Source organism: Triticum aestivum, chromosome 2A, assembly GCF_018294505.1.
Source record: "Triticum aestivum cultivar Chinese Spring chromosome 2A, IWGSC CS RefSeq v2.1, whole genome shotgun sequence".
Lineage (NCBI taxonomy): Eukaryota > Viridiplantae > Streptophyta > Magnoliopsida > Poales > Poaceae > Triticum > Triticum aestivum.
Window position 1 is genome coordinate 650,488,553 of NC_057797.1, and position 72,089 is coordinate 650,560,641.

Sequence of the window (72,089 nt, forward strand, 5' to 3'; positions counted from 1 at the left end):
GGGATCAGGATACCCATGTTGGCTCCCACATGTTCCACGATGATCTCATCGGATGAACCACGATGTCAAGGACTTAATCAATCCCGTATACAATCCCCTTTGTCTAGCGGTACGATACTTGCCCGAGATTCGATCGTCGGTATCCCGATACCTTGTTCAATCTCATTACCGGCAAGTCTCTTTTACTTGTTCCGTAACACATCATCCCGTGATTAACTCCTTGATCACATTGTGCACATTATGATGATGTCCTACCGAGTGGGCCCAGAGATACCTCTCCGTTTACACGGAGTGACAGATCCCAGTCTCGATTCGTGCCAACCCAACAGACACTTTCGGAGATACCTGTAGTGTACCTTTATAGCCACCCAGTTACGTTGTGACGTTTGGCACACCCAAAGTATTCCTACGGTATCCGGGAGTTGCACAATCTCATGGTCTAAGGAAATGATACTTGACATTAGAAAAGCTTTAGCATACGAACTACATGATCTTGTGCTAGGCTTAGGATTGGGTCTTGTCCATCACATCATTCTCCTAATGATGTGATCCCGTTATCAATGACATCCAATGTCCATGGTCAGGAAACCGTAACCATCTATTGATCAACGAGCTAGTCAACTAGAGGCTTACTAGGGACATGGTGTTGTCTATGTATCCACACATGTATCTGAGTTTCCTATCAATACAATTCTAGCATGGATAATAAACGATTATCATGAACAAGGAAATATAATAATAACTAATTTATTATTGCCTCTAGGGCATATTTCCAACATCACATTGCCGCAATTGTAACAAGTCCTTACTCGTTGCTTGTTCTTTGATCCACTTGAGTTGTTCTTGGTGAAGTTGGGCCTTGAGTTCCTCTTGTTGCTCCAAAATTGCCTTGAAGCAAGAGCCATGTGCTCATGGTAGGCATATTTGGTGTCCTTGGGGCCACACTCCTCTTCTTCTTCTGGAATGGCCTTCGCCTTCAAAGCAAGGGAGGGAGTGCTCTTCTTTGACTGGACACGAGCAAGAGCATTGTCGGCGGTCTTGTTCATGATGTTCATGGCAATGAACTCATCCAACACTTCAATTGAGGTCAAGGTGTGGAAGTCCAGCCTTTGACGAATCACGAAAGACATGGCCTTGTTGAATGGCATGATGGCCTTGAGGAACTTGCGCTTGATCCAAGTGTCATCTGTATACTTACTTCCATGGTCTTGGAGAGCAACCGCAAGAGTTTTCACCCTCTGGTAGAGATCACGTGGATCCTCATCTTCAAGCATCAAAAGCTCATCGGCCTCATCAAGGACCACTTCAAAGTTGGACCGTTGAATGCTTGAGCTTCCCTTGTACATAGACACAATGTGGTCCCAACAATCTTCTGCATGAGTAAAAGGTCAAACATGCGAGAGATCTCTGGGAGGGACCGCATCTTGAAGAATGAACAAAGCGGAGTGATTGTATTGATTGTCCACTTCTTCTCTTGGGGTGAAGCTGTTTGGATCATGCGGGTAAAATCCTTGCTCAATGATTCTCCAAAGATTAGTTGAGCAATAATTCAAATGAGACTTAATGCGAAAGACCCAATTAACAAAGTCACCCTTAACAAGCTTGGGAGAAGGACCATGAATACTAATACGAGGTGTAGGGACCGGTCCTCCATAGACCGGGGGAGGGGGAACCGAGCCAAAGGTTCCCATCCCATTCTTGTCATGAGGGGAAGGAACATGAGTACCTTTAGCCACATCCTTGGTGGAATTGGCCTCCAACTCCGATGACGTGGGATTAACCACTAGCAAGGGATCGGGAGTGGATTTCAACCCCTCAAGTAATTCTCTAAGCATGGACTTGACTTCGGTCGTCATAGATGTCTTAAGTGAAGCCATAGCTTCATTTAAGTCATCTCGAGTGCTCAAAGTCACCTCCATGGCCTCAGGCACTTCCTCCTCGGAGTCAACCATACTCTTTGGGTGGTGAAACCCTTAATTGAGAGACGAGGCTCTGATACCAATTGAAAGGATCTATATGGTTGACTAGAGGGGGGTGAATAGGCAACTACTAATTTGTAGATTTTCTTAACAAATTACGTTTAGCAACAAATAGGTTGTCTAGATGTGCAACTAGGTGAGCAACCTATATGATGCTAGCAACAACAAAAACAACAAGGGCAAGCAAGGGATACAACACAATACTGGCTTGCAAAAAGTAAAGGGGAGAGATAACCACAAGTAGAGCTGGTGGAGACGAGGATGTGTTACCGAAGTTCCTTCGCTTTGGGGGAAGTACGTCTCCGTTGGAGCGGTGTGGAGGCACAATGCTCCCCAAGAAGCCACTAGGGCCACCGTATTCTCCTCACACCCTCACACAATGCGAGGTGTCGTGATTCTACTAGTGGTGCCCTTGAAGACGGCGACCGAACCTTTACAAACAAGGTTGGGGCTATCTCCACAACTTTATTGGAGGCTCCCAACAATACCATGGAGCTTCACCACAATGGAATGTGGCTCCGAGGTGAACTAAACCGTCTAGGGTGCTCAAACACCCAAGAGTAACAAGATCCGCAAGGGATTAGTGGGGGAATCAAATTTCTCTTTGTGGAAGTGTAGATCCAGGCCTTCTCAACCAATCCCTAGAAAATCAACAAGTTTGATTGGCTAGGGAGAGAGATCATGCGAAAATGAGCTTTGGAGCAACAATGGAGCTTGGGGGGAAAGAGGTGTGTCTTCTTGGGGAAGAAGACCTCCTTTTATAGTGGGGGAACAAATCCAAATGTTATCCCCTCCTCAGCCTGCACAGAGCAGTACTACTGCTCATGGAAGCGATACTACCGCTGGGGGCAGCGGTACTACCGTGAAGACTAAGAGCAGGGGCCTTGGAGGGGAAGGGGAACGAGAGCGAGAGCCCGGGCGGCACTAGCAGCGGTGGTAGGGGCGGTACTACCGCTCGTGAGGGGTACTACCGCCTCTACTGCCGCTCCTACTGCCGCACAACCCGACACAAGAAATGACGCTCTCGAATCGAGGCGGTAATAGCACGGCAGCGAAGTCGTACTACAACCAAGAGCCCCTGGGCGGTACTACCGCTGATGAGCAGCAGTACTGCCGCCTGTGGTTTTGGGTGGTACTGTCGCTCGGCGCCGCGGTACTACCGCTGGATCACTATCAAGCCCACTTCCGAGACAACGAAGGATCCTCCAAAGATGCGGGGGAGATTTGGGGTGCAAAGGAGGCGTGTATGTGTTGATTCCACCCTAACCTTTCCGATACGGGCCCCCTCTTGATAGTACGGTGTTTCCTACGACCCAAGACCACCACAACTGAAACGAATGAAACACACCGTCTTCTCCTTAAACACCAAGGGGAAAGAATCGTCTCGTGTCAATGAATGAATATCTTAAATGCTCAATGCACACGATTAGTCCGCATAAGTATTATCATCAATCACCATAACCACTTAGAGAGACACATGCCCTAACACCAGCATCAGGGATGACAAGCAACGAGAAGCAGATGGAACAAATCCAGGGCACCAAGTGGATCTAGCCTACCCAAAAAAAATCTTTTGAGATTTATCATCTACTATGCGAGAGCTCCTATTAGCCGCTCACTACAATGGATATGCGGGTGAACACACAAGGCATTGGCGTTATGGTCCAACCCGGTTGGCGTTACTAAGCTCTTATCAAGTCCAGTTTTCACGTGATTTTTATAATTTTGGTTGTTCTGTTGATTTTATTTTAGTTTTTTATAGAAGATAGGAACAAATTTTTAGAGGTAGAAACTTTTTTAATTGCATGAACATTTTAAAAAAGTTTATCGTGTATTGAAAACTTATTCACAATGCATTTTAAAATGTACGTCGTGCATTTAATAAAAAACCATCTTTTATCGAATAAAATTTTACTGTGTATTTTCTAATTTTATTATGTATTTCAGAAAAATTTCATGTGTATTTAAAATATTCACAATGTATATAAAGATGTTTCTAAAGTATTTACAAAATACACATTGTATATTAAAAATGTGCACCATGTATTTTAAACATTATTGATGTATATTTTTAAATCTTGTTTTTACAAAAAAAAGCATATGATAATAACAGGAACAAAAAATGAAAATGAAAAAGGAAATGAGAAAAATGGAAAATCTTAAACAAAAAGAACAAAAAATGAAATAAAAATGAATTTATAAAAATAAAAGGTAAATCCGAGAAGGAAAAAACTAGGAGAGAACCGAAGAAACGCACACAGACCAGGAAAAAGAAAAAGGAAAACCAGTATGAAAATATCGGCTACATGGACCACCAGCCCAAGGTGTGGTCGCTCTGTAAGAATAGCTGATTATCCATGAAGCTGCAGATTCTAAAAAAACCAAGAAGCTGCACGAAACAGCTGTGGAGCCTATCGATATGGCACAACTTCATACGTTATTTTATGCGGAATCGTTACTTAATGGGTATCTCTTACAATGGTTTACCCAGAATCTGAAGAAACTAATTGTGTAGTGAAAAAACAAAAAAATGTCTTATTTTTTTACACGAATAGAATGCTTTTGAATTTCAAAATAAAGGTTCTTGTCTCTTTGGGGAATAATATGCATCACTTGTCACCACTAGAGTAGTTTCGTGGGTTTTCCACCGGTTCAGGACGTTGGGAGAGGGATGTACATTGCTTTTTTCATGAGATCCATTTTCTCAAATCAAAATATCTCATGAACCTGCGCGTCCGAACTAAAAACTGTTTTCACCATTGTGCTTCTTCTGTCGAGGCCATCAAAACTAGACTACATGTTGAGATGTTTTAAGATTTTTCTACCCAGCATATACTCTCCAATATAGTAAATTTGTATGCTCCCACGTTGTATGCTTGTAGTCTCTACAGTAGTGTAGTTGCGCTCCCAGCGCGTCGTTATTTTGTGCGTGTGGCACACGTTTAACGTGAAGTGCAAGACACCTCCATGCACACCTTTGAGAGAAAATTCCTTATTTGACACTGTCTTAAAATCTGGTTCCTTATTTGACACCGAAAAAGTTTTTCTTCCCTATTTGACACTAATCCTAAATTTTATTCCCTATACGACACTTCCGTCCATTTTGAGCCTAAATGACACCTGAAAAGACGATTTTGCCCCCCATGCGGTATGTATGTACGTGCGTGTGTGGGTGCACGTGCACATGTGTGCTGCTGTTGCATGTGTGTGTGCATGTGTGCCGCTGCGTGTGTGTTTATTACTGCGTGTGTACGTGTGCATGTGTGTGTGTGCTGTTGCGTGCCTATGTGCTGCCTGCGTGTGTACTGCTGCTGCGTGTGTGTGTATGTGTGTGTGTGCTGCGTGCGTGTGTGTTGCTGCGTGTATGTGCGCGTGCATGTGTGTGTTGGTGCATGTGTATGTGTTGCTGCGTGTGTGCTCCTGCCCTCACACTGGTGCTGCATGTGTGCGCTATTGCCCCCCACACACATACCACATAAGGGGTAAAAGAGTCTTTTCAGATGTCATTTAGGCTCAAAATGAACGAAAATGTCATATAGAGAATAAAATTTAGAACTTCTGTCAAATAGGAAAGACATTTTTTCCCGTGTCAGATAAGGAAGCAAATTTTAAGATAATGTCAAATAAGGAATTTTCTACACCTTTGAAGTGAGCGCAACACACTTCTGCGGCATCACACAACACACCTTATGGAGCACATATGTGTTGCGCCATTTAATAACAGATAAGTCTTATGGACAAAGCAACCGCAAAACAAAAAGTCTTATGGACAAAGCAGAGAAGAAAACCACATGTAAGTGTGGCGTTTCTGCTCCTGAGCTTATCTGCACCCGTCCTTACGAAAAAAATTAAAACAAATATTAAAAAATTCAAAAAAAAATCCTATTTTTTGTGTGGTAGATAAGTTTATGCGTGAGGTGCGCTTCAAGTTTTAACTCATTTGGACATCTGAGCAACTCTCGGCAAAAAAGACAAATCCAGGATCTGTAAAAAAGTTTACTATTCACACATTGTTCTGACCTGATTTGTTTTTTGCTAAGAGCTGCTCGGATGTCCAAATAAGTTGAAATTTGGAGTGAACTTCACGCATAAAAGTATCTATCACACAAAAAAAATTGGAATTGTTTTTATTTTTCTAGTATTTGTTTTGATTTTTTTTATGACTGGTGTGATGAGCCTGGGTACCGAATTGAAATTCTGGGTCAGCCCAATCAAACATGAAGGTGGTTGCACCGCGTACTGGTTTAGCTCAAAAAGAAAAAGATCACGGTTGACCGGTTGACAGCTAACTAGTTAACCGGTCAATCGTTGACTTTTCAAAAAATAAAAAGAAAAATCGCAAAAAAATCCAAAAATCGTGAATTCAAAATTAGTTCATGTATTTTGGTAAAAAAGTTCAGGAGTTTGAAAAAATGTTAATCGATTTTGAAAAAAGTTCATTGAACTTAAAAAAGTACACAAAATAAAAAAGTTCATCAATTTTCAAATAAAAGTACATCGATTTTCAAAAAAATTCATTGATTTTAAAAAAATTCGTTCAAATTTCAAAGAAGTTCATTTAATTTGGAAAAAATGTTCATCAATTTTAAAAAAAACGCATCACAATCTGAAAATAGTTCATCATTTTAAAAAAAATTCATTGATTTGAAAAAAATGTCCGCTTGAAAAAAGTTCATTAAAATCGAAATAGGTTGTGCATTTTTTAAAAAGGAAAAAATAAAAAGGAAAATGAAATGAAAAAACAGCGAAGATAAGAAATAGAAAATGAAAAAGAATAAAACCAAACAAAAACCAGTCCAGGAAAAAACCTAAACGAAAAAACCCGGCTAGAAAGCTTCCAGAAGCTTCCCAAAACTGAAAATAACTCCGTCCCACTGGAACTTATATGGGTTGGCCCATTTCCGAACGCTTTAGGGGCCAATTAATGAAATGCACTTTGGCAGCCCACCAGGGATACCCCGATAGAAAGAGGGGCGTCCTAGGCAGGCCCCACAAATAGTCCATATAGTCCGGCCTTGTTTTCGAATAGGACCCGACCAATTTGTGGTCCAATACTATAACATACGTGGTAAAAAAAACATGGAAGCTCCTAAGTGGCGCCGGCGCTTCAGGCGCGTGTTTGTATGCATTTCGCAAACAGGCGCGACCAGCCCCCTGGGCTGGACCGGCCCAGCTTCCCTTTTGTTCTCTGGTTTTCCGAGACACGAAAATTTGCACCCACGGATTGAATTGAACCAGGAACCTCCCGCATCAATCTAATCTACACTAACCAGACGACCACTTAGCCGATTGTGATAAGCTACATTTTCCCTCTTTTGTTCTTCCGTCTTTCCTTTTTTTCCTTTTTTCCTATTTTCATTTCCATTTTCTTCTTCTTCCTTATTAGATTTTTAAAAATCAAATTCATGGATTTTTAAAATTCAATGATTTTTTTTTCAAAATTGATGAACTTTTTTAATAAAATTATGATTTTGTTTTAAAATTGATGAATTTTTTCTTCAATTCGATGAAGTTTCATTTTTTTGATGAATTTATTTGAAAATCGATGAATTTTTTGAAAAATTGATGAACTTTTTTTAAAATTTGATGGACTTTTTTTAAATTGATTAACTTTTTTCAAATTTGATGAACTTTTTCTCAAAATTGATTACTTGTTTTGCCAAGTTTTGTCTATTTTTAAAGTTACTGAATGTTTTTTAAATCCATGAATATTTTTGAAATTCAGGATTTTTTGTGTTTTTTTTCTTCTAATTTTTCATTTTTCGGAAGTCAACAATTAACCGGTCAATCGGGACTTGAGCGAACCCATCCAGCAACTGCGAACGAGCAATCTCCCAAGCAAGCGAACACCCGCTATGGGGCCTGCCAAACTTTGGGGCTGCGTGAGCGCCACTTTCCCGAAAGAGCGCCTGAAGCGCCATATAGGAGCACCAAGTGGTGCTTGAAAGCTCCTGTTTGGCGCCTTAAGTGCCTGAACAGGCTGCTGCCGCCCACGCCGATGGAAATTTGGGCCGGATTTTCTCTGAATCGCAAGGTCACTCCTTCACTCGAGCGCTGGACTTTTTTGTCGGATCGTTGTATGAAAAAAAATGTGGTTGGTTGACCTTTGACGACAACCATGCACCACTTGCGAGGTTGTTAACTGTTGACATTTAAATAAAATTTTACGAAATTCATCCAAAAAATCAAATTTTGATTTTTTTTAAAGTTCATGAAATTTGAAAAAAAAATGAGTGTCAGAAAAGTTCATTAATTTAGAAAAAAGTTCATTGATTTGAAAAAAAATCATCTAATTTGAAAAAGTTCATCAAATTTGAATAAAGATTCATCGAATTTGAATAAAGGTTCATCGCGTTCGAAAAAAGGTCATCGAATATGAAAATAGGTTCATAGAATTTGAAAAAGTTCATCCAATTGAAAAAAGTTTATTGAATTTAGAAAATGGTTCATCGCATTTGAAAGAAGTTTATAGAAATGGAAGAACTAGCGAATAGGTCCGTGGCAGAAAACAGAAAATCGAATGAACGAAGGTTTGTTCACTAAACTGATCAAAACAGAAAACGTTCTCTAAATAAAATAAAAACAAAACAAAACGGTTTTTTTAATGAAATCTAAACTGGATCGGTTCGGCGGTTCGACGGCGGCGGGTTTCGACGGCGGTGCTCCGACGGCGGCGGCGGCGGCGGCGGCGGCTTCGACAGCGGCGGCGACGGCCTGTGAGGAGGAGAAACGAGGCCCGGGCCGGCGCTATTTAAAGGTCAGGGAGGGCGGCGGCTTGCGTGAAGGAGGGGGCAAGGCGAGGCAGAGTCGGAGTCGGGCACGGCGGCGGTGGGCGACGTGCGGGCGGCGGACTCCGCTCAGGGTCGGGGACGAGCGGCGCGTTGGACTGGGACGCGGCGGTCCGAAAGTTTTTTTTAAAACATTTTCCAGAAATAAGAAAAACATGAAAACTATAATAAAAAATTTCAGAAAAATTCACATAATTATATGGCCTTATACATGACCTTGTGAACATTTTTCTGGCCTAGAATGCAGGTTTTGAAAATACATTTTTAGTACCAATAAACTTCGTAATAAAATAAATAATCTTGCAAATAAAATCAAATAAAATATTCCAAAATTCAAAATTCAATTTTCAATATTTCTTTGCTGTTTTTGAAGAAGTCATTTTATCTTCTCTCTTTATTTTATTTATTTGAAATAATTGGGAAAGGAATTTTGAATAAAACCGTTTGATCCAATTTTTCAAATTTTGAAAATTCAAAAATGAATTTTTGGGAAACCTCCAACTCTCTCAATTGGTCATTGAGTTGCTTAAAGTCCCTTGGATCAATTTCCAACAAAAATAACTCAAAAATGCACAAATTATGAATGCATATGAATGATCTAATTATTAACATCCAAATTGAAAATTGGGATGTTACACCGCCTCCTGCCAACGACGACATTTGGCCTACGCCTCGATTCCGACGGAGGGAATTGAGGATCGCCTACTGGCCCACCTGCAGATCCGCGTCCCTAGCGTTTCCCACATCCTCCTCGTCCTTCTTCTGCTCAGCATCCTCGGCGTCCTCCTCCACCACCACCACCTCCTCCTCCACCTCCAGGTCCTCCTCCAGATCCGCCGCGTCCGGAGGTAGCCTCACAGTGATCCGGGTCGCGCTGCCTGGATCTACTCAAGGAGCTGCAGCCGGCGCTACGACGTTTGATATGGGTAGCTCCTTGCCCGACGGTGTGGGGGCATGGCTACTAGTGGTGGTGGATGGCGATTGGAAAGTGGCGTCGCGACGGACGAGAAGAGTGAAATATGGACATGAAGGGTTTCGGTGTCGGCAGTCGGCTTAAATAGCCGGGCTTGGGCACTACGCGGCCCGCCGGAGCAGCGCCACGCAACGTCATAGGTTCGACGAAGGAGATGAGTTTCAGACTGCCGGGTTTTGGAGTGTTTTCATGTGGGACCCTCGTCAATCCAACGTGACGGACGCGCCCGGTCGTGCCTGGGCCTCCTCATATCCGTCTCAAATTTGGGCTGGATATGAAGAGTGCCGGTCAGCCCAGACGTTTGAGGTCCGTTTAAGGCGCCCGTCTGTGTTAGTTTTTTTTAGGGAGTGTCTAGAACTCATCTAGATGAGATATAATTTCCTGAGAAAACGAAAACAGATAGAAAGGAGTATCAACCCACGTCAGCACACACGCATCTTATATCATTATATCCAATGACTATAAAGGTGAATAAGACATAACTAAAACTCAGCTAGATAAGTTCTAGCAAAACCGTTTTTTTTTACCGTTCACTCCGGGGCGTTGGAGGGAGGTTTAGGACGAGAGGCTGTACACGAAGAAGATGAGCTGACGTTGTCCCAAGTGAGAGTGCCACTGCATGGGCGCTCCCTGCTTACCACGACTTTTCCTGAGGAAAATATCTTGGCACCTACCAATTGTGAAATTGTGAGCCACCCAACTTTTAACCCCCTTGATGCATGGGTGAAGTTTAAAATAAACCCTGAGATTATAGAGGCCGACGCAAATAAATGCTCACCTTCAAATCCCTGAAGTTCGTACCCCATATTTACACATCCCAATCAATCCAAACCCCTGCATGAATAAAATCTGTTTGGTGTGATAGGAAAGGCCTGATCCCAGACGGGATTGATTTCAAGTGTCACTTACTACATGGGCCTACTTCTCATGTGCATCTCCTTCCTCATTCTATTCGTCACAGATTTACTCCCCAGCCGATCCATCCGCATGGTGCCAAGCACCAGCTGATCGATGCGGTGCAGCGGCGATCGATGGCAGTCCGGACGAGCAGCATGCTGCACCTAAGCAGTCCGGAACAAGCCGGGAAGGGCGAGAAGACGGCGGCTGTGATCCAAAACTGGCGGTTCACACTTAAAAAACGGGCGGTTCCGCTGAAGCCTTGAAGGTGGGCGTTGTTCGCATGTTGCTTCCTCCGTGAGATTCAACGGGATATGTGAGTACTAAGTTAGTCCCGACGCTGGTCGCCGCATTGTTGGGCACGTCCCTGGAGGTTATGCTGAGGCCAGCGATCTGCGCCGGCGCACCGGCCCAACTGTTGGGCCGGTCGAGCCCGAACCGTCCGATGCGGTCAGCGCCAACCGTCAGATCTGCGCGCAAAGTGAGTACCTAATGAACTGTTGCAGCAAAAAATGGTATGTTATGTTGCAACCGTGCTAAAGACGCGCCACAACGGGGAAAACAGGGGAGCTGGATCCCCCGCGTCTGTTCGTCCCCAACCCGCGGCGGCGGCGGCCGGATCCGCCGGTTTTTTGTTCCCCACGACCTAATCACCCTCGAGGAGGGGCTCCCTCATCTATCAAGATGCCCTGTGCTTGCTTCAACCATGTCGTACATCCGCAACGACCTCCTTGCCGCCATGGATTTGGGCTCGAGCTCCGCTGCCGTTCATGGCCGAAGCCCACTGAGGAGGGAAGACCCTGGTAGTAGTGGACCGGTGCTGCAACGGTACTACAACCCTGGTGTGGTCTTCCAAGATGCAGCACGGCATGGCCGGGATGAATTTGATCTGGTATGAAATTCAATTGCAAACCCTAGATCATTTTGTTCACAAAAAATTTTTTTGCAACCTTTGATGATCATGAGATTGAAAAGAGATGTTGCTAACATGCTTGTGTTTGTTTTTTGTGTAATATTGCTAATATGTTCTCAATTAATGCTAGTAAGATGTTTCTTCCTGCTGGATGTTGATAAAATGTTACAAGCATGTGTTGCATTTGCTTCATGCTACTTGCTGGATGTTGCATGCTGCATCCTAAAATGCTGCATGCAGGAATTGTTTTTGGGTTATGATTGCCATGCTGCGTCCACTTTTTTTTGTTCGTACTTTTTACGTATTTTTTCACGCAGCAAAAAAAAAGACTTGGTTGCTGATTTTGTTGCAGAATGTTGCTGTTGAGCCATCAATTTTCCTTGACGATGATATGCAAAATGTTGCACATGAAGAAGAAGAAGAAGAAGAAGGCATTGATCTGAATGAAACTCCGCGAAATGTTAGTGACGATTCGTTTCAGCTGAACACCGATGGTGTAGCTCCAAATCAAGGCAATGCTCGTGTGGCTAGTGACAATGCCAATGGAAATGCTGCAACACTTGTTGACGAACCGGATGAAGATATATCATCACAGCCAGTTGTCCCTTTTGTTGGAATGGTTTTTGACAATGTTGAAGAAGCTCAGCGTGTTTACAATGAATATGCCTCGAAGATGGGCTTTGGAACTCGCATTGTGACGTCAAAGTATAGTAGGAAAAATAGCTCGGATAAGAAGCGCATTCTAATCTATAGAGTTTTTGAGTGCATACACTCACGGAAAAATCCTTCGAAGAGTGTTGGTGGTAGCATTTCTGAAGGGGCTGCAACAAATGAGTGTGATGATGTTGATATGAGCTATGCTAGTAACAAAAAATCTCCAAGCAAACAAGCTGGCATCTATATGGATGTGAGCGACAAGAGGAAAAGAAATCGGTTGGAGCGGTATGATTGCAAGGCTCATATGGGTGTTAACCTCAAAGACGGTAGCTGGGTTGTGACAATTTTTGAGGCCGATCACACACACCAGTTGATGTTGCAAAGGGGGCGTCGGAGATTTTGCCGCTCTCACAGAAAGATCCCGGATGCAGACATGCGGTACATCACTTCACTGCACTATCGCAACATATCTACGGCTAATATGATGGGCTTGCTTGGAGATGCACGGTGTTGCGATCCAAGGAGTTTGCCGTATGTGAAGACTGATGTGACAAATGCAAGAGCAAAGTTGCGAAGGGGCCTATCGGAACGTGATTTGGAGCTGACAATCGAGTACTTTGAGAGAAGACAAGTGGAGAATCCAAACTTCTTTTTCTCGAAGCTAGAAGAAGATGGAGCTGTTAGGGCGCTTTTCTGGGTTGATGGGAGAACAAGGGCCTTGTATCCAAAGTACAAAGACTGTGTGTTTTTCGACACCACATTCTGCACAAATCGCTACAACTTGCCCTTTGCTCCAATTGTTGGCATTAACAACCACACACACACTGTTTGCTTGGGGTGTGCTTTGTTGCCTGATGAGACCATTGAAACTTTCAAGTGGGTCTTCCAGCAATGGATGTTGGCAATGAATAATGAGCATCCGTTGAACATTATGACTGATCAAGACCAGGCAATGGCTACAGCCATCTCAATGGTATTCCCACATTCAACACACAGATGTTGCAAGTGGCACGTCTTCCGGGTTGCAAGAACAAAACTAGGGAGGATGCTGGGCAAGGATGAGCCTTTTGCAGAAGCATTCTATGGTTGCATTAATGGTTCAGACACCGTTGAGGAGTTTGAAGAACGGTGGAAGCAGATGGTCGAGGTGTTTGGTGTGGCTGATAAGAAACACCTCAAAAACATGTGGAACAGCAGGGAGACGTGGGCTCCTGTGTACTTTAGGAATAAGTTCTTCCCATTCACAGGAACAACTGGGCGCTCCGAGGGCCTGAATTCCTACTTCAAGACATTAAATCATCATGGAGACTCGGTTTGGACCTTTGTGCAGCAGTTTGAGCTTTGCCAGGAGCTGATGCTTGATCGTGAAGACAATGCGGGCTTCATCAATGAAGCGACGAGGCCACCACTCTGGGGCAAGTAAGTCCAAAAGTCATGTAGCATTTTTTTTAGTTTTCCAGTACAGTTTGGATGCAGCATTTGAATGAAACATATGTAGCAATTCTTATTGATGTTGGAAGCTTTTTTGTTTGCAGTTACAACATTGAGAAGCAGGCTGCTGATTTCTATACCAGAGAGGTATTTTTCAAGTTTCAGAAACTATTGGCTAGATCAACAGGCTATGGGTTGCAATACCAGCTGCAAGGGAATGTCGGCTGGTTTCGTCTTGTTGCAAATGATGGCATGAACCCTAAAGTGTACACGGTGCGTGTTGCCCCTGATGATCAGACATACATGTGCAGTTGCAACATGTTTGAGATGTGTGGGCTGATCTGCCCACATATCATCCGTGTCATGGTGCACCTGAACGTGCAAGCGATACCTGCGAATTACATGCTTCCAAGATGGTCTAAGAGAGCAACCGACCTTGCACCTGAACCAGGCGATGGGCATAGAGCTATGCATTTCGGCGTCCCCACAACAAACACCCTAAAGTTTAACTCTCTCTGCCGGAAGTTTGGGAAACTCGCTTCTGATGCATGCTTCAATGATGAAGCTTATAGTTTTGTCTTTGGGCTAATTGATCAGGGCAGTGTTGGGGTTGCTGAAATAAAAGCTAGAGCGATCGATGAAGTTGCACGAGGCGAAGAAGCCCAAGGTCATGCAGCAAATGAACAACTCTCAGGGGGTCCCAGTACAGGGCAGCAGGATCCACCCCCCGTAGGACTACGAAACCCACCAAAGTCAGCAAAGAAGGGGAGGCCAAAAGAAAAAGAGAAGCGAAGGAAGCCACTAATTGAGCTTCGAGAAGATGAAATGAAGAAGAAAGCAAAGAAGGACGCAGCGAAAACGAAGAAAGCTCCAAAGCCAAGGGAAAAGAAGACTCCATGCAAATATTGTGAAGATGAGGATCACAACATGAAGAACTGCCAACTCCTTGCCGCTTTTCTTGCTGCGAGTGCGAGCGCGAAAGCTCCAGGAATGAAGCATTGCTTGTTTCTGCAAAAACTTACCCCCGCGTGGACTGAGAACATGTATTTCTTCCGATTCGTACCACTTGCTGCATGGGATGTCATGTTGTTCATCTCGATACATAGGGACATAACCTCATCATTCATATCCCCACGAGGCTTGAAGCATACCAGGAATTTCTTGTATCCAATGTAAAATCCACCCATCTTGATGAAAGGTGTCCTGTTACCATAGATGCAACCAAAATGAATCATTTGTTTCGAGCAGAAAAAAAATAAAAAACAGAAAGCAACAAGAGATAGGGCTTAGGTAGCTCACACTTGTTCATTGGCATGTGATCTCCTCAATGGTTTCCCATGCTTTACATACTTCTCATACATGGCTGCAGCTGCATCAACCTTTTGCTTCTTTGCCTTGGTATTTTTTACCGCTGGAACTTTGGCCATCCTCTTCTTCCTAGTGTTCTTGTCATGTGTGCTAGGGCCACTGCTTGCCTCAACAAAATGCTCTTCTGTAGCGACCATATTAGGAGCTGCAGCAAGCAAAAAAAATGGATGAGTTTTGCAAAGGGATTGTACAAAAGAGAATTTGATGCAATCACACATATGTAGCGAAAAAAATGACATGGAGAAAAACAAAAAGAAATGATGCAGGAGGAAGGAAGCATACTTGGGCTGTCATCATCGTCTGAAACAGGGAACACGGGGATGTTTTCAAATATGGGGCTGACTGTGCTTTTCTTGGTTATAGGCTTATCCGTGCAATGCATCATCTCGTAGTCTTCGGAGCCCTTTGGGAACAACTCACAGGATGGCTCGTCGTCCCAAATGCCAGCTGTCGCACTCCTGGGTGCATCATAGAAGAGTGGGGGGCTGTGAGGTGAGACGTTCCCTTCCATCTCGAAACTCACTCGTTGTTGCTCACGAGTTTCAGCAGCCTCGGTTGCTACTTGTTGCTTCAATCCGGTGACTTCATCCTTGTTAATGCTAGGTGTTGTACCTTCAGCTTGAGCTTGAGCACCAATGCCATCATTTGCAGCTTTAGCATCATTCTCTTTTCCGCGACATTCGTCCATGATAGGTGCTTCGAAGGAGAAGTTGGGCTCACTGGTAGCTGTGACGGCGTCTCCAACATCGCGAAGGAGGGCAGCCATCCGGCTGCACTGCAATCCCTTTAAACACTGTCCAAACTTGCCTACAACATCATCCACCTCCGCTGCAAAAATACCCTTGTGCTTGTCGTAAAGCATTTGAAACTGAGTTGGTACCTACAACAAGCCAATTATTGTACATTTTAGTCACATGTGTGGATGTAAAAAAACACAAATGTGGGTGTGGCACATTAGAGGTATGGATGGAGCGAGAAAACAAGTAGGTATGCTACTGTGTTACTATGTATCAGATAAAGAGTGTGATTGTAGCAATTTACTGTCATGTATGTAGGTAGCAGATTTATGATATGGATGTAGCAAAACTATAACATGGATGAAGCAAAAACAGAAGGTAGTTGTAGCACACTAGACACATGGATGTAGCAAAAAAAGCCTAGTAGGTATGAACTTAAACCACATATGAAGCAAAAACAGAACATGGTTGTAGCACATCAAAATGAAGGATGCAGCAAAATAAATATACACTTGCAACTTGATATAACAAAAATAATGTGAAGCCTAAACAGGAAATGAAAAATGTACCCTTAGATCTTGCATGCTAGGGAATGATTGCTGCAGCCACTCGTTCAGCGATGATGATAGGTGTGGTTCAGCATCAACATTTTGTTGAGCCTCGTTTGATTGAGAGTTCTTTGCTTGATTTTCAGCACCTTGAACTTGGCTTCCTTGGCCACTAATTCCTTGGCCACTAGGTGCTTCAGCACCACCTCCCTGCCCACTAGCTGCTTCAGCACCAACTTCCTGTCCCACAAGTTGTGCTGCATAGGGGGTGTTGCACAAACTCCGGATCTAGGAAAACAAAACATGAGTGGCGGAAATAAGAAGGCTGCCATAAACTAATTGGAAAAGCAAAGATTGCTACATGCAAATTCAGTGAGCAAAAAACAGGGGGGTGTTAATACTCCATTGACAAAGGAAAATACATAGGCGGGATGTAGCAAAATTACATGGGTGTGTTTCCCGTAGAAAGGTTGGATAAGAGTGAGCTTGTTCTTGTTAACTTTATCCAGCCACTCAAAATCATTTTGGCAAACAAAACATATCCTCGGCACGGAATAATCAATAGCATGCTCATTTGGGAGGCCAGCCGGGATATCAACATGATCCATGTATATGATCTGCATGGGATGGAAAAAGGACATTAGCCAACAAAAAACATAAAAGTCATGAAGGTTTCATGCAGCAAAGGAAAAAAGATGGAGGTATTTCATAATGTTGCATTGCATACCGCTAACATGGGGAGGCATGAAGCAATCTGGAACTCTTTTTCTGCGTTTGCTTGCATCCTCTTCTTCTCTTGAAAGACTCCAACCTCCTCCATCGCTCGTGCCAACAAGTGCTCATCCCAAGCGAACTCATGCACCAAAGACATATCTTCCAAGGAAGCAAGATACTCAAGGTTCACCATATTGCCCGTGCCTGGGCACAAAACTGTTGCCAACGCAAGGAGTGCCCAAGTCCTATTTATCATATCCACGTCCTCCTCACTGCAACTAGTGAGCAACTTGACAACATGGGCAATTGGAGCCCTGTTCCCCTCCTTGTAAATGTTGCGAAGATCATGTTCATCACTCTTCTTTAGAAGCTTCACGGGTCTATCACCGGATGGCACGTTGAAAATCCTTTTCACCATAAGCTTGCTGAAGGTGATAGATTTGTTCTTGTGTTTGAACTCAGAGAGTACGTGATTCGTGTTCATCGCAACAAACTCAATGAGCTCATGGGGCACCTTGAAAGACCGGATGTCCAACAAGTCTCCAAACGGTCCCTCCCTTATGATTCTCTGTTTTTCCGGTGATATTTGCTTCCCAATCTGAGCCATCCTTTTTGAGTTAAACCTTGACTTAAAGCCACATAGATTGCCTTTATTCTTAATCTTCTTCTTAGCCTTCTTACTCCCCTCATTCTCACCAGAGTTACCTGCAACATCTACAAAAAAGGAAAAAACACAAGTCAATAAAAACATAAAACCATACCATCAGAAGCTAGGAAGAAACATACATGAACACCTAAAAAATTCTGACAAACGTATGAATTCAGGAATGTTGGGTTGCGCAGCAGAACGAGTAGTGATTCATTGGCAAAAAATATATATAGTGCATATCAGACCAAAGCACAAAATAAGACCAAAGTTATAGGGAGAACAAATAAGACCAGACAAAATAATGTACTTATATTTCTAGTGTTCTACTACAGAATGTTGTAGACTGAACAACATTAGTCAGCTCTTTCATGTAGATTGTGCCATTGACATTTTGCCTGCTCTTGCCTTATCGAATCCCAAATCCAACTTCCCACAAAAAGGTACATAATGCCAGCACGTGTATTTCCGTAACCAAACACCGGCTAATGATTAAGAAAATGAGTAAGGACCATTATCTGCCAAGCTTGATTCAAACTATATTCTCTCCCCAATCTACATTCAGACTGCTGCACTAAATTCACCAAACTTGTACAATTCGATTATACTGAAGTGTAGCTTCTCCTTTTTGCAATGTTTGAAATCTCAAAAATGTCACCATTGCAACAGAGAATCAGCGACGAGAATAATTTTGGACAGAAAGAACTTAATCATGCAACCCCGCTGGTTCTTATTACTAGCAATTCAAGCTCTTCTGTCAATGAAAATTAACCAGGGATATACTAGTGCAGTGGCACGGGGATTTTTCTTCTGGCCAACCACTGGGTAGGGCCTAAGCAAAACATCTAAGAACTTTTTGGCCAGGGGTTGGTTCAGATTTTTTATTGTTTCCGCAAGTCTGTTTCTAGAGTCATACCCAAATCCACCAATCTAATGAATCTTTTAGTAGTTGCTCGTATGACTGAAACAAGAATTTGCAATACTACACTGTGGACAAGCAAAAGCTACGACAGTTCTACGCCGGCACCAGATCAGATCGGCAACCATGATTCACCGCCGCGCCAACTCCCTCTGCCCGCGGGAACCCCACCCCCGGCCCCTGCCTCTGTCCGCGCGAACGCCACCCTGACTCCTCCCTGGACCCGCGGGAACGCCACCCCGCCGCCTCCCTCGACCGCGGAAACGCCATCCTCGTCCGCGCCGGTAACACGTGGCGCAACGGTGTCCTTGGATCAAAAAGAGATCGTACGCACGGGGCGCGACCGGCGCAACGGTTCGGCCGGCGCCCCGGCCACAAACACTTCCCTTATGCTGATGAGCGTGTTCGCCACAGGGCGGTGACCATGAGCCGCTCCACGGTTCACAACACTGCTCTTGTACTCGACAAGGAACGTCAACAAGTCAAACTTCATGGCGGAGTAGTCCCGCCGCCATGCCTGTTGGCCTCTGATCTTGATCACTACTGCCGCCAATGTAATGCATCAACTCGTCGATTACTTTTGGGTGCGAGCAACATGCGCGAGTTGGCTCAGTTTTTCTTCCGATGCCATGCCATGAGGGGCAACACGCACGTACAAAACTTGTGATGTATAGCTACCTACAGCCACCAATACAAAGCTATCGATTTCTTCTAGTGGCCATAACACACACGACACGAATGCGAGCCGAGGAGGAAGAGGAGCGCCTGAAGCAGTGTAGAGGAGAGTGGCAAGCAGAGAACGACCTTCTTGCTGAAGCACATCAATCATTAGGAAAATTTGCACCTGTCCATGGTAGAAGCATATAACACATAAGCAAAACCAGGCCTCGTAGTTTCTTCAAGGATTGGTTTAGGAAAATCACAAGCAAAGGAGGTGACGCACATGCATGGGGCTGGACGCTAGACCCCTACAGCTGCGGCAGCCCGCAAGGCCGGATGTTGTCCGGCGTGTAGACATGACGGCCGTAGAGATCCATCTTGCATGGACGCATCTAGTAGCGCGCCCGGGTGGAGATAGCTAGCACACAAAACTAGTTCTCTATAGCTATCAGAGAAGTGAGTTCCTGGTCAGGATTATGCTTTTCCACGTGCGCCAAACATATCGATGGTTCGAATCTACTAGGAGGGCTTTAACAGGCTTGAGCCCCCCCTCCAGTACTGTAAAAAGGTTTTTTACTACTAGTTTCAAGGCTCAATTCAGCCACTTACAAGCCCAACCCAACAGATATTTGCATGATACAGGCTTTGAGCCCATCCTTCAGTTTCTGTCTAGATTCGCCACTGGTTAGGATAGACCGGGATCAGAGAGGTCAGGGTATGGACTTCAGGGATTCAGAGATGGTTCATTTGCGTCGGCCTCTATAATCTCAAGGTTTATTTCAGACTTCACTCCTTGATGCATTGTAGAGCACCAAACGTACGTACTTGCTAGGCGACGATTTATAAGGCCGAGCCCTGTTGCAAATTAGTAGGCGCAGCGCAAGCGTAGCTGATCATTAACCACCATGACCATGGCCCATTCCTGCCACGGCTACGATCTTGTGCTGCTACGGTATCTCTTGGCCCTGCACCACCTCCTCCACTGCGTCCGCTTCGTCGCGGCGGTCGTCCTGGACCGCCTCGGCATCGCCTCGTTCGAAGGCGAGATGCTGCCCGGTGAGCCTTGGAGCGAGCTCGTCGACACTGCGCGAACCGTTCGTCTTCATGGACGGCGCCACAGTACAGACGACGGAGGGTTGCGCCGGCGGATGTGGAGGGAGCCGAGGACGACGACGGGAGCGTGGGCATCTGCGCGATTTGCTTGGCGGCGCTCGACGTGGGAGGGCAGCCCGTCGCGGAGTTGTGCAACTGCTCGCATGCGTTCCACGCCGCCTGCATCGACTCTTGGATCGGCAGCGGCGAGGCCGCCGGCACTTGCCCGTTGTGCCGCACCCCGACGGTACCAACAACGGCGTGGTGGAACGGTGGCGGCTACGCGGAGCGGCGGCGACGGCCTGTGAGGAGGAGAGACGGGGCCCGGGACGGCGCTATTTAAAAGCCAGGGGAGGGCGGCGGCTTGCGTAAAGGAGGGGGCAAGGCGAGGCGGAGTCGGAGTCGGGCACGGCGACGGTGGGCGACGTGCGGGCGGCGGACTCCGCTCGGGGTCGGGGACGAGCTGCGCGTTGGACTGGGCTGCGGCCTGGCTGGCGAGCTGGGCCGGCCCGGTCAGGTCGGTCCAAAAGTTTTTTTAAACATTTTCAAGAAGTAATAAAAACACAAAAAATATAATGAATAAAATCCTAAAAAATTCCAGAAAAAATCACATAATTATATGGCCTTATGTACGACATTGTGATCATTTTTCTGGCCTAAAATTAAAGTTTTGAAAATACATTTTTAGTACTAAGAAACTCCGCAATAAAATAAATAATCTTGCAAATAAAATATTCCAAAATTAAAAATTCAATTTTCAATATTTCTTTGCTGTTTTTGAAGAGAGGTTTCTTGCAGCGGACAACCCAGTATCTCGGAAGCATAGGCCACACACAATGCTTGCAACTGCTCCACCAACGCAAAGGCTTCAAAATGGTGGTGTTGGGGCACCTATGCCACGGCCTTCTGCCACTGGGAATGTCTCAGGACAGATGCAACATGTTAGGCTGCCGCCGCGACTTGTTGGTCAATACCCTACCATGCAGATGCATGGACACGCTGCCTGGCCTGGTCCTTCACAAAATATTCAAGTACCACCTTTGATGCAACAACAACTTCAATACTGGCTTCCAGGGATGCCCCTACCGCAAACAGTGAGTCGATGCCTGTGGTGTGACCATTCATTCAAACAAAAGAAGAATGACAACACAAGGACGGATGCTGCGGAAGCTGTTAGATTCATCCATGAGGATATTTTTTTAGTTTGTGGTGTTTCATCCAATGTATTGACTGACTTGCACTTGGAGTGCATGAATGAATTTTTGAATGAACAACACCAAACCATTTTTGTTAATTTGGATTCTTTTCAACGCGTTATGCTGCCAAAATTTCTAGCCATGACTTGTTCAAATTTTGACATTGTTTGTAAGAAACCTACAACTTTATGGTCTTTGTTGCAAATTTTTGGCCTTGTTTGTAAGAAAGCTAGAACTTTATGGTCTAAGTTGGCTCACCTTGTGCTGGTCCAGCCTGCTGCCTCGTCAGCAGGCATTTTTAGTTCTTTACTACCATCGCTTCCTATATGTTGTAGACGGTTGTCTTGATCTGAAAATCTTATTATTACTACTTTTTCTTAACTTGTGACTTTCCTCCTTCACACATAGTTTTATTAACTCTGTTGTTATATGTTGGCAGAGAGGTTGCTTGCAGCGGACAACCCAGTATCTCGGAAGCATAGGTCACACACAATGCTTGCAACTGCTCCACCAACGCAAAGGATTCAAAACGGCGGTGTTGGGGCACATGTGCCACGGCTTTCTGCCACCGGGAATGGCTCAGGACAGATGCAACATGTTAGGCTGCCGCCGCGACTTGTTGGTCAATACCCTACCATGCAGATGCATGGACACGCTGTCTGGCTTGGTCCTCCACAAAATATTCAAGTACCACCTTTGATGCAACAACAGCTTCAATACATGCTTCCAGGGATGCCCCTGCCGCAAACAGTGAGTCGATGCTTGTGATGTGACCATTCATTCAAACAAAAGAAGAATGACAACACAAGGACGGATGTTGCGGAAGCTGTTAGATTCATCCATGAGGATATTTTTTTAGTTTGTGGTGTTTCATCCAATGTATTGACTGACTTGCATTTGGAGTGCATGAATGAATTTTTGAATGAACAACACCAAACCATTTTTTTAATTTGGATTCTTTTCAACGCGTTATGCTGCCAAAATTTCTAGCCATGACTTGTTCAAATTTTGACATTGTTTGTAAGAAACCTACAACTTTATGGTCTTTGTTGCAAATTTTTGGCCTTGTCTGTAAGAAAGCTAGAACTTTATGGTCTAAGTTGGCTCACCTTGAGCCACGATGCATAAACTATAATTTTTTAATTTATAAAAATTACAGTGCAGCCATGTTCTATCGTTTCGGGTACAAAAAACTTTTTCGCTCGATCACGATGATGGGGAAGTAGATCGGCTGCCAAGGGGGAGAAGAGGAGGAGTCATTCAGCTTGGCGTTCCAGGAGAAGACGAAGGTGTAGCCGGCATAGACGACGACACTCCACTTGCACAAGGTAGCGGCGACCAGATCCGACGGAGAGCGCGCCGGCGGGGGTGTCGTGCTCTCTATCGCGTTCATGATAGGATGGGGCGACGGCTATGTTGGTTAACTCACCTGGCGGTAGCGGATGGAAGATTCTGTAAGTTTCATAAAATTCTCTTAAGTTTCATAAAACCCGGTCAACTTCTATGAATTTATATTTGCAAAAAAAAAATCTATGAATTTGTGTTAATCAGCTCACACTACTCATGTGCCATACTAGACTAGTAATTTGCACGTGCTTCGCACGTAAAACTTACAGTGCAATACCAAATTATCATACTATGTGGTAACTAAAATGGAATGTTAAAATTCTAGTGCAAAATCGCAATTATTTTTTGGAAACAGGCTCTTGAGGCGAATTGAAATCATTTAGTTTTCGAACTCAAAATGAAAATGTTGGAAGAAAAGAAAACATTATATCTAATGTACTCCCTCCGATCCATATTAATTGTTGCTGGTTTAGTATAACTTTGTATCATGTTAATTATCTGCTCCTAGTGTCATGCCAAAAGTTTCACTTATGTTTTCTTGTGCACTCAGCCCAAGTGTGTTCACAAATAGACTTACAACAGTCAGTTCAACCAAATAGAAAGAAATACTAACTGGTCTCCCCATTGTGCTGTGTTTATTTGCACGACTGTGTCCATTCTAACTGGTCTCCCCATTGTCATGCTCTTTTTGCATTTAAAAAGAAGAGGAGAAAATGCATGTATGATGCATGCATGCATGCAACAGTTGATGCTACGGTGCTGCTCCTACAATCTTGCTAGATAGATGTAGAAATCAATTTAAAGCTCTTTCTCCCAGTGCGTTGTTGTACCATAGTCACATGCGCGTACAGTAGCAATCTGGTTAGCTCCAGCTGTACGAAAGTTCTAGAGCTTTGGTCAGACCGTGGCTCACCGGCGAATCCTTGAAGTTCTGGCCGTAGGATTGACAAATCCAACGGCATGTGTGCTGCAACGATTTATTCAATTCAGAAACAATTAACGAGAGCCATCCGATGGTGAGGATCCAACGGTTCATATGGTCTATTACTCGTACACTATATAGTGGCATAGAAGATACATCTCTAGCGAATGCGGGCATGAGTCGTCTGCCTAGTCAGATGCCATGTTATATTGTCATATGAATCAACCTTAGTTTGGAGAAAATGATAAAATATGTACCAGGTCAGAACTAACGGGAAATGTGGTACTCCCTCCAATCCATATTACCTGTCTTAGATTTGATACAGATGTGGATCAGGTGAAGTAGTAAGATTTTTGTCACGCCTAGAGTTACCAATGGAATTTAATCATAAATAAAAACTCAATAATTTAATTTTGCAATTTTCCTTTTTACTAATATCTAAATAATTGGCAGTCTCCATTTTTATTTTTGGTGGTGCAATATTGTACATGCACTTGACCGTGCTATGGTGGCAATTGCTAGCATGAACCACTTCAGAACAAACGAGAGTCACTGTATAATACTCTAGTAGTTTAAATAATAACGAAATTATGGAACAATTATTGCACCATAACTAAGAAGTGCCTTATACATAAGAATGACAAATCAAAATAGACGAAGTATACCGAGTCGAAATGACGCACCACCGAAAGCACCATCACGCCTTCCTCGCCGTCGACAAAGAAGGCAACGGAACCGGTGTCGCTCCTGCACGACAACCATCGGCCCAGATCAAAGGCTGGCAAGGAGAGCCCCCCATTGGAAGGGATCTGGTCGAAGAAAAATTCGACACTGCGGCCATATAACACAAAGGCAAACGAACGCCGACCAAATACAAAATCTCACCGCTAACCGGCGAGAAGAGCGGACCTCCAACGCGTCGACGGCCGAATCGCTGGGATGGGGAACGAGTTGAGGTAGAGATATTCGCCATGCCTCTACCTCCACTATCCAAACGCCAGCGCTCGAAACCCTAAATCCTACCCTATGCACAAGCCCAACACGAGGCGCCGCGATTCCCCACCCCTCCCGTCGCCGAAGCGACCGCCGGCAGTTTCGCCCCTTACAGGAAGGGGAAAGCGAAGCGAAACCGGTTAACTAGTTCTTTTTAAATATGATCACATGCAGTTCTTCGACATGGTTGGGGAAAATATTTCTTAAATATGAGTAACATCATTCATGTGATTGATTGTATGTTAGTAATAGGTATGGTAATCATCTATCCATTGAGTATAGATTAAGATTCAACGCTTTCCCCCGCAAAAAAAAGAGATTCAACGCGTTGAAGAATTGCACAGAGCACCATAGAGTGGCCACAAGACCACACGTGGACGCTCGCAAATTAGATAAGCTGCCGAAAGATGTGAAAAGGGCAGAAGGAAACGGAGTCCCTGACGAAGCTGGCCTATGGAGTATGGTCGTGGTATACATGCGAACGTTGCCGGCCGGGCGCCAAACCTGTGTGACATCGCACGCACGACATGCCAAACCTAAGCTCGGATCATGCTAAACTTGTGAGTACTCTGTGCAGCACGCGGTTTGCCCCAACCGGAAACAGGACGGTGTTCCAGCCACCTGTTTCCTTTCACCAAATCATCCAACGCGCACGTGTCCAGACGACGGAACACCCTCAAATCCTGTTCGCGGTTGGCGTGCCGAGAGAGAGAGGACAGTGGAGAGAGGAGTCACAGTGACCCCGCACCACACTGATGGACACGCGGAGCCGTGAGCCCGCGACATGAGAGATGAGAGCCGGCCGGTCAGCCCGCGACGACGCTGCCCACACGAAATCCTCGAGCGCGCGACAGCCACGCCGCAACGGCACGCCCTTTCCGGTCCATTTCCCGGACCCCGGTCGACACCACGCGCGCGCACCTCGCCGGACACGATAAAACAAGCCGCTTTTCCCTTCTCTTCAGCGTATACACGCGCCGCTGGTGTACCAACTCGCGTTTTGCCTTCTGAAGCCTTCTGAAGCCGAGACGCCACCTGGTTGGCTCGCTGCTGCCCGTTGCGCTCCGGCGGCAGCCAAGCCAAGTGCTCTCGCCCGCCCGCGCGTGCGCGATGACCTTCCCGCTGGTGTGCTACTGCAACGCGGTGCCCCGGCCCATCGCCGCCGTGTTCAGGTTCCTCCACGCCACCGCGCTGGCCTTCGTGCTCATCCTCTGCCTCCTCGGCCTCTACGAGTTCCCCTACACCCCCGAGGAGCACGCGGCGCTCATCAGCGGCCCTCGCCGCCGTCCCAACCGGGACGGCGCGCTTCCGGAGACGGTGAAGCGGCGGCTGCCCCCCGTCGAGTTCGCCGCGCACCTGGCGGAGCGGTCCCTATCGTCGACGTCTAAGAGGCCGGGTCGCCACGAGGACGAGGAGGAGGACGACGGCGGCGACGCGAGCACGTGCAGGGTGTGCCTGGAGCGGCTGGAGCCGACGGACGAGGTGCGGCCGCTGGGCAACTGCGCCCACGCCTTCCACAGAGGCTGCATCGACCGGTGGATCGACGTCGGCGAGGCGACGTGCCCGCTGTGCCGGTCCAGCCTGCTGCCTCGTCAGCGCGGGGGGCTGCTCGCCAGTGCCAGGGCCCGGTTCAGCGGCTAGTTCTCCATCCGTACCTGCACGAGGGGCACTTTTGTCATTTCAGCGGCGATGGTACTTGGTGCAGCAGGCCAATCGCGGGCTGTTCGCGATCAGGACGACTAACCACCGAGCAGTACCTGTGCTAATCAATGGGCACGCACGAAATTATTTGACCAACTCCTGGTGAGAAAATATATGGAGCAGTACCGTCCGTGTTTAGGGAAGAGATCGGATCAGTGATCACAATAAAAGATTGGCCCATTGAGAATTTGAGATGGGCTGGCAATGTGTCCTGCGTGTCCGTCAAGTCCAGTCCAGTCCAGTGCACTGTTCTATCTTCTGGAATTGTTGGGTACGAAGCTGCATCCGTGTTGACACGTTGTTATCGATGATTTAATTTCTTAACGTTGCTCGGCTTCAACTGCATGGAATCGACGTGTAACTAATCATCGTTATCTTCCCCGCAAGAAAAGAGACAATCATCATTATATTCACAAACAAAAATGCTACACCTACGAAGAAAACCTACAAACTCTTATGTAAATTTCCTAACTATAATCTCTCCGCCCCCTGATTTCAACTGGGTGGGTCCCCACCCCCTTATTTCTTTCAACCGAAGCCTTTACATAAGTTACGTATGAATCAGTACGTAGGTCTAGCATTGTTGATTCACGAATATAGGGCGTTGCCTGGATCGGATTTGTAGGCTGGATCGGCGACCCTTGGTGTTGCCTGGTATTTCTCTTTTGCATCCTTCAGATGCTTTTTGTTTGGTCCTTTTTGTTTTTCTTTTTCTTTTCGTAGTTTCTTTGTTTCAATTTTCTTTGTCTGGACAATCTGTTCCGTTATGACTGTAACTAGATCATGATTGGCGCGCGTTGCTGCGCCCGTCTCTTTTTTCGATGAACCAATATGAGTTCCCATAGAAGGGTCTCAAAGATGGACATGATATTCTGTTAAAATTTGACTGCATGAATAGTTGAAAATCGGTTTACTACTTGGAATCAACATAATTTAGATCTATCTTTCAACCAACTAAATCTTATAGAAGATCCAAGCACTCGGAAAGTAGCCCAGCGCCAAAATTAGGATAATACAGAGTAGTAATACCCTAGTATGGCATACGACATGTACATCAGAGTAGCAATATGTGCAAACCATGCCAAAATAGAGTAACCCAAACTATAGTTCAGATGCCATAAGATAAAATTTTGCATTGAGTAAACAGGAAGATCCTAGGTAACTAAGTATTTCTAAGTGTACATAACCATGGAACCAAGCTGTTAGTTGATATCTTTTCTTGTTATGTAAGATCCACAAGAAGATATTGCAATCACCACACAAAGTACATGGTATGATCAAACAAGAAAGAAAGCTCCTTATAACCTCCAAAACCTAAGATGACATAAGTAGTAGAGAGGTGACTTGCTGGTTACTGCACTGGGCATCTTGTTTTCATAATACTTAGCATCACACTGTGAACCCTCTGGCACCAAAGCTAACCATCATTTAAAGAACAAATCCTACAGGGTTGGCATTAGGCTCATACACAAAACTTGACCTATAATCACCAATAGTTGGAAAAGCCAATCGACCAAATAAAACATATCTTGAAAGGCTACATCATATGTAAGCAGAATAATAGAAGTTAAGAAGTAATTTTAGAAAACAAAATTATAAGGGGTGGAGGTGTTGGTTGTGACCTGAGGAATCAAATCTCTCCTTGTATATTCTCCAGTACCGTGCCCAACTCCCAATTAAACAACACACAAGTAGAGTTGATGGTTAGCGTATAAAGAAACCAAAGCAATAGGCATTCCATTGTATAATAAGGTGCCGTTAGATGTGAACGACCATGATACGTAGCTGATTAGGCAGAAGGGTAATATAGAAGGAATCAATTTCAGTTGATTATTATGTACATGAATAGCAGGTAAGCATTATCTTTGGTAACCAGATAACCTATAAGGGCATTTGTATTCTCTTCGCTGAGAGACAACTGTATCCGGCTGTGGCATCACGCAATGGTCCTGAATTAAGCATTCATGTTATTTTTATCTAATATGGGCCGAGCGATTTCATTTACATGTTGCACCATGCATTTAAGGAAAAAATGTCGACATAATTATTTGGCTTTCCTCATGTATGTATAAAGAAATTGTCCACATAATTATTTGGCTTTCCAAATGTATAGATAAAAAAATTGTCCACATAATAATCCGGCTTCCCTCATTTATGGATAAAGAAATTTTCCACATAATTATTTGGCTTTCCTCATGTATGGATAAAGAAATTGTCCACATAATTATTCGGCTTTCCTCATGTATGGATAAAAGAAGAAGATGTTGAGGTTTCACACCCTTCTAGAACAGCATGGTAACACTTTTTGCGCTTTTTTTTGTATAACTCTAAGTAATCTGTCCAACAACAGTAAATATCCTAACTTAGAAACACGTAATCTAAGCAGTCATACACTATACAAAAAATGGATGGTAAAAGATAAGGTCTAGCAGTGCACCTGAAGTAATTACCTGCTCTAGAAACCATTGGAGATATGAGCTGAGAATTCCTGAAATAAAAAAATGCGACATCCAGTCTCCAAGATCCGCCTGAATCAATTGAGCATAAGCCAGTATGAACAACACCTGTACAAATTTTTGATTGAGAGGAAATTAGCACAATGTAATCCTGTGGTGGAAGGAATCATTATATGAATGGGGAAAAAATGAAGATTATAGGGGAACCTAGCAGAGCACCATGTTGAATTGTTGATGGATGTTTTGTCGCCGGATTGAAAAAGGTTAGCGAGGAAGCATATATACACGGCAGCTGAAGGATGGGAAAACAGAGAGGCAGACATCCATTAATCAACGCCGGCGAGAGAGAGACATCATCCAACATGAATGCCTGAAGAGAAACTGAAGAGTAATTGTTTGCCTTCAATTCCCGGCGGAACAGTTTCGCTCACGAACATACGAACAGCGAGACGAGATTGGCATGAACGTGAATTGGCGTGCGGTCCGGAGGCCTGAATCATTCCAATCCCGCAGAGCCGTACGCCGTATCCCCTGGGCTAGGTCGCCATCTTCACTGACATCTCCAGCGCCTCCTGTTAGCTCGCATTCAGAGAAAAAAAAATAGAGATGATGATGGGTTTGACTGAAAGATGGAGCACTGGGGTTTTGAAATTTTTGTCCGCAAAATGTGTGTACCTGTGTGCCAACCTACCTCTTGTTTTCTAAATCAACCTTGTTGCCCACTAACGCCATCACCAAACCTGGGTTCCCTGTTTGGACATGTGCATATATAAAAATCTAAGCACTGACATACAGATGACTTCCACCGGCAAAAGGTAGAGTGTTCTTTGGATCCAACTGAAGCAGTGCGACAAGATGGAAGTACAGAAACATGTTCAGTTATACCTAGTCTTTGAAGCTCGTCAACCCACCTCTTCGTTGCTCGGATGTAAGAGTCCTGACGCCCACACAGAAAAAATCAAACAGATTAACGTGAACAGAAAGCAGGCGATCAACTCATCCGGCACATATTCAGAGAATATCGCTAAACGAAGTACCGAGGAGAAGAGAAGATCTCTCTCACCGTGCTAGTGATGTCGTAGACTTACTACGGCGGTGGCGCCGCGGCGGAGCATGGGGGCGAGGTTGTGGTAGCGCTACTGGCCGGTCCAACAGTCCAACCCTCGCTCACGTACTGGACTGCATCGGCTGGACCTGGATCCCGCTCCTCCGGCTGATCCCAGCGCACGCATCGACTTGCTCGATCTCGCACCTGCGATGGATCCAATGGAGCGATGCACACCGGCCGCTCCTTTGTCGCTCCGGCTCCTACGCCTCGCAAGCCTAGCAGACCTTTTTTTAGCGTTGGAAATGGGCTGGCGGCTGGCGGACGGCCCAATGCACCACAGGCGTCCGTTTTGGCCCGTGGAGCAGCAGCCCACAGGACAGCTGGGCTAGATTAGCCACACCGCGAAACAGATTGTTTTTCACAATAAATCTGACGGCCAGGAACTTCGAGATCAATAAAACGGACGGCTGAAAATCCAAATCGCTGTGAGGGCAAGGATTAGCTGCGGTTATACTGTCCTTAATGAAACCTAGCTCCTATTTTTGGGAGGCGTATGAAAAAAGATATAGTGTAAGCTGATGATTAAAGTTAGAAAATCTAATGGAAGATCATTTTTGGAACCTAGGTACTACAGAAATCCACTTTCTAATATTTCAAGAAACAAAAATCCACTTTCTAACACTTAGTAAAAAAATAGTTCCTCCATTCGAATTTATTAGAGCATTTAACCGAACGTCTTAAGCCCGTCTCAAACACTCGGGCGAGCAGACCGGTCACAAAAAACCAACCCACCAAAGCGTCTTAAACCGGTCTCAAACGCCTGGGCTGCCCACCGCCCCTCATATTTAGCCCAAATGAAGGGCGGACATGGGGCGACCCAGGTACGTCAGCGTGAGTTCGCCACATCATCCCGGCCCACCACCGATCCCATGATTGTCGCACAAAAACCCCAAATCTACCCCCTCTCCGAACCCTAGCTCACTCATTCTCCTCTCTCGCTCCATCCGCACTCTCTCCTGTCTGATTTCGATCAAATACGGGATATGTCAAGCCTCGACAGCCACTTCGGCTCCGACCTCGTCATCGAGGAGGAGCTGGCCCTCTGCATTCCGTTTGAGCGGTCGAAGGTGGACACCAGGGGCAGCTCCGGATCTGCTTTGTAGCCGCTCCCGCGCCAACAGTGCCACCCAGTTCCTCGCTAAAGGGAGCCCACCCGCTCCCTTGCGTGGCTCGAAAGGCGTCGCACCGCCAGGCGAGGAATGCTCACACTAGAGCCTAGATGGAAACTGACACCAAGACATGAGAGGAGGCCTCCGGACATAATCACTTCATCAAACCCGGCTCCCCTTGAGAGCACGAAATCGTCACACAAGGAGAAGAAGCTGCCGTCCGCGAAACCCACCTGACAACCAGCATTGTGGGATCTTGCTCACAAGACAGAGCATCCAAGAAGAGAACGACGCTAGAGCGCCGCCACTACCCGGTCAAGCAAATGCAGGACCAAGGTTATCACCGAGAGCCCCGGGTGGGGGACAACCCACGATGACACCTTGGGAAAACAGCAACTTCTAAACCATATGTTTAACGCCCGTTTCGTCCGGGAAAAGAAGCTTTTCCACCGTGTGTTAACGGCTGGTGCTCTGTAATAATATAATGCGAGCCTAATGCTGCCCCGAGCACGCCGACGGCCGCGCAATCATCTCAGCCCGATCGAGTTTGCTCGGAAACACAAAAGAACTCCTTGCTCCAGAGGCCCCGTGTCCTTCCTCCTCCAAGTGGACAAAGTCACTGAAGCTGACAACAAAACCTGCATGTACTGCATGTGCGCAGTAGATTTTCCAGATCAGAACCAAGAGGGTTCCGAATATCACAAGAGGTGAGTGCTGAATCTCTTGGGATCATCGCATCGGCTCTGATGAAATTTTCAGCGACCTTTGTACCTCAGGTGTGCCGCAGTGGACAGTAGCAGTAGCACTACGTACCGTCAGGATAACTGCATCCGACAATGAATTCAATCAACTGCAAGGACGTGGTATATCTAGAGCAAAAATCATGAGCAATGCCTTAGAAATGACCAATCCGCGTGAGATCCCTACTCGGCTAATCCCTGCTTGGCACCGCACTCTGCCGCACGATGTTCTGAATGAAGAACGTGCTCTGTTCTTCCGTCTGTCACTCTGTCAGGCATACAACCTGTGGCAGGTTACTTGTTATCTTTCTCTCTCGGAAATCAGAACGTTCCATTGCACACATAGGTACATAGCGCAAAGATGATCACGCTGTGCCGGTAGAGTTTCCTAGAAAAGGCCTCTTTTGTTCTTTGACAAACGGCAGAGCTCGCTACACCGGCATGAATGGCTACTCCTTTGGAGAGGCCAAGAACCTTGGTCACCAACCCATGTCTCGCAAGTGGCAACGCTTTCCTGCCCCCTCATCACCGGGGCTAATCAACAGCCCTACAAGGCGCGTGTCGACTGTCCCACCGAATTGACACCGCTCCCCTGCGTACATTTTCGCCCGTTGCACGTAATAATACACCGCACCATCATCATCCTCCCCATCGACTTTGATCGGGCGTCCTTCCTAGCCATGTTGTTACCTCGTGCCCATGCTTCACTCGCAAGCCACAGCTCCCACAAGAGAACAATGCCAACGGGCCTGCTCTCGACGCCATGCATTGCAAAGAAGCTCTGCTTTGCGCGTCGCCATCATGCTCGCTTTCGCCCCTCCAACAAAAATGTCCCCATGCTGCCCGCTCCTCCTATTATTTCCAGCAATGCCGACCGCCGGCCTGAGTCGCGAGGCTCTCCCCGTGCTGCTGCTGATGCTCGCCGCGGCCGTTGTCGCGCTCGCGTGGCCGTGCGGCGCGCTGCAGCTGCAGGACGCCGCCCTCATCGACGACGTCATCATGGAGGCCGCGGAGGAGTGCTACAACGGGAAGCACCGGCGGACGGGCGTCACGTACCCGCTCTCGCTCCCGGCCAGCCTGTCCGCCGTCGACGGCAGCGTGTCGCGGTTCCGCTCCGGCAGCCTCAGCCGGCACGGCGTCCGTCTCTTCGGCGAGTTCTCCGTGCCCCGGGGGCTCGTCGTGCCCGGCCGTGCTGCCGGCGCGCACCTCCTCGCCGTCCGCGTCAATATGGGCAACCTCTCGGCCGTCTACGACGAGCACGCGGCGAGAGGCGGCGGCTACCGCATCGCGTCGCCGGTGCTCGGGCTCATGTTCTACGGCCTGGACCCGCGCGACGGCACGGCGCCGCTCCAGGTCCGCGTCACGGGCGCGGCCATCCGCGTCAACTTCTCCATGGCGGTCCCGGCGCTCCAGCCAGGGGCCGTGCCGCTCTGCATGGCGGTGTGGCTCAACGGCAGCGTCGCCGTGACGGACGTGCAGGCCGGGACCAACACCTGCCACCTGAGGGACCAAGGCCACGTCGCGCTCGTCCTGGGCGGCGTAGGCGACGGCGACGCGGTGGCGGAGGACGGGGAGGTGAGCAAGTGGAAGCTGGCGTTGTTCGGCGCGGCGCTGGGCGCGGGCGGCACGGTGCTGCTGGGGCTCGTCCTCGTCGCGATGCTGAGCGTCCAGCGGCGCAAATCGGAGATGGCGGAGATGGAGCGGCGGGCGTACGAGGAGGAGGCGCTGCGCGTGGCCATGGTCGGCCACGTCCGTGCGCCGTCAGCGTGCGGGTCGCGCACCACGCCGGACGAGCTGGAGAACGAGTACCGTGCCACCTTGTGACACAAACAAGTGCACATTTGGAACAAAGGAATAGTAGCATTTGAATTTTTATCCTACAATATTCTTTATGTACTATGTTATAATACTTTATTTATTACGAAAAATAATCGATGTAAACTGTGAAGTAGCTGTAACTTGATCCAGAGATGCATGATTACCACGATCGTTCATTTTAGTTACATTACATTGTTATAGGCGGGGGGTTGCTAACTTTAGCCTCTAAATTTCGTTGTAACTAGCTAACAAATGTTCAAAATAGTGCATATCACTCACTTTGTTGGTGAGACGGTGACTTAGAGCATCTCCAATAGATCCAAATGTAAAAATAACTAACTTTCGGACCGTCTGGGGCAAAAAACGCTGCTCCAACAGACGGTCCATATGCAAAAAAAATTGAACCGCGGCCTCCCCGTGATGTAAAATGCAACACCTTGCGATGCAAATATGCATCACGAGATGCATCTGGTCCAAAACTAGCCGCCGTCCGCGAACGCCCAACCGCCACTTCATTTCCGTTCCCGCCCGCGCCCGTCCGCGACACCGCCGGCCGGAATCTGCCGCCGCGACCGCCCAAAACCTCGCCGTCGGCGCCGCCACCACCCCGCATCCCCTCCGCCGCCGTAGCCCTCCGTCCCCGTCGCCGCCCGTCCGCCGCAGAATCGAGTGGTAGCCGGCGCGGGATTCGGCCCCTCCGGCGGTCCGGCTGCCGCGGTAGGCCTTCGCCGGGTCTTTTAGGCTGCCGCCGACCTCCTCCCTTCGGCCGTGAGCCTGTCCACGGTCGTTGCGCTGGCCGCACGACCGCCTCCCCGCCGCCCTCCGCCCGGCTGCCGAACTAGTCTTCGCCGCCCGCCGAGCTCCTCTTGGCCGGCCTCCAACCTCATTTCTTATCACCGCCGCCGTCCGGAGCCGACCGCAGCCGTCCGCAGACGTCAACAGCAGCCAATCCAACCGGCGGCCATCTTCTTCCACCACGGGCACAAGGTATTCGACGGAATTCCCCATTGTAGATTCATTATTTGTTTGTTCAAAACTATGTTGTATTTGTGTTGCATTGCATCTCTTGGATCCGAAGAACTATGTAATAATTTGGTATTGTGGACATGATTTTTTTATATGTTATTTTCAAATATTTACGGCTGTACAGTGGTTGGACAACGGCTGAACAGCAGCCGGGCGGCTGCTGGCAGGTTTTTGGACCATCTATTGGAGTTGCTCTTTTGGACCATCTATTGGAGTTGACCTTTTTTCGGAGCTCCAAAACACACTTTTTGATGGTCCAAAATTTACATCTTCTGTTTTGGACCGTTGTAATTTGAACCATCTATTGGAGATGCTCTTAGAAGTTGGAGCCAAAAACCGTTTTATGACTCAATTTTCACTAAATCGAATGACCTTCTGTCCTCTCGCAGCTAATCAAGTTGAATCTAATTGATTGGTTACCAAAACTAGCAGCCTAACGTCGTAGTGTTACATTAGGAAAGCCTTTAAATCTCAGATTATTGTACAACTGTCTTCTGTCAAACTTTATTCTATAGCCTGTTACTCAAATAACATCACATGAATACAATACATTGGTCCGTAAATTAAGCAAAAGCTAGTTAGATACACAATTTTTTCATAAAACCACCAGGCTACCACGATACGTAAGGCTCAATGTTCTTGATCTTTAACTATACACTAGATGACCAGTTGCGCCAAATGGCGCAAAGACCCGTTTAAAACCATGTTCGTGTTGAAAACATTTGCATTTTTTTCAATAACTATATATTTGAGTACATTTGATAAGAACTTATACCCCTATATATAAAGTTAATTAAATGCAAATACGTTCTTAAGGTAATAATGCCACAAATTAGATCATCGGTAGGTCAACATAGTTGAGTGCGATTAGGAACTCCGAGTAGCAGTAAACTTGCATTAAAAAAGGAGTAAACACAAGTGACACAATAAAATGTACTTAATACATGAACTTGTAGAGAGTAGCAGTAAACTTGCATTAAAAAAGGAGTAAACACAAGTGACATAATAAAATGTACTTAATACATGAACTTGTAGAGAGTAGCAGTAAACTTGCATTAAAAAAGGAGTAAACACAAGTGACACAATAAGATGTACTTAATACATGAACTTGTGAACATTGGCTACAGGAGAAGTTAATAGAAATAGTGGTCAATTACATCATGTAATTTGGTTCTATACTCTTTTATGTATATGTCCTGAATGCTACCCCTTTGTGATCAACTCTTTGTCCTCCGAATCGAATGGCACAGCTACTACCCCTTGTGGAAAAAGAAAGGGTTCTGTAATACCCATAAATGTAAAAGGAAAACATCATGTGATGCATCTCAACCTGCGCAAAACAATGTAAAAACCATACATGTTATCTACATACCCTCATTGTCTAGCGTACAAAAGAATTGACAATTAGCAAGAAAGAAGCATGCCACTTTACATGGAACAAAAAAAATGATTATTATGGTGAGCGCAGAATAACATGAAGTTGTCATGTGCAGCCAACAACTGCAGCTATCTGTATAAGCTACTGCTACTTTACAATCTATATTGACAGGAATATTTGTGAAGTCATACAAATCTATCTTAAGTGAAAACATGCTTATAAGACATCCTTAATTCTCTCTGTTGTTCAGTGCCCTTTTGATGTCACTTTATTCATATGGCAAGTATGGGTTTAATCATCAGTAGACGGAAACTTTGTGTGAATCAAAATACCAAGTTTAGTATGGAAACTATAGTTTCTCCATGTCATTATTTCAAGACAAAGCACGTTATTCACACCCACTTAGAATCATAATTTCCAGTAAACTTTCCATACAGCAATATCAATAAAAAGGCTTCTGTTCTTTACCTTTGATAGAAGAAGCAACTGGCTGAGGCTGCCCTAGCATGAGGTCAAACTGTCGATTGCAGAGCAATAAATAAAATATCACAACTAACGTGGAAATACGTAGAGAGACAACCCGAGAAATTTTTTCAGGTGCAGCACACACTCCTGAAACCAGACGGAACATGCCGTGCAACCCCCGCCAACACCTTCAGAAAATCCATAATAATCCTAATGTATGACCAAAAAGAGAACAAAAATTGGGAAGGTTAACTAAGGTACTGTATTGATGATTGCATTAGAAAAAATAAGAAAAAGATGTACTTCTATGTGGCACAATAAATGGTGCCGAGCAAATAAACTGTACATTTAGCTTTCCTGTTCGACCACACAGAAAATAGGACAGCCCAAAACCGAAGTACTAAATTAGTCTCTATGTGTGAAGGCTGGAAGCTATATTCTGTTTAGTGATAGATTACCCATCAAAGCAAAAGTAATTCAAGATTTTCAATGGTATTCCATAAATGCAGATGAATAAGACTCGATATTAAGTATACGACTTTGTCCTTTCTGTACATACCAATAAGAAAAGCTAGAGAAATTAAAAAAAATCATCTCATACTACATTTCCTGCCGGTGAGCTTGTCAATCAAGCTGCCGGTGAGCTTGTCAATCAAGCTGAGGTGAAAAAATATTCAGAGGTCCACCAGGCAGTAACCCATAATGCTTTTTTTTATAGCTAGCAAAGTGAACCATATAGTAGATGGGAAACAATATAATAAAGGCCAAATAAAGCAATAATCCATTCATTATGTCGTAGCCAAAAAGAATAAATAAAATAGTATGTAAAAAACCAAATTAAAAACAGAGAAAAGAACAACAAATAGAAAATGGGAGGAGATAGAACAAGCAAATCTAAATCTAAGAAAATGAGAGCATACCAGGCAAAATGACAGTAGAGCAAATGTGCGCAGAAAAAAAACAAAAGGGGAGTTGAAATACCCACGGATGGGTTGGAGACGGCAAGGTCATCGAGAAGTACGCCTAGCTCTCGCGAAAATGTGAAAAATTTGGAAGCATGAGCATCAAATCAGGTATTTCTACTTGCTCCCAAGCTGAACACCAGAACATCCAGAAAACTATAAATTAATTGAGCAGGACAACTTCATCTCAAATTAGATGTTAGACATATATCCTGTTTTTGACATGGCTAACTGCTAAAAGATCCACATGTTCGCGTAGTACAAATTCAGTTTATGGCAATATAACAGATCAAGTGCCTAAAATAATTAGCTTGGATCATCTTCGGCAATATTCTAACAAATAAGGTTATGACCATTCCTTGTCACCCATAGCACAAACCCTCTGACTTTCAACTCAGCTACAAGATCACCCCATGAACCTTCTGATCTCTTGGGAACATCATATTTAAAGAGAGTTTATTAATTAACTACATAAAGCATAGGTATGGATAGTACTTAGAAGCTCTCTTGCTCCTATTAAGAACTTAAAAGGTCCTTTCTTTTCTTTTCTCGACAATACGTGTTGGGAGACCAGCTCATGAACAGAAAGCATTCCAGCGAGGATGCACATACTTAATATGGTTTGGCTCATAACATAGTTGAAATTCGTTGTCTCAATAGTGCTTCACATTAATTTTGGTAGAAACATATTTCACATTAATTTTAATTAAGAGGAGCATGGGCATTTCCTCAATGAGATGGCAGATGCAAGCAATTGTGATCAGCAGAAAAGGCTAAATCGTCAGGGTGCCAACGACATAGATCAATGGAATAAATGCTCACAAATGAAATGACAGTGAAGGGGATATGAATCTTGACTCTGGGTTGAACAAAGTAAATGGGATAAGCTTACCTTGCCGCAGAGACGACCGACGCCCAACTTCAAGAAAAAAGGCGAGTGCGCCAAGCAAAATCTGCAAGGGAAATCTTAATTCAGACATGGTATCACCTGGACATAGCAAGACATCATCCGGATGTCTAAAATGCACCTCACCTGCTGGAATCATCCTCGCCTCAATGAAAGAAATATAGCCCAGTTTGACCCTGAATATGAAGCAAAAAGACATAATGAGACATGCCGAACCTGCAATGAATGAATGAATTGTCTGAACCTACACTGGATAGCTCATGTCTTGACTGTCGCTCACGCTCTTGTCCAGCTTGCTACACCGTGCATAGTGCTCACTGGCGCTCGCCATCTCCCAGCCGGCGAGCCTTCTTGCTAAGGCATCAATAACATGTATGCATTTTTCTCCAATTCCACAGATACGAAGAAGGCATTGCAGTGATACAATTTTCCAAACATTCGAGACAATATAGAAATGGGGGAAAAAACTTCTATCATTACATTCAGGAATAATTTCAGCAGAGAAATGTCAATTTGGCAAAAACTCTGTTAAATTCTTGTTTTCCACTACAGCTAAAAGTACTCATATTTGCTTAATATGGTATAGACAGACCAAAACATCCACAAAAACTGTACAAAGAAGCAATGCATCAACCACTTGGCTTGCACAACCTAGAGAAGAACACACACAACAATTCTCAAGACTAAATAAGATAAACAGTGACATTAAAAAACTGAGATGATTCACACCAGTCGCCAGTAAGGAGCTGAGGCGGCAACTAAACTTCTTTTCACTACATCTGAAGTGACATTTATTTTCTTAATGGGATATATGGAAAACAAAGGTTTGTCTGCAGAGATGTGTGGTTTATCTGTACCAATTTGTGCCTAATGAAATAGTAGATTATTTGAAGGATATATGTTCAGATTTAGTACACTGGAACAGTATAGAGAACACACCTATAGTTTCTGGAGAAAGACCATATAAATGGACTGCAGACGACAGTCTACCACAACAATTATGGGATGTGCATTCGTATACAGTATATACATTAGTACTGAATCAACTGTATTGCAAATCAATAATAATACTGAATCAACTCATGAGCTATACTGAATCAACTCATGAACGTGGCTATAGAAAGTGTGACTGAAAATCCCTGCTTAGGGAACTCAGTCAGCATATAATGTCTTGGCTAAGTATACACGTATCTTCTGATATCCAATCAATCCAATGGGCTACGCAAGATTAATCCAAACTCAGGCTTATTTATTATTTATTCAAATGGTGTTACAAAGAAGCGACAACCAACTAAGGAAGCGGAAGCGGATGCTGACAGAGATGACAGACCCAAGTCTGGGAAGGATGACAGTCGGATAGATATCTCATCTCTGCTTCTGCTCATCTCTGTTTATTAAGATGCGACAACATATGTATATATATGATGTGCACCCAACTCTGTCTTGAGCATTGCCTGCTGCTGAACCTGCACATGAAAAAACTGACAAATGTTCTTATTTTTGTTCTGCCTTATGCAACAGGTCCGATGAACCTACAACTCAGTAAGTAGGTTATGGAAAGAAATATGGGGAATGATGGGGGAAAAGGTTGCAGCTAACCTGGAAGGGACACCGTGTCACCACCAAAAAGAGAGGCTATTTGTACAGCAACACAACTCGGTGTAGGAATCAACGGTCACCCAAACACTAATCATATATATTACCTGTTTTCCTGCAATTGTTAAGATCAAAATCAGCATCTGTTAACTAATGCAGAGCGTGAATTTCTCTGCAGACAAAAAAGGCTTTGTAGATTCAGTATAGCTGACACAAACAAAATGCATTACCTGTTTTCTTCAAGAATCCGTGACTGAAAGCTGTGGAGAGCAAATTGCAAAATATGAGCATTAGTATCACAGAAATTCAATGGAACTTCAACAAGACCAGGGCTTGCTTTTCACACTATTGAACGCTCACGTCTTTCATATTTGATCCACCTTTCAGCTGGGCAAAACAACAAACAGGTGGGGGCACAATATCTATTTATGCTCAGAAAAGAAATTACCAAATATCCAGACACGAGGGCGTGCGTGAGAGGACGGGGGCGAGGACGCGCGGACTGATCGCTCGGGTGGATGGACGGCAGCGCGAAAGCCGGACGGAGCCGGCCGTCTCTACGGCCCACGCTCCTCCTGCCGACGCTGGCGCCGTGGACCACCGCTGCGGCTCGAGCTCCTCCCGGGGTCGCCGCTGCACGCGTGGAGATGGAGGCGGGGTGCAGCCTCCCGTGCATCGTGCCCGAGCCCCAGCCTCCTCGCAGATCCAGGAACGGATCGAGCCGCCGCCAACCGCCAGGTCGCGCCCGACCTTGCCGGCGCAGGCCGACACCGGCCGCCACACCTCCCTCCCCTCTTTCCTCTCTCTTTCTCCCTCCTCCCCTCTCCTTCCTTCTCTCTCTCCCTCTCATCTTCTCTCTCTGCTAGGGTTCGTGCGGGAGGAGGGGATTGGGGAGGCTAGGGTGGGGGCTGGGGATGGGCGGTGGCTGTTGATGACGAGACGCCGCCGCGCATGAAGAGGAGAGGAAGGCGACGCGAGGAGCTGCGCCAGCCGGCGGGGGAGACGGGCGGCCGAGAGGGAGGGGGGAAGCAGCGGCGGCGGCGGCATGGAGGAGAGGAGCGGGATGGGAAGAGACGAGGAAGAGAAAGGGGGTGACGAGGGAGATATTTCTGCAGCTGCCTCTGTCCGCTCTCGCTGCCAGAAAGGGGTTCGCTCAGGGCCGGTCCTGAGATTTCGGGGGCCCGGGGCGGAACAAGAACCGGGGCCCCTTATATGTTACCTTAATTTTGTTTCTATCTTTCTAGATGCAAAGTCGCTCATGATGATATCAATATCATTTTTATTCTATAATTTATTTTGAACGTGTAATTTGCAAACATAATCTATCTTTGCACATTACGGACCTCACATCATTTCGTCAATGTATCTATTTATAAGATGCACATGCATGCTTATTACAGTAGGACAAAAAAAATTCACATAAGGAAGCATATACCTCAGCCATTATCAACACGTCCGCTGCCTCCTTATATATGTTCGACGAGAATTTTTTTGCTCTCGCATGAAGCAGGAGAACCATCTTCTGAGCCCTAGAAACAACATGGACAATGGGTCAAATGTCATACATAAGAAATAAACAGATGATTCATTGTATTACTTGATTCATATGCAGATACAAAAACATCACTTTGTATCCACTTTGATACTGATTTAAATTGAAAACTTCTACAAGGAAGGGACCATCTGAATCTGTTGGAGGTAATCCTAATTTTTGAATCCAAGCGATCCAGTGGAACTACTACTTTTTCAGCGTAGAGCAAGAAAGGGAAGAAATCACAAAATCCATACAAACTGACAGGATTCAATAAAAAGAGAGCAAAGCGATGCCCCTGCCTACCAAAGAGCAAAGAGATCACGGCGGTGAGGACGAGGCTACGGCCTACAGATTTCTCCTCCACCGCCGCCAGCGGCGGCGGCGATGGCCTTCCTGCGATTGGGGGAACTGGAGTTTGAGTTGATCGGTGGGCTGGAAAAAAAACAAGACGTGGGTTTGTTCGCTATACGTAAACTATGGTCTTCAGGCCGTCGGCCATCCGCTGGGCCAGGCTCCACATCTCCTTGTGGATCGCTATGACAACAATGAGAAGGACGTACGTTGTCGTGTGATTTATAGTATTTTCCTGATGCATCGCTGCCTAGCCCATGGGCTACATGCGTACCTGGGAGGGGGGCCCTGGACTTCGGGGGCCCGGGGCGGTCGCCCCCCTGCCCCTCCCCAGGGCCGGCCCTGGGTTCGCTCGCTGTGGCGCACTCTTCCCTCTCGCGTGGTGCGCTGCGCCCTCGCTGTTCGCGTGGTACCGTGCGCTGGAGGCCTTCGTTGTGACTACCAATCTAGGAGGCTTTATATGTTAGATTCTATGTTTTCCCATTATTAAAAAACTTCCCATACTCCCTATTTTTTATAAGAAATAAGTAGGTTCTAGTACTTTCTGTTTAATTATTCAAAATTGACTGCTTTTAGAATTACTCAATGGATAGACCTTTTAAAATGGATGAGATGGAATGGCAAGTTTGAGGGGTACACTTTTGAAGATATAGATGGGATCATGGGAAATAGTATGGTTGGTGGCTGATTGAGAATAATCTTTGCAGAAAAACCCGTACTAGTTCCGAGATAGTATTTTTCAATGTCTCGGGTAATTTATTTAAGGAGATCGAGATTTATAATGGACAATTAAGATTTACCAATTATCAATGCCAAGACCTAATTCTCACATTGAGTAAGAACGGAAACTCTCCAATGAGTAACATAACAAGCAACGAGTAAACAACTTTGCCCATAAACATGCACACGAGCTTCAGATGCTCTAAGAGGGAATAGTATTCACTTTTGGGCTAATTGGGTTGCACTTGTTGAAAAGAGAAGGAGAGAAACAGTGAGCGCTCGCCTCCAGTGATGCTGTAGCGGGCCAGCCTATTAGTGTCCACAAATGTTAGTTAAGCTATCTAATTTATTTTTATTTACTTTTGCTTATATTTCAATGGATTAATTTCTTTAAACGTTCTAACATATTTAAAATGTTAATGCACTGTACGTAATTTTTTGGATAATTCGTAAAAAATGTATGTAATTTACCATTCAAAAAAATGTCCATGACATTTAGACAATGTTCAGCCATTTCGAAAAAACAATTGTGACATTTATAAAGAATATTACATATTTTTCTAAAATATCATACCATCCAGAAACAATTGTGCCATTTTAAAAATGTCACAAATTTTATAAAAATATATTTTATTATAAAATTTTATATACAATATAAAAATATTCATGTAATTTTAAAAGTGTTTCATAACATTCAAAAATATGTCAACATGTATTTGAAAAAAATAAACATGTGTTCAAAAAATTATCTTGTGTTTGAAAAAAAATCACCATCTATCTAATAAATATTTAACGCATATCAAACAATATTCAACATGTATTAAGAAAATATTCCGTGTGCATACAAAAAATGTGCATAATTTTTTAAGGAAATTTGACGTATATTTAAGAAAGTAAAAGGAAAAAAATAAAAAAGGGAAAAGAAAAAACAACAAAACTGCTAAAAAGAACATAGTAAGAAAGAAGAAAAAAACAACAAATTCCTTCGGCAAGCATGGGAATTCCATGACCTTTTTTTGAAACTATGATGATTTTTATATCAAATTCAGAAATTATACACCCTAATGTAGAACAATCGAAAGTATCACCCTGTCGGCCTCCCGTTGGCCGAAGAGGGACTTTTCGGCCTACTGCTGGCCAAAAAGGAAGAGTCCCTCTTCGGCCAACACCGGCTCTACTGTTTTAGAAAATTCATATCAATTAGGATTTTTAGTATTTTAATTTGATTCTTTTTGCATTAGATTAGAAATTTTATGAAGTTTCTATAGATATCAAGTTTGACTATATTTGAAAGTTTGAATTTGAATTTTTATGAATTTGCTCAAATCACTAGATTGCCTATAATTTGAGCTAGGAGTATTCTACTTAGATGGTTCTTTTTGCTACTGGTTCTTTGTGACTTTGTTTATCAGTAGTAATTAATTGGTGAATTTTAGGATTATTTAAAATTATATTTTCATGAAAACAGTTCTGTTTTAGTGTTTTATAGGGTTTGTGCTATTTCTTTTAATTTTAATTGCTTTAAATTGTTTTCTTTATTTTTTGACATGTTTTTTAGTTTCTGTTAAGTTATTAGTAGATATTTTATTTGTAGTCTTTTTTTGTATTTTATTTTCTTTATCCTCCATTTTCTTTCCCGTCGTTTTTTCCCTCTATTTTCTCCCACTATTTTCTTTGCCGCCATTTTCTCCCGTCATTCTTTGCCGCCATTCTCTCCTGCCATTCTTTGCCTCTATTTTCTTTCCCGTCATTTTATTTGCCGCCATTCTCTCCCTTCATTCTCTCCCGCCATTTTATTTCCTGCCATTCTCTCCCGCCATTTTCTTTCCCGCTATTTTCTTTCTCGCCATTCTCTCTCGCCATCTTCTTTATCGCCATCTTCTTTCTCAACTTATAAAACGAGCCTCATGTTGTCCACGACCGTAGATAACATCGCCTGACACGGTCTGTGTCTCCTGCGTCGATGCTGCTGGTAGAGTGTGAAACACTGTCTGAGAGAAGTCATAAGTGTTTGCAGCTTCGTCATCATCATCGGAGAGTGTTTCACACTTATGACTTCTCTCACACAGTGTTTCGCACTCCACATGAAGGCATCATAGTCATCCTCCGTTGATGCAGCACTCCTTAGTGTGGCGGGAGAGAATGGCGGGAAAGAAAATGGTGGGAGAAAATGGCGGCAAAGAAGATGGCGGAAAGAAAATGGAGGGAACAAGATTGCGGAAAAGTATTTTTTTTCATGTATAAAACGGCAATGGTTGTACAGGATTTATAAGGAACTTTTAAATATAAACTCCTATGAAGCTCAAAACAAGTTTTCTAGTAGGATAAAAGAAATAAAATACAAAAAAGTACTACAAATAAAATAGCTACTGATAACTAAACAAAAACAAAAAGAATATGTCAAAAAAACTAAAGAAAACAATTTAAAGCAATTAAAATTAAAAGAAATGGCATAAAACCTATAAAACACTAAAACAGAACTGTTTTCATAAAAAACTAATTTTAAATAATTATAAAATTCGCCAATTAATTACTACTGATAAACAAAGTCACAAAGAACCAGTAGCAAAAAGAATCATCTAAAAAAATACTCCTAGCTCAAATTATAGGCAATCTAGTGATTTGAGCAAATTCATGAAAATTCAAATTCAAACTTTCAAATCTAGTCAAACTTGATATCTACAGAAACTTCATAAAATTTCTAATCTAATGCAAAAAGAATCAAATTAAAATACTAAAAATCCTAATTGATATGAATTTTCTAAAATAGAAGAGTAGGTGTAGGCCGAAGAATGACTCTTTGGCCAATTGTTGGCTCAAAAGTCCTTTTTGGCCAATGCTTGGCCGAAAAGTCTTTTTTGGCCAACGGTTGGCTGAAAAGTCTCTCTTCGGCCAACATGAGGCCGATAGGGTGATACTTTTGATTTTTCTGCATTAGGGTGTATAGTTTCCGAATTTGCTATAAAAATCATCATAGTTTCAAAAAAAATCCAGTTTTTTGCCAGGTTTTACCATGTTTACTTAAGAAAATTACCAGGTTCGCGATATCATAATTTCCCATAATGTCAGATTTATGCTTAAAAAATCTAAAATCAGATTTCTTTCTTAACAAGGGCTTCTTAAATCAAAGACTTTTTTGTTCAAATCTATATTAGGTCGCCTTTCATAAAAAAACTAATGTTATGGTCGTCCGCCTGTTCGGTTGCGGCAGTGCAAGTCGCTGGTATATTCATTGCCCATTCGCCTCGCCCCAACCGACCGGCAGCCGAACCAAAGAGGCAACCTAAAGTAGAAAACAGTCCACGCCGCCGCGGCACCGAGCGACCCCGCGGGCGTCCTCGGAAGAAGACGAAGCGGCGGCGACGACCTAGACCCCGGCGCGGCAGACCGCTCGGTCGTGTTGGAGCCTGGATGGCGTCCGGAGGCATCGCCCGCGGCCGCCTCGCCGAGGAGCGCAAGTCGTGGCGCAAGAACCACCCCCATGTGCGCGCCCGCACCACGACCTAGCTACCTGCTTTCTTTGCCCAATTTTCTTTGTTTCTTTCTCCGGATCTACGCAAGTGGTAATGGGGACACTGGGGCTTCTTGGCTGTTTCAGGGCTTCGTGGCCAAGCCGGAGACCCTGCCGGATGGGTCCGTCAATCTGATGCTCTGGCGGTGCGTCATCCCCGGCAAGCCAGGGGTAAGAAAATAGATACTGTGTCCTTTTTTACTCGCGCTGTGCCGTGGCTTGCAATTGTGATAAATCTGCGCTTCTTGTTTTGTTTCTCTGAACCTGCTCGTGGTTATGTAGTTTGATTTTGTTACACATTGCAACCCGAGAGAAATCTCACCATGATTTTCTCAGAGTTTCTCTGAACCTCTTTGTGCCTCTGTACTAACAGAGGAGGGGTTTCAGTAGGTGCAGGGTTTTGCAATCCTTGATATGCAGAACTCTTTCGACTAGCTGAACATTAGACGTTGGTAGCACAAAGCCCTTGGCCCCTTCACTATTGCAAGCGGAACATTGCATATTGTTGTTGAAAAAGCAGGGCATGAACGGACATTGTCATGCCGACATATTATATCATATCCTAATACAATCGAATCTGAGTTTGTTCTCTTGCATAAAAGAACCAAACCAATGATCCATCTTTCTTAATTTGATGCTTCATTGTAATGCTTTTGTTTTTTTATCTCTGCCACTGTATTATTTTGTTGCAGGATAAAACTTGATTACATTTTACTATCTTATTACGGGTCAGTTTGCCAGTCCGTGTCCCAAATTATGATGATGCGAAAGTAACTATTTTAAGCTTATGATAGTGTTGGGCAATTGATCAACATATAAGGATGCATGTGAGGTGTCAATAACATACATTAAGCCCATCAAGCGAATGATTGCACAATCCTGTCTCTGTTCGGTTGGCATAGTACTTTTATTGAAGTTTTAGCATGACCACCTTATCAGGACATTGCATTTCGATTGACCTTGTTTGGTTGTAACAAAGACCCCATACAGGACAGAAGCATGACCAGATAATACCAAAGTTTGAATATGGAATGGTGCACTGCTGCTTAATTTCTTTCGCCTTCTCGAAGATGAAACCAAATAAGCGGCACATTGAATATTCATTTCGCAAAAACATGTTTTAGATATTCAATCCTCTCTTGTAAACATTTTGAAATGTTATTCTCAAGGCCAGACTGACAATTTCGATAAAAATCTTGTAAGCTACAATTTACCTCAATATTCTGCTGTCTTTGTTTGTGATGCCCGCTTTTACTGCTTCACAAATTACAGTTCAATAATGATGACCACGAGCCTACAACCTGTTTCATTCTAGTCATGCAAACAACCCTAATTGATGTTGGACTGTTCACCTCTATTGAACTACCATTGTTGATGGTCCTTTGTCGAATATGGGTGCATTAAACCATACATTGAGTCTTTTGTCGATGAGAAAGAAAAGATAGACCCCCATCCTGTGGGAACTGAATTGAACTTTTCCCTTAAAACCCCTATGAAATTCGAAACAGACACTTGGTGTATAAAATGCAGCATTGTAAGTCTGTAACTTATTCTTATCTGATACTTCTTCAGTTCTTTGTGTGTGAATAGTGTAGTACTACAATAAATATTCTTTTACGACAGATTTGTGTGCTCTCTAGCCTCTAGTCCATGCTGTGTAGCTCAGCAAACTGACCTTTTCTAACGCAATAACTTTGTTTTTCTGCAGACTGACTGGGAAGGTGGATATTACCCGCTCACTATGCAATTTGATGATAATTACCCAACTACCGCTCCTAGCTGCAGGTTCCCAGCAGGTTTCTTCCATATCAATGTCTACGATTCTGGAGCAGTATGCCTATCGATCCTGGGTGGTGTGAGTGTAGACTGACTGAAACTTCCCTTCCAGCATGTGTCTGCACCATGCCAATATCCCCGCTGATCTTTCATGACCTGCCTCATCCTTTTCAGGCATGGAAACCTTCAATTACAGTGAAGCAGGTTTTGGTGGGCATCCAGGAGTTGCTTGATGACCCAAATCCTGACTCATCCGCACAGCATCGATGCTACGAACTCTATAAAAAGGTTATCTCCCGTAACTAGAACTTGCTTAACTTGAAGGCACGTCTCCTTTAGTTTTAATACGGCTGTGCTCTCTTAACACTCCCTGCTTGTTTGTGCCTGCATTTGCAGAACATGCCAGAGTACAAGAACAAGGTCCGTGAGCAGGCCAAGCGCTACCCTTCGCGCATGTAGCTAAGTGAACTCGCGTCGGCTAGGCTTTAGTGCTTGCATAATATCAGCATGCATTTTGGTTTTGGTGGAATTGAAGTCCAGAACTGCGCTGCGACGGGGGCGTAGTTAGCGCAATGGTAGTGTGTTTGTTGGAACCGCTGAACTGCACTTTTGAGTCCATCTTCGCTACGAATTGCTTCGGGCCTTCTAGCTTAAATCAATGGAGTGTGTAGTTTGGGGTGAGCTTTGCTGACCCTTTTTTACTTTGTGATGAAAAGATACATCCTTTTCTTCCAAGTGATTCCTCCTACCTTGTCTTGCCATTATTCATGCAAGAAAGATGGGTCGGATCAGCCCAAATGATTGAAGTTAGGCGCGGGTTTACGACCACGCTGCTCTTCCTGGTTACGTACGGGTCAACAAAGCCTGGGTTAAAATCCGCATCTGGGTTTTCCCCAAAGGAGAGAGACCCGTAAAGCCCGGGAAGTAAAAATAGCCTCTCGCTGCTGTGTCCAGCCTGCCTGCAGTTGATGAGGGAGGATGGGGACAAGGAGAGGTGAAGGATTTTGTGAGGAGAGATAAAACATACATACTCCTGTGATGCATTGAATTCAGACTGTCCGATGTGCTGCTGCGGGTCAATTCGGTTCCGTGCTTCGGGTTCATGACGGGAGCGAGCTGTCCGTCCGGGCGCAAGTTGTGGGGGCACGCACGCAAGCGCGCATGTGCTGCTGCCCTCTTCTCTTTGCAGTTCAGGGTAAGAGCGATCAAGTATGGTCCGAGATATTGCATGGGAAAAGGATCTACCAAACCATCAATGCAACACAGGACGTCTGAATTTAACCTTGTTTTTGTCTTTTCATCTTCTGAAAGGGACGGAGGAGTGGAAAGGCCTACTGCTTGATTCTGAAACTAACGAGTTTGCACCATTATTAGCTGCCGGTAAAGCTTACTTTGAGCTTAACCTCGTACCTGATTGTTATATATGAAAGCACAATCCTGGCAGACACTCTTCTTTTTTTGCTTGGGTTCTGGTGAGAATCTTTAAGGTAGCTTAGTGGAAATAAGGCAAGTGGTGACTGGGTGGGTGGTGCCTTTCCAAGTTTCCAGATTCCGTGAGACATTTCCTGAAGAGTGTGCATGGGATTAACTTCTGGGCACCTTTTGTATGAGCTAATTCCTGCCAAACAACTCCAAGCTCGGCCAGACCTTGATCGCTTCGCCTCGTCATTAGCATGCTACTTCCAGGAAACCAAAACATAGATCCCAGACTTATGTTCGTTAGATTTACCAGGAGGATCTTTTCTCCGTGCATTCCAGGCGTGAGGTGGTAGCATGGCTGCAGTAAAGTTTGCACCCCCTCTTCTTAGGTCTATTTCTGCTCAGGTATTGGCCTAGCTGGTCTCTGATTTGGGCCATCCTTGCAATGTCAGTCCTGCTCATCATCTCCCGTGGGCCATCTTGCAAATGTAAAAGGAACATTGCATAGTGGTGCTGGAGCCTACCAGCTAGTGGCTGCGCTATGCTGTTTTAGAGGACGGGAAGATGGCTTCCGACGAAATCGGAGGAGAGAATCGTCTGTGAGCAAGCTACTAAGCAGAATTTTTTTCCTCCAAAACCGAAGCAGAAGTTTACGACGACTAGTAGGACGTGAAGTTAACATTTAAAAAATGTTCAAAAAAAATCTGTTTTTCTTTATGACAAGATTTGACAAATGATCTAAGATATTACAAAGTTTCATCATGAAATCATATTTATGGAAGTCGTGGCAAAAAAACAAAATCGATACTCTGGAAATACTAGTACTTTCGAAAGCATCATGGAGACTCTTTCCAAAGCACCGGCCGTGAAGGAATGATTATTCGAGCCTGTCGAACAAACGGCTGGGTGGTTGACGCCGTCGACGAAGGGGAGAATGTCCTTCCTGCCTGTGTCCAGATCACTCTCACTGGACCGATTCCTAATTCCTACCAGTAGTACTTGTTCTCCCAACGGAAACGAGTTTTGCATTGGACCCTCCCTCCTGCCCGATTCGAGCGAGCCTCGTCGCTTCCGCCCCCCTTCGCTTCCTCTTTTCCAGGTTCCGTTTCGCTTTGATTAACAATCGGACCGGGCGTCGGGGAATCCAGCGATGCCCGCCACAAGATGCTCCGCTCCGCTCCACTTTCCAGTCTCCGGTGTGCATGCATGCGGCGTCACCATGGCGGCTGCGTTTAGGCGGGAAGAATATTACCACTCGCAGTCGCGGCTATTTTACAGGAAGCAGCCGACGGCCGAATCCAAGCACGCGCGTGGTTGATGAGAAACGTAGTACGTGAGTAACGTGACGGCATGCTACGCCTTTTAGGGCGTGTACGCATAGCCTCAAGGTGATGTCTCGCATGCCATGTAGGATAGAATATGATGTAAAGTAGGTTTGGATAGATAAGCGAGATCCTTTTCAGGAGGCGGGTGCTTGAAGGAAAAAAATGTGGTCCGATGACAAAAGCTGAAAAAGTTGAAATGAAAAGTAGAGATGCATTTGTACTAGAGTCCTTATTTTTTATTTTTTTAATAAAACCAACTAGTGATAACTTGCATTGAAGAGAAAAAATTAATATAGATAACTCAAATTACTTTTTGAAATGATGGGGGGGGGGGGGGGGGGGGGGGGGGGGGCAGCTCGAAGCTCGCGCGACTTTGCTTGCGCTGCCCCGGGCCCCGTTGCGGCGGCCAAGTTGGGGCCGATGCTGCCTACATACGGCTCGTCCGTGTCGACCATTATTATGGTACTTTCCCTGCTAATTAAAACTATACAGCTTTTTTCTCCATGTGTAGATAGATGTGATGCTTCCACGGCCAGGGAGGGCCAGCATCCACTTGAGTCGATCTGACATGTTTTCCTTTCTCGGCGCTTAGGAATGGGGGTCCTCAGATCAACCAAGGGTGGCCTAATCGGACGGCTTCGGGATGGTAACATCAAAGCAAGTGCAGAAAGTGTTTTCACGCGTTCAGTGGTGTATTTCAGCACCATCAGCAGATTCAACACAGTTAAAAAAAGCAGATTCAACACGGATTTGAAGCTTTCTGGTGGCAACTCCACCGCGCATCACCAAACCTCCCGCAAAGGTCTTTATTGGACAATCTGAACACTTGGAAAAAACAACACTCGTCGAAATTGTACAGACCAATCCAAACATTTGAAATTCCGCAAGCCGGTACCAAACTAATGCCAGCTCCAATCCGGGATCACCAAATCTGTCCCAAATGTCCCGACCGAACTCTTCGGACACTTTTAGTCATCCAACGGCGGTCAGCTAATGTTCGTGAAGAACGAACAGTTGGCCATGCAATTTGGACGTCCAAATTTTCTCAAACCGGCACCAAACTGGGGTAAGGTTTTGGGGAATAAGGATGTTTGCCTTGCACGTCTCCACGGCAACGAGGGCAGCGCCTGACCATGATCTCGGAGTGACCGCTCGAGCAACAGCTCGAGCTATTGTGGGTGCTCCTCATCCGTCTGCGCGGCCTCGGTGAGGAGGGGCGGCTGCTCCTGCCGCTCGACGTCGTGGATCACCACCTCCTTGACCGTGGGCGCCGACGGAGCGGTGGATGGCGACGGGCCCAGAGACTGTGAGCGGCAACGCCACGATTCGGTTGACCCAGGGGATCCACTTGCCGGTACCGAGAACTAGCCGCTGCCATACTTGACCATGTCTGCAGTGTGCAGAGGAGGGGAGAGGAGGAGGTGTGCGGAGTGGAGATGTGGTTTGCCGGTGAGGTCATCCTACTTAAATAGTCTGACCATGCCAACCGATGCCGCTTCAATGCGGGCACAATGATCGGAGTAAGCTTCTCGGTCGCCTTGAAGCGCCGTGAATGCGTGGCAAGCCGTCTGGCCACGTTGGTCCGATCGGCATGAATGCAGGTAGCCCATCCGGTTGAGTCCACTTTGAGCGACAGTGAATGCGGCAAGGGTTTTTGATGGGACCGCCCAGTCATGCGTATACGTGACCAACGTTCACATGAGTAGACTTTCTACCAGTTTGCTTCCGGTATGTGGGATTTCAACCGGTCCACTTACGTTTGATGCATTGTATTTTGACTGTGTCATTCAAGTATTTAGGGGCGTTTTGATGCACGATATTGGAATATGCTCACAAAATAGACAACCGCATACACCTAATCCGGCCCCTCAAATGTCCGTAAACGTGCCTGGGCGCATCCGCGGACAGTGATCGGTCATCCCTCAAATTTACACTTTCAAAACTGGGTACCTCATAGCAAATCCCAAATCCATACAACCACATGCATCGCAAACTATCTTTGTGATCCAACACAAATCGTCCGCTCAGTCCGGCGTCTACGTGACTGACGTTCAGACGAGTAGACCTCCTACCTGTTTGCTTCCGATATGTGGGGTTTCAATCGGTCCACGGAAGTTTGATGGATGACGCTGGATGACAAAAAGTATTTCGACTATGTTGTTCAAGTATTTAGGGCGTTTTGATGCACAATGTTCGAATATGCTCACAAAATTTATAACCGCATACACCTAATCTGGCTCATCAAACGTCCGCAAACAATGACCGGTCATCCTCAATTTTTCGCTTCCACAATTGGTGTGCCGACGACCGACGTTGAGGGAAAAAAGAAGAGGAAGCGACTGGCCGGCCCGGTAGCGAGAAAGAGAAAAGATGCTGACGGCGTGAGGCCGCACGTCTCCAGTCTTTTTTTCTTTCTAGGTCACGTCTCCAGTCTTGTTGGGACTTGGAATGGGTCCCGACTCCTCAGTGAGACAGACCCATACCCGATCCATCGACCCGGTTGTGCCAGGCTGTAAAAGGTTCCCCGTCACTACCATCACACAGCAGCACCGATGTGTTTTCACCGGTCGCATGGCACCGGAACCCGCCTCAACCGAACGGACGCGACCGCCCGGTTTAATTCCACCACCGGCGCCTGCAGCGCAGAGGCAATGGCAATGGCAGCAGCTGCACCATAAATGCCACCGCTCCAAGTCACTGTAGCAGCAGCAGCACAGTATGTCCAATGGTGCAGGAGTACGCGTCCAGGACAAAGATGCCGGTGGCCTCGCCTCGTCGCGTGCCGTACCGTACCGTTTATACGCCATACAGTTGTCGTCTTCGCCTCGCGCCGTACGCCGCATGTGCAGATACCGGGTGCGGTGCGGACGGTGCAGTCAGATACCGGAAGAGGCATGCGTGAGCAGTGGCGTGGAGCGCGGCGCAGTGCATGGGCGCTGTACGTTCACGTCCCAGCGGTAGTGGAAGAAGCAGAGGGAGAGAGGGAGATGCTGACATGAACAGTGCGCCGTGCTCCGAAAGAAATCCGGCCAAGGATTCCCTGGGCAGCTCGTTGAATGAGACCGCCGTATGCATGCATGCATGCACCGCTCGCCCTGTCTATGCCCGTGTACACAGGAGTGGGGCTTGCATTTTGGTCACCAGCACATGGCAGGGAGATGTATAGTAAAACAAAGAGAAACCTCGCCGGTGCATGTGGCTGCTTTCTGCCGGTGAAACCTACCATTCGCCCAAAGGGCATCTGCTCCTTTCCAGTATACTGTTTGCAAGTAAAGTGACAAACTTGCATGATGATTACGAGTATCGTTGTAGTGCTCCTGATTCTTTCCGATCCGAGGATTAATAACCGGCGGTGGCGGTAGCTTGTTTTTCTAAAGAGTACCGTCGACATGGTTAGAGCAAGTATAATAATGGGCTATAATCCGAAAAGCTTCTTTGGTGTATGGCGTTCAGTGGTATGCTTATCCTCACCATTCGCTTGCATTTGGATCATCATCGAGCATTTATTGAACAATGTATAAGAACGTTGCGTCTGTTTTTCGCTTGCATTCGGATCATCATTGAGCATTTATTGAACAATGTATAAGAACGTTGCGTCTGTTTTTCATCAGGCTGTATTGACCGCGAAATGCAGCTAGTTTGGTCCTGGATTTGTCCAACATACGCAGCAGATGTCCCGTGAGCCAGCACCATGACATGCCGCATTCTAGAACAGGTTGCATTTTGTACCATCTCCCGGCACAGGTTGGGCACTGAATAGTTTGTAAGTACGCTCGGCTGGTTTGTTTATCCTGGTTAGCAAAATAAATCATCTGCACTTATAAGTTGCTCATGTAGTCAAACCTTTTTATTTTTTTAGGCAAGCATTTTTTTGATAATCACTGTAACACTTTTAGCTAATCAGCCGCTACAAATCAACGGACGGCGTGTATTTTATACTAGCCCCACAATTAAAGGCATGCATTTGTTAATCGTTATACGGAAGCATGCAGCTAATTGTGAAATATAATTTTCTCCATCACTAACCATCAGAGATGCAAGTTGCCCCGACAGTCGGCCGGTATTTAGCACTGTAACCATCGATTTTGTTTAGACCAGGCCACACTTCTCTGCTCACCATCACGTGCAGGCAAAACATTTACTGTTCTTCTCCCCCTCCCCATCTTTCACCTACCCAAAAACGCTCACGGCGGCGCCGAAGATCAAGCTTTCCAGGGTTTCCACCGCCCCCGCCGCCGGCACAAAATCAACCCTTGGCGCCCTAGTGCCCCAATAGCTCGTCTGCTTTCAGCCCCAGTCGTCCCGCCCCACGTATTGAAATTATGCATATCAACAGCAGTATCGCCCTGAAATTTCACCTAGATCCACAAATCCATCTTCATTTTTATTTCATTAGGCATTGCAATCCTAGTTCCTCTTAGATAGACTTTCACCGCAAGATTCTATATTGATAGTTTTGCCTTTTCAAGTATTCAGTATTTGCCATATTTCTGATCGTTTCACATCGCCAGATCGTCCAGTGTTAGAATGATATCCAGCCGCAGCAACACCGGATGAGAGCCCCCCACCCAAGATGTAATGAGCCCAATATATGATAGAGCCAATGAGCATGCTAGGAACACGCTAGCCGATGCTACTCTTACTTCTCGCATATCTATTCAGAAGTTTTGTTGCGTGGTATCCCAGTTTAGTAACTTCAAGCATAGTCTCATGACTGAGACTGGATTCGAAGGGCTGATGCATTTAAAAATTACACACAAGCTGAACTTGAAATTTAGCTCTTCATTGATGGTTAGAGTAGATCCAGACGATTGCGTATTAGAACTTGATCAAACAAGGAAAATACCAATCACGGACCAAGAAATAAACGATGTATTTGATTTGCCACAAGGAAGTAGGACCATTCCTCCGGGACATTCAGATCTATCTGAAGTTTGCGTATAGTTCAGCAGATTGGCTTCAAGCATTAGTACGAAAGGCGTGCATAGTCTGAAGGCTGCTGAATTTATTTTATCAAAGCCATTAGATGAGAATTCAAGCAAAGTGGAATGTGAATGCTTTAAGATAGCATTTGTAATTTTCTCATTCAGCCACATCCTAAACCCTTGCGCCAAGCACGACTATACTAGTGTTGATTACCGGATAGCACTTGTTGTCCCGTTAGAGATGAATTCCTACAACTGGTGTAGGTTAGTCAAAGACAGTTTGATGAAAGGCGCCAGAAAGATCAAGTCCGACATCGTCAACGGCAACAACACAATTCACATAGTTGGATGTCACCTTCTTCTCCAGGTTTAACAACTCAACTTTTTGCTCAACATTCACGTGTACAACATGTTCTATTCATGTTCATCTCACATATCTTCCACACAGGTAATTGCTTTTGACAATATTGAAAAGTCAAGCAGGCACATTGCACAGAATATTCTCCCCCGTGTCAAAGTTTTCGATCATGAATCGGTAAAGAAGGCAATTGACTCAATTATATCGCACCAAGGACAAGAAGTTATCTTCGTTGTGGAAGAAGTAATCAAAAATGCAACTTGGGAGCCAAGGAAGCACCAGAGGGGAGGCCTATGGGGCCCATAAGACACCAGGGCACGACAAGAGGCCTAGGTGCGCCCTGATGGGTTGTAGGGCCCACAGGGGTCTCCTCCACTGCCTCTCAGCTCTATAAATACTCAAATATTCCAGAAACCCTAAGGGAGTCGACGAAACGCAATTCCAGCCGTCGCAAGTTCCAGAACCACGGGATCTAATCTAGAGCCCTATTCCGGCACTCTTCCGGAGGGGAACACGATCACAGAGGGGTTCATCATCCTCATTGGTGCCTCTTCAATGATGTGTGAGTAGTTCACCATAGACCTACGGGTCCATAGGCAGTAGGTAGATGACTTCTTCTCTCTTTTTTATTCTCAATACAATGGTCTCTTGGAGATCTATTTGATGTAAAGACTTTTTGCGGTGCGTTTGTTGGGATCCAATGAAGTTCGAGTTTGTGATCAGATCTATATCCATGAATATCATTTGAGTCTTCTTTGATCTCTTATATGCATGATTATTTATAGCCTCGTATTTCTTCTTCGAATCTTTGGTTTAGTTAGGCCAACTAGATCGATTTTTGTTGCAACGAGAAGATGTGCTTTCTGATGGGTTCGATCTTGCGGTGTCCTCACCCAGTGACAGAAGGGGTAGCGAGGCATGTATGTATCGTTGCTATTAAGGATAACAAGATGGTATCTATTCCTACATGAATAGATCTTTTCTACATCATGTCATCGTTCTTATTGTATTACTCCGTTTCTCCATGAACTTAATACACTAGATGCATGCTGGATAGCGGTCGATGTGTTGAGTAATAGTAGTAGATGCAGGCAGGAGTTGGTCTACTAATCTTGGATGTGATGCCTATATACATGATCATTGAGGGAGTCCTGGATTAGGGGGTCCCCGGGCATCCGGGCTATGTGACGTGGGCCGGACTGGTGGGTCATGAAGATACAAGACAGAAGGTTTCCCCCCGTGTCTGGATGGGACTCTCCTTGGCGTGGGAGGCACGCTTGGCGTTCGGATATGAAGATTCCTTTCTCTGTAAACTGACTCTGTACAAACCCTAGCCCCCTCCGGTATCTATATAAACCGGAGGGTTTAATCCGTAGAGGCAGTCATAATCATACATGCTAGACATCTAGGGTTTAGCCATTACGATCTCGTGGTAGATCAACTCTTGTAACCCCTATACTCATCAAAGTCAATCAAGCAGGACGTAGGGTTTTACCTCCATCAAGAGGGCCCGAACCTGGGTAAACATCGTGTCCCCTGCCTCCTATTACCTTTGATCCTTAGACGCATAGTTCGGGACCCCCTACCCGAGATTTGCCGGTTTTGACACTGACATTGGTGCTTTCATTAAGAGTTCCTCTGTGCTGTCGACAAAGGATTCGATGGCTCGTTCAATCAACACAATGATGCCGTTTCGGGGGAAATATTTTCCCCGGGCCAGATTTTCGTATTCGGCGGCTTCACGCCGCGTGCCAACTCGATTGGCCACCTCGAGCAGATCGATAGCTACGCCCCTGATCATCAGATCAGTTTCGGGAACCTAAACTATGTCGCCGATATCCAAGGGGATTTGATCTTCGAAGGGTTCACGGCCCCAATCACTGCTTCGGCCATAGATCCAGAGCAGGCTGTCAGGTCCGAAGATGGGAGTTTAGAGCCTGCTGGATCCTCTGCAATTACGAAACTTGTTACCGGAGATTCGGAGGGGACAGCGTCGTTGGCTAACCCGAAGACAAACCGAACTCCCCTTGTCACTCAAGCACTAGACACTCCGCCGGACTCTATGTCCGAAATCTCGAGGTCTATGTTAAGCAGGCGCCGCCAGGAGGCTCCAACTCTGGACAGCCCCACGGACTCTCGCTTCCCTGTCCAACCCTCGCCTTTAAACGAGGCTCTGTACTTAATGCGATCACTCGCCATTATGGAAGGATCACTTCTAAATTATGCCCAGCCCAGACTAGTGGCTGAGAGCGGAGAATTTTACGTCCCACCCACCACCCACTTCATAGCCACTATCGAGGATCTAACCGACATGCTGGACTACGCCTCCTAAGACATCGACGGTATGGACGATGACGCCGGAGATGAACAAGGCCAAAACCCTTCGTTTACCGGACGATGGACGGCCACCTCCACATACGACGTGTACATGGTGGACACACCCAAAGAGGATGACGACGACAAGGAGAATCCGGTTGAGGACAAGCCTGCCGAAGCACATCCAAAACATTGACGTCAGCGGCGCCGCTTAAAATCGCGTCGCCAAAAAGACAGCAATACCGACACCGAAGAGAATAACACTCCGGAGAACGCCGAAGACCCCGAAGCCCATGTCAAGCCAACATCCGAACATGATGATTGGGAGCATGGGCAAGTTAATCCAGATGATCCTATCAGGAACGAAGACTCAGAGGACGGTAATTACCTACCGATCTCCGAAGAGGAAGTGAGCCTCGGCGACGAAGATTTCATCGTTAATCGCCACAGCAAGAAGCCTGAAAAAGAAGCAGAAGCAGCTTCGAGCTGATCAAGATCTACTCAATGATAGATGGACTAACATCCTGGCGGCCGAGGAATACAGCCTCGAGCGCCCAACTAAGAGTTACCCAAAGCGCAAGCTACTGCCTCAATTCGATGACGAGACCCTTGAGCCCATACCACCAAAGCATAAAGCTGCTGACGAGCCCGACCGACCCCCATAAGGACAGGGCAGACCGGCTACTCATGCCGAACACCAGCCCGCACCACCCTGCCCTCGAGGCAAGGAGGTAATGGCCCCGGGCTATACCTACGACTTACGCAAGGACCTGGACAATAGAGCCGGTCTGACAAGATCAATCTACGGATCCAGGGGGCGTGCTCCAACGCGAGAGGGTGACCTTCAGACTTGGCGGGACAGACACAATCTTGTACGGGATGAAAACCGCATACGGCTCCCGTCCGAATTACACCGCGATGCCGCCCAGTATAGAGGCGCCGCACACCCCCTATGCTTCACCGATGAGGTAATGGAGCACCAGTTCTCAGAAGGGTTTAAACCCATGAACATTGAATCATATGACGGTACAATAGATACCGCGATATGGATTGAAGATTTTCTTCTCCACATTCACATGGCCCGCGGTGACGATCTACATGCCATCAAATACCTCCCCCTAAATCTTAAGGGACCAGCTCGGCACTAGTTAAATAGCCTCACAGAAAATTCTATTGGCAGATGGGAAGATTTGGAAGATGCCTTTAGAGACAACTTCCAAGATACCTATGTACGGCCCCCGGACACCGATGACCTTAGTCACATAACCCAGCAACCCGGAGAGTAAGCCCGAAAATTCTGGACAAGGTTCTTAATTAAAAAAAACCAAATCGTCGACCGTCCGGACGCCGAAGCCCTAGCAGCCTTTAAACACATCATTCGTGATGAATGGCTCACCCGACACCTTGGCCAAGAGAAGCCAAAGTCCATGGCCGCACTTACAACACTCATGACCCGCTTTTGCACTAGAGAGGATAGCTGGTTAGCCCATAGCAACAACGGTACCAGCGACCCTGGTACTTCTGAAACTAGAAATGGCAGCGGCAGGCCCCGACGCAACAAACACAAGCGCCGAAGTAACAATGATAATATCGAAGACACGGCGGTTAGTGCCGGATTCAGTGGCTCCAAATCCGATCAACGGAAGAAGCCATTTAAAAGAAATAAAGACGGCTCATCTAGCCTGGACCGAATACTCGATCGACCTTGCCAAATTCACGGCACCCCCGACAAGCCTGCCAACCATACCAACAGAAGCTGTTGGGTCTTTAAACAAGCCGGTAAGCTAAACACCGGACATAAGGAGAAGGGGTCGCCCAGTGAGGACAACGACGACGAGCCTCACCCACCGTACACTAGGGGACAGAAGAAAATCCCCCCGAGGTCAAACGGTGAATATGATATACGCTACTCACATCCCCAAGAGGGAGCGCAAGCACGCTCTAAGGGACGTCTATGCGATAGAGCTAGTCGCCCCAAAATTCAATCCATGGTCAGCCTGTCCGATCACTTTTGATCGCAGAGACTATCCGACTAGTATCCATCACGGAGGCTCGGCCGCATTGGTACTCGACCCAATTATCGATGGATTCCACCTTACGCGGGTCCCCATGGACGGCAGCAGCAGCCTTAACTTGCTCTATTAGGACATGGTCCGCAAAATGGGTATTGATTCGCCAAGAATTAAACCCACCAAAACTACCTTTAAAGGAGTAATACCTGGTGTAGAGGCCCGGTGCACGGGCTCAATCACATTGAAAGTTGTCTTCGGTTCGCCGGACAGCTTCCGAAGCGAGCACTTAATCTTCGATATCGTCCCCTTCTGTAGCGGCTATCATGCACTGCTCGGACGAACCGCGTTCACTCGCTTCAATGCGATCCCTCATTACGCATATCTCAAACTCAAGATGCCCGGACCACGCGGTGTTATAACAGTCAATGGAAACATGGAGCGCTCCCTCCGTACTGAGGAGCACACCGCGGCCCTTGCAGCGGAAGTCCAGGGCGGCTTTATCAAGCCAAACACTACATCAGCAGTCAAGCCCCTGGACACTGTTAAACGCATTCGGACTACTCGGCAGAGTGACGGTCCAGCTCATCCGGAGCTCGATTAGCAATTCGGCCTCCATCTCAGCCCCAACCGAAGTGCGGCATATGTGCCACACGTACATAACTATGCACTAAGATACCATGGGCCAAGACGGAGGCATAGTAAAGACAAAGTCCACAATACGGCTCGACCCTATCTAGACCCTCATGTATCTTTTCTCTTATTTTTTCTTTTCCAGGTTCCTTACAACCACCATCACCTTTTGACGGTACCAAGGGCCCTTTTCTAGGTCCCTCATGAGAACCCGATTGTTGATCCATTCGAAGGATAATACACCAAGGAGGAAAAACAACATGGACGTGTGGCAGAGTATCTAAAGGATCTTTAAAGATCACCTCTTCCTTTTTAGGACCCGCACACAGCTTTCCCCGGTGCCCGGCATGTAAAATAGCCTCGATGCTTATCGCATCGTTTCTAAAAATACGTTTTGACGTATGAATCAGACTATAACAAAAACATTTTTTCGCCCAACATATTCGGTACTGGCTTATTTCCTAATCCGTATTCCCTCTCTTTTCGTCTGATCGCCATGTACACCTCGGTACGACTTAAATCGCCAGGGGCTCCGCCACGTACATTTCTTAAAAATAAAATAAAGTCCGAACACTTTTATAGTACAATTCAGCGTCTCGAATATAACATTATATGCATCGGCTCCGAATCATGTCTTTGGTCAATAGTTGGGTTGCCCGGCTCCTGTGGTTACTACCGTACGTTCCGCTCGTTCGTCTATGGTAGTAAAGGGAGAACTACTGTGATTGTGTTTCCGGTTCATCCGGATAAACACCTTAGTAGAGAAATCCAAAAACTGACTGTCATGATGCGGCGAGAGCTGGTCAGCTATTCGGTGACTAACTATAAATCTCTTGTGATTTTTTCTGCATTACACGAAGGACCGGTCTCCACCCGGGCAGGTGTCTACAACACCCAAGTTCGGATAATCGAATAATACCAGGGGACGCCCCGACAATCTCATTGTCAAACTCCTATGGCTAAGTGAGAGCAATAATGCCACATAGTCTGATTGCCTGGTTCGCTGCACTAACAACTCCTTCAAGGACCAAGCCGTTGGGTCAAGTGTGTCCAGGTGCCATGCCGAACACCCCCGTACTACCTACGTGGGGGCTGAAGCCGACGACTGGCCAATTCTCAGATACCGTCAATGGCCGCAGAAAGGGAAAATAATTAGAAGTAAAACAAGCAACATATTGTACATAAGCCTTGTTTCATAATACAAAGTTCGGGCAGCATGAATACATTCATTCAAAGATAATGTCCTTCGAAAACTGGCCCTCTACAATATGGGAACCTCCCAGGACTTCATAAAAATACCGCTCCGGTGTGCGGTGCTCCTTGCCTCCGGGCGGTCCCTTGGTTGCATCTTAATGGCGTTCATCTTCGCCCACTATACCTTGACACGGGCGAAGGCCATCCGGGCACCTTTGATACAGACCGACCGCTTTATGGTATCTAGCCGGGGGCAGGCACTGACTAGCCGCTTCACGAGCCCGAAGTAACTACCGGGTATGGGCTCGGCGGGCCAGAGACGGATTATAATATCCCTCATAGATAACCCGGCCACCCTATGCAGTTCGGTCAACTGTTTCAGCTGATCCTGAGGGGCACCGTATGCTCTGGCGCAAGGTACTGCGACTAGAACAGCTTCTCCGTTGAGCTCCCCTCTTCGGCTTGGAAGAACTCCGCAACATCAGCAATACTCTAGGACATATCCGCAAACGCTCATGGAGAACTCCAAACCCGGGTCTGTAGGAGGTACCTTCTCCTCACAAATTTGCTCTGCATAATAAAGGCCTTACCCGCTGCAATCTTCTTGGCCTCTTGAATCTCCCGGCAGGCGCCTTGGGCTTCAACCCGGGCCTCCTGCGCGCTTTGGAGGGCCTTAGCAAGTTCGGCATCTTGATGCGTAATCTTGCGCTCCAAGGACTCACATTTGCCTATGGCATCCCGGAGCTCTAGCTGGACTTCCTCCACCCGTGATTCATGCTTTTGGCGGGCGACTTGTTCCCCCTGCGCCTCCTTCTTGGCCTCGGCCAGCACGTTCTTGAGGGTCTCGACCTCAGATGCGTCAACTGTGAGGATAATTACAAAACTCAGCAAGATAGCACAACAACAAGCCATATCATGTCAGATGTGAATCACATACCTTGCTTCTTCGGCAATAGTTTGTTGGTGCAGATCAACTCTTCATCGGCCCGCTCCAGCCTTCGCTTTAGTTCGGATACTTCGGCGGTATGAGCGGCTGCCGCTAACTTCGAAGCCTGTTTGTTCAAATAGACATGTATGATCATCTCCTGTGAAATATTCGATCCTCTGTTCAGCCTCTCTTCACGAATGCCGAATAGCGTCTCAGGGGCTACTAACTATACATAGGCATCCTTTTATATAGATAAAAAGTACTACATGCCATACCTTAAAGCCTGTTAAAAGGCTGCTGTAGGCTTCGCTCAATCCACTTTTAGCGGACCGAACCTTTTCAACCACCATACCCATAAGGGTACGATGTTCCTCAACAATGGAGTGAGACGTCTCCAATGTATCTACTTTTCCAAACACTTTTGCCCTTGTTTTGGACTCTAACTTGCATGATTTTAATGGAACTAACCCAGACTGACGATGTTTTCAGCAGAATTGCCATGGTGTTATTTTTGTGCAGAAATAAAAGTTCTCGGAATGACCTGAAACTTCACGGAGAATACTTTTGGATTATATAAAAAATACTGGCGAAAGAATCAACGTCAGGGGGCCCACACCCTATCGACGAGGGTGGGGGGCGCGCCCACCCCTGGAGCTCCACCGACCTCAACTCTAACTCTATATATTCACGTTCAGGGAGAAAAAAATCAGGGAGAAGGATTCATCGCGTTTTACGATACGGAGCCGCCGCCAAGCCCTAATCTCTCTCGGGAGGGCTGATCTGGAGTCTGTTCGGGGCTCCAGAGAGGGGAATTCGTCGCCATCGTCATCCTCAACCTTCCTCCATCACCAATTTCATGATGCTCACCGCCGTGCGTGAGTAATTCCATCATAGGCTTGCTGGACGGTGATGGGTTGGATGATATTTATCATGTAACCGAGTTAGTTTTGTTAGGGTTTGATCCCTAGTATCCATTATGTTCTGAGATTGATGTTGCTATGACTTTGCTATGCTTAATGCTTGTCACTAGGGCCCGAGTGCCATGATTTCAGATCTGAACCTATTATGTTTTCATGAATATATGTGAGTTCTTGATCCTATCTTGCAAGTCAATAGTCACCTTCTATGTGTTATGATCCGGCAACCCCGAAGTGACAATAATTGGGACCACTCCCGGTGATGACTATATTTTGAGGAGTTCATGTATTCACTAAGTGCTAATGCTTTGTTTGGGTACTCTATTAAAAGGAGGGCTTAATATCCCTTAGTTTCCAATAGGACCCCGCTGCCACGGGAGGGTAGGACAAAAGATGTTATGCAAGTTCTTTTCCATAAGCACGTATGACTATATTCGGAATACATGCCTAACTTACATTGATGAACTGGAGCTAATTCTATGTCACCCTAGGTTATAACTGTTGCATGAGGAATCGCATCTAACATAATTATCCATCACTGATCCATTGCCTACGAGCTTTTCACATATTGATCTTTGCTTAGTTACTTTTCCGTTGCTACTGTTACAATTACTACAAAACCAATGATGTTACTTTTGCCACCGTTACCGTTACTTTCATATTACTTTGCTACTAAATACTTAGCTGCAGATATTAAGTCTTTCAGGTGCGGTTGAATTGACAACTCAACTGTTAATACTTGAGAATATTCTTTGGCTCCCCTTGTGTCGAATCAATAAATTTGGGTTGAATACTCTACCCTCGAAAACTGTTGTGATCCCCTATACTTGTGGGTTATCAAGACTATTTTCTGGCGCCGTTGCCGGGGAGCATAGCTCTATTCTTTGAGTCACTTGGGATTTATATTTGTTGATCACTATGAAGAACTTGAAAGATGAAAGAACCAAGATTTTCCCCTCAACTACGAGGGGAGGTAAGGAACTGCCATCTAGCTCTGCACTTGATTCACCTTCTGTTTCAAGTAAACTTGCGACACCTACACCTGCTATTCATTCTTATATGCCGCATGTTACTGATGATGCCACTTTTGCTTTGCATGATGCTTATGATGAAACTACTTCTATGCTTGATAATACTGTGCCACCAAGTGAATTTCTTGATGAACAACTTGCTAGGGTTAGAGAGAATGAAATTATTGAAACTGATAATATTGATGAAAGTGATGATGAAGATTCTCCCCCTAGATATGAATTGCCTGTTGTGCCTGAGGGTTACTGAGGGAGTCCTGGATTAGGGGGTGTTCGGGTAGCCGGACTATACCTTCAGCCGGACTCCTGGACTATGAAGATACAAGATTGAAGACTTCGTCCCGTGTCCGGATGGGACTTTCCTTGGCGTGGAAGGCAAGCTTGGCGATGCGGATATTCAAGATCTCCTACCATTGTAACCGACTCTGTGTAACCCTAACCCTATCCGCTGTCTATATAAACCGGAGGGTTGTAGTCCGTAGGCAACCAACTCCATACACAACAATCATACCATAGGCTAGCTTCTAGGGTTTGCCTCCTTGATCTCGTGGTAGATCTACTCTTGTACTACCCATATCATCAATATTAATCAAGCAGGAGTAGGGTATTACCTCCATCGAGAGGGCCCGAACCTGGGTAAAACAAAGTGTCCCCTGTCTCCTGTTCGGCTATTGCGCCGACGGTGACCTCTCGGGTCATCAAAAGCAACCTACACGTTAGCTCGGAGCTCGTCGAGCAGCTAGATCCAGTGGAGCTCTCTTCCGTAAACGAGCTCTTGGATCGCATCGCCGCCCTGGGGGTCGCTACGGATTACGACCAGGTTGGGCTTAAACCCGATCTAAGAGAAATTAACTCTCCCCAAGTCACCCACGACGTTGTCGTGGTAGAGGCGCAATGCGGCGACCCTTCATCTATTTTAAGGACTAGCTACGTCCGAATTCCCGACCCCTCCAAGCCAGATACCCGCGGAGAGGAGGATGTAACTCAAGACCTGAGCTTAGGATCAGGCAACAGGATAGATTCATTGGACAACATCCAAGAGTCCGAACTTCAGAGTTCGGAAACTCTTCGGCCTCCGAATCTTGGATTGGGTAAGGTTTCAGGTTCAACGACACCCGCCCACCCGAACATAAGCGATCTCTCCCAAATCAGGCAGAGGCCCGAGGAAACAGTACACCATTACTGGGCCAGATTCCTCCTGGTTATGAACAAGATAAAGAATTGCCGCGAGGGAGACGCAATCTCAATTTTCTGCAGTAATTGCACGGACGAGGGAATCCTTAATGCCGTAAGTCGTCATGATATTACACGCTTCGCTGACTTGGCGTCCATAGTACAAAAATACTGTACGATGGAAAGCGCCTGGAAAACGGAAATAAAATTTTGGGATAATCCGGCCTTGAATAGTAATCCCGTCCGAACTAAGAGGGTGCATCATCATAGGACACCCGGGATAAACACCAAAAAGCCAAAACCCTCTATAGGGCATGGAACCGTACTGGAAAGGTGGCTTGACGGACCCTGTAGAATTCACAGTACAGAGGATGCCACACCAACTCACAACCTCAGAGCATGTTGGATACTCCGGCAGGTGGCCAAAATTGGCGAGGACCTCTTAATCCTGGAGGCCGTAGAAAGCCAGCCCGAGAACACCAGTACCGTTCTCATAGTCTTCGAGACTTTCTCATCAAACAATGTGCAAAAAAGAACACTCCGCAGCCTCGCCGAAGTCTATCAAGTTGCAACAATAAATCCATGGAGCGACACTTCTATTACCTTCAACGCAAGTGATGATCCTAAATTCCGAACAGCCCAAGCACCAGCCGCATTGGTCCTCAGTCCCATAGTGGACGGCTTTCACCTCACCAAGGTGCTCATGGATGGAGGCAGCGGACTGAATCTCATTTATGAGGAAACCCTTCAAAAAATGGAAATAGACTGGAACCGCGTCGAGCGAAGCAGCACAACCTTTAGAGGAATAATCCCCAGTCGGGAAGCGCACTGCATAGGAAAAATCACACTAGATGTGGTGTTCGGCATGCCGGATAATTACAGGTCCGAAGAAGTCATGTTTCAGGTGGCCCCGTTTAAGAGCGGACATCACGCTTTACTGGGACGGGAAGCATTCACAATCTTCCAAGCAATACCCCATTACGGGTACATGAAGCTTAAGATGCCCGGGCCGAACGGAATTATCACTCTAGCTAGTGATCCGGACATAGCACTCCGCGCCGAAAACAAGACGGCCGCATTAGCCCTTGAAGCACTATCCGAAGCCTTAGCGACCGAAGAACTGACTACGCTGTGCTCCACGGTTAACAGGGATGATGTGATACTTGATAAGAGATCCAAATCCACATCCTTCAAGCCAGCTGACGAAATAGTCAAATTCCAGGTCCATCCAACGGACCCCAATAAAACAGCTTCCATCGGGGCACAACTGAACCCTGATGTAGACGCCGCATTGCGAGAGTTCCTACGAGAGAACTGGGACATTTTCACCTGGCACCCTTTAGACATGCCAGGGATCCCACGCAGGCTAGTCGAACACAGCTTAAATATCCTAAAAGGATTCAAACCTGTCAAACAAGCCCTTCGGCGTTTTTCCGAACCCAAGAGACATGCTATGGGAGAAGAGCTAGCCAAGCTATTGGAGGCCGGATTCATTAGAGACATAAAACATCCGGACTGGCTAGCAAACTTGGTGATGGTACCAAAGAAGGACAAATCCTGGCGCCTGTGTGTCGATTTTAAAGACCTTAACAAGGCTTGCCCAAAGGATCCCTTCCCCCTCCCCCGTATCGATCAAATTATCGATGCCACCGCAGGACACGACTCGTTGTGTTTCCTCGACGCATACTTCGGTTACCATCAAATCAAGATGGCAGAATCAGACCAAGCCGCAACAGCATTCATCACACCATACGGCCCATTCTGCTTCAACACAATGCCCTTCGGGCTGAAAACGCCGGCGCAACATATCAGCGCATGATCCAGACATGTCTGGCAAATCAGATCGGCAAAACAGTGGAGGCGTATGTGGATGATGTGGTCATCAAATCAAGACATGTCGAATCTCTATTAGACGACTTGAGGCTTACATTCGATAACCTCCGAAAATATGACATCAAGCTCAACCCGAAAAAATGCGTCTTCGGTGTTCCAGCCGGAAAGCTCTTGGGCTTCATTGTATCCGGTAGAGGAATTGAAGCAAGCCCAGCCAAGATCCGAGCTTTGTCACAATTGGATGTCCCAAAGGACCTTAAACAAATACAAAAACTAACCGGATGCGTGGCGGCTTTAAGCCGCTTCATCTCCCGCTTGGGAGAAAATGCACTACCCCTCTATCGCCTCCTTCGGCGCACCGAACACTTCGAGTGGATGGAGGCCGCCACGGCCGGTCTTGATGAAATAAAAGCCATATTGGCAACAAACCCAGTCCTGGCTGCGCCGAACACCGACGAACCAATGTTATTGTACATTGCAGCAACACATCAAGTTGTCAGCGCAGTGCTCGTTGTCGAGCGGGAAACGGATGGACACAAATTCCCCCTTCAAAGGCCGGTCTACTACATATCCACTGTCCTCACTCCATGCAAATCATGGTACCCGCATTATCAAAAGATTGCATACGCGGTATTCATGGCATCCCGGAAGCTACGACACTACTTCCAAGAGTGTTCCATAATAGTAGCCTCGGAAGTACCACTCAACGATATTATCAACAACCGCAACGCAACGGGCCGGATTGCAAAATGGGCCATCGAGCTCCTCCCGTTCGATATAACCTATAAGCCATGGCGAGCTATCAAATTGCAAGTTTTGGCCGACTTCATCGCAGAATGGAGGGAGGCCGAGCTCCCTAAAGAGTACGACACATATTCAAACTGGATTATGCATTTCGACGGCTCCAAAATGTTGGCTGGACTGGGGAATGGCGTCGTCCTGACGTCCCCCATAGGAGACACAGTCCAATATGTGATCCAGATCATATACATGGATTCCAACAATGCAGCCAAATATGAGGCCCTCCTACATGGTCTTCGGATAGCAGTATCCATGGGTATCCAACGCCTAGAGGTACGCGGGGATTCAAACCTCGCGATATCCCAAATAAAGGAGACTTCGACGCCAAGGACCCAAAAATGGCAGCTTACCGCAACGCCGTCCTAAAAATGTCAGCTCGGTTCGAAGGGATGGAGTTTCACCATATAGCCCGAGAAAACAATCAAGCAACGACGTCCTGGCACGCATCGGAGCAAAACACGATGCAGTCCCCCCAACATCTTTTTGGAAAGATTGTTCAAGCCATCCGTAGCATGGGAGGGGGAACCCACAAATAACAGCCCGGACCCAGCCGCACCACTCGATGTCGAACAATCTGACACAATTGGAGGCTCTGCCAATGAAATTACACCTTCAGCCCACGTAATAATGGTGGTCATCGCCCCATGGACAGAACCATTCCTAGCCTACCTCACTAGGCAGGAACTCCCGGAGGACCAAAACGAGGCCCGCCACATAGTGCGGCGATCTAAAGCCTATAGAGTCCATGAGGGAGAGCTTTATAAGAAAAGCACTACTGGAGTCCTTCAAAGGTGCATCTCCGAAGAGGAAGGGCGGAACCTTCTGGCTGAAATTCATGCCGGACGCGGTGGTCACCACGCCGCTGCTCGGTCCCTTGTTAGCAAGGCTTTCCGTACAGGCTTTTATTGGCCGACGGCCTGGGCAGACGCTCAGGACTTAGTCCAACGATGCGCTGGTTGCCAACTTTTTGCCAACCAAAGCCATATGCCACCCACCGCACTCCAAACTATACCCATCACCTGGCCTTTTGCGGTCTGGGGGCTTGACATGGTCGGACCCCTTAAAGGTGGGACCGATAGGAAAAAATACTTACTGGTCATGATGGACAAATTCACCAAATGGATAGAAGCCAAGCCTGTTAAAACGGCCGAATCCGGACCTATGATAGACTTCATATCCGGGGTTGTACACCGTTATGGCGTCCCCCACAGCATCATAACCGATAACGGTACAAACTTTACCGCTGACGAGGTAAAACTCTGGTGCAAAAACATGGGCATCAAGCTCGATTATGCTTCCGTCTATCACCCACAAACCAACGGCCAGGTTGAACGTGCAAATGGTCTTATAATGAGCGGCATTAAACCCAGACTGGTGCGGTCCCTCAGGGAATCTAACATGCACTGGGTAGAGGAGCTCGACTCCGTGCTATGGGGGCTGCGGACCACGCCAAATTGCACCACCGGATACACACCATTTTTTATGGTGGACGACGCAGAGGCAGTTCTGCCCTGCGACATAATTCATGACTCACCTATAGTGCGCATGTACGAAGAAAGAGAAGCTGAGCTCGATCGGCAGGACAACTTGGACGCCCTGGAGGAGGAGCGTGATGTGGCAAAAGCCCGTTCCGCATTTTATCAACAGCAGGCCCGAAGATATCAAAGCAGAGAAGTACGGGCCAAAAATTACAATGTTGGCGAACTAGTTCTACGCCTGCCGGATAAGAAAAAGGACAAACTCAAGCCCAAGTGGGAAGGTCCATTCATAATCGACCAAGTCCTGACTGGCGGGGCGTACCGCCTGCGAGATGCGTCGGATAACCGACTCGAGCCGAACCCATGGAACGCCACCCGTCTCCGAAGATTCTATGCCTAGCGCCGGACTCTGTGTTCGTCTCCTTCCTCTGTCCATTTTTTGCATTTTTCTGTCTTACATTTCTCTCCTTCCCCTCTTTTCTTTTATAGCCCTTAAAGGCTTATCTAGTGACGCGCCACTCGCGCTCATTAAACCTGGGGGCTTCTTTAACAGAAGCTTATTTATACGGGCTTCACGCCCAACACATGCGTCAAACTTCCGCATGTACCTTTTTCTTCACCATTATATGCATCGATATGACTTAAGTTTTGGCCAAGCTGGGTTGCCTGGCTCCTGTGCTTACCCCTACGTTCCCGATTGTTCGGCTAGGTGGTAAAGGGAGCACCTCTGCGATTGTTACTGCCGGGTCAGCCGGATGTGTACCTCAGACTGGGTGAAGCCGAAAGCTAGCGTTCTTAAGGGAATATTCGGTCGGTGAGATAAAAGATGATCTTTTTCTTTTTTATATGCGCCCCCAGATGCTTTTTTCTGCGTCTTTTTACGCAGTCCGGACATGCACTTTAGGGCATGCCTCCCAGCGAAAGGAACCCCTAACGGAACTATTCTCTCTGGAAGATGTTTCTTACTAACCATGTAATATAACATAACTAGTTGGGCACTTGTCTGATAAAGCACTAATGACCCCTACGCCTGGTCTCCACGCATACCACGGTTCTTATATAACCGCTATGGTATTCGGACACACTCCGGACCGTCAGGTCCCGAGGTTGAAGCGAAAAGGTCGGCAACGACAAACGATCTACAATCCGGCTAGAAGGCATTACACATGTCAATTCAAAATTACATAGTCATTCTGACTGATTGTATTCCTCTTCTATACCATCTAACAGGCTGTCTAATTTACAGTCCTGCTGGGAATACTTCGCGGCCAACTCTACTTGGCCGTATACTAAGCTCACAGGGATCTCCTTCCCGTCAGGCCCCACTGGTCCGACCTCGGCCATGTGGTTTGGGTCAGACTTCGTAAAACGGGTCTTCACCATGGCCCAGGCTTCCCTAGCGCCTTGTCGGCAGGCCGATATCTTCCACAACCGGAAGCGCCGCCGAGCTCCCTTCAGCTTCTCCGCAAGCTCTCCAAGGCCCTCGGGCATGGAGTGGGCAGGCCATAAGGCTTGGGCAACACCTCGCATCGCCTGCCGAATTCGCTCGTGCAGTTGCATGAGTTCGGGAAGAAGGTCACCCGTAGAACCGGGCATCTCCTCTGCAGGACGACCTGTGAGCATACCTACAGACATTACTCTGTTAGTCGACTTCCTCGCCGAACTCTTTTTTCAAAGTTCGTTCAAGCACTTACTAAAAATGCCGCGTCGAAGCCGCTGATTCTCCTTCGTGGAGTCCGACAGCTGGCCACAAACATCTTTAAGTTCGACGTCCAGCTTGGTGTTGGCATCCTGAAGATCATTCTTCTCTCTCC

General features: G+C 46.1%; 2 protein-coding genes, 2 long non-coding RNA genes and 1 pseudogene across 7 annotated transcripts; 3 read left to right on the forward strand and 2 right to left on the reverse strand.

Moving 5' to 3' along the window:
* Window positions 1-14,699: 14,699 nt before the first annotated feature.
* Window positions 14,700-15,367, reverse strand: LOC123185803 (uncharacterized). Its single transcript, XR_006493498.1, has 3 exons — window positions 15,289-15,367; window positions 14,938-15,151; window positions 14,700-14,841 (listed from the first exon to the last, which is right to left on the reverse strand). It is a non-coding gene; the product is annotated as an uncharacterized lncRNA (long non-coding RNA).
* A 3,454-nt stretch (window positions 15,368-18,821) lies between these two features.
* On the forward strand, window positions 18,822-20,665 carry LOC123191809 (uncharacterized; annotated as a pseudogene).
* A 4,754-nt stretch (window positions 20,666-25,419) lies between these two features.
* Window positions 25,420-26,805, forward strand: LOC123185804 (E3 ubiquitin-protein ligase EL5). Its single transcript, XM_044597626.1, has one exon. It carries the CDS (start codon window positions 25,891-25,893, stop codon window positions 26,419-26,421), a length of 531 nt encoding a protein of 176 aa, XP_044453561.1. The 5' UTR covers window positions 25,420-25,890; the 3' UTR covers window positions 26,422-26,805.
* An 8,936-nt stretch (window positions 26,806-35,741) lies between these two features.
* On the reverse strand, window positions 35,742-41,199 carry LOC123189987 (uncharacterized). Of its 3 annotated transcripts, none has more exons than XR_006496069.1 (8): window positions 40,495-41,195; window positions 40,277-40,306; window positions 40,050-40,161; window positions 38,699-39,916; window positions 38,577-38,626; window positions 38,436-38,496; window positions 36,585-37,675; window positions 35,742-36,068 (listed from the first exon to the last, which is right to left on the reverse strand). It is a non-coding gene; the product is annotated as an uncharacterized lncRNA (long non-coding RNA). The 3 variants fall into 3 exon arrangements; XR_006496068.1 differs by having other exon boundaries at window positions 36,585-36,791; window positions 40,495-41,186; XR_006496067.1 differs by having other exon boundaries at window positions 36,585-38,496; window positions 40,495-41,199.
* A 4,665-nt stretch (window positions 41,200-45,864) lies between these two features.
* LOC123185805 (SUMO-conjugating enzyme SCE1) lies at window positions 45,865-48,699 on the forward strand. 2 transcript variants are annotated; one of them, XM_044597628.1, is made up of 5 exons: window positions 45,865-46,134; window positions 46,250-46,333; window positions 47,871-48,017; window positions 48,113-48,226; window positions 48,335-48,699. In XM_044597628.1, exons 1-5 carry the CDS (start codon window positions 46,063-46,065, stop codon window positions 48,395-48,397), a joined length of 480 nt encoding a protein of 159 aa, XP_044453563.1. In that variant the 5' UTR covers window positions 45,865-46,062; the 3' UTR covers window positions 48,398-48,699. The 2 variants fall into 2 exon arrangements, with proteins under 2 accessions (XP_044453563.1, XP_044453562.1); XM_044597627.1 differs by having other exon boundaries at window positions 46,133-46,333.
* The last annotated feature ends 23,390 nt before the right edge of the window (window positions 48,700-72,089 follow it).

Excerpts from the sequence above, each read along its gene's own strand:
- LOC123185804 (XM_044597626.1), top strand. The coding sequence starts at position 25,891 with ATGACCTTCCCGCTGGTGTGCTACTGCAACGCGGTGCCCCGGCCCATC.
- LOC123185805 (XM_044597627.1), top strand. The coding sequence starts at position 46,133 with ATGTGCGCGCCCGCACCACGACCTAGCTACCTGCTTTCTTTGCCCAAT. Across the intron at positions 48,018-48,112 it reads GCCTATCGATCCTGGGTGGT|GCATGGAAACCTTCAATTAC; the intron begins GTGAGTGTAGAC and ends CATCCTTTTCAG. Across the intron at positions 48,227-48,334 it reads GCTACGAACTCTATAAAAAG|AACATGCCAGAGTACAAGAA; the intron begins GTTATCTCCCGT and ends CTGCATTTGCAG.